General features: G+C 45.8%; 1 protein-coding gene across 1 annotated transcript; it reads left to right on the top strand.

The window, feature by feature from the left end:
- Positions 1-37,822: 37,822 nt before the first annotated feature.
- chl1b (cell adhesion molecule L1-like b) lies at positions 37,823-68,151 on the top strand (the record flags this gene model as incomplete). The annotated part of the gene is made up of 25 exons (XM_083660527.1): positions 37,823-37,931; positions 40,377-40,394; positions 41,511-41,619; positions 41,902-42,092; positions 42,710-42,832; positions 43,114-43,302; positions 43,884-43,998; positions 44,216-44,397; positions 45,011-45,142; positions 45,971-46,111; positions 47,121-47,232; positions 47,513-47,679; positions 47,758-47,923; positions 48,019-48,143; positions 48,486-48,587; positions 48,938-49,135; positions 49,363-49,433; positions 50,247-50,469; positions 52,969-53,084; positions 53,359-53,575; positions 53,712-53,834; positions 56,617-56,796; positions 63,964-64,098; positions 65,408-65,480; positions 67,341-68,151. The coding sequence occupies 25 exons, from the start codon at positions 37,823-37,825 to the stop codon at positions 67,546-67,548; spliced, it is 3,525 nt and encodes a 1,174-aa protein (XP_083516653.1). The 3' UTR covers positions 67,549-68,151.
- Between the last annotated feature and the right edge of the window lie 3,938 nt (positions 68,152-72,089).

The raw sequence follows: 72,089 nt of genomic DNA, 5'->3' as shown, positions 1-72,089 counted from the left end.
ATTGACCTGTATTGCACTCTTGTGTTCTTGAATCTTGCACAATGGCTGCCTGTGCTCCTGCAAACAAATGACTAGAGAGCTCCTGTGTCACTATGACCTCAAAGAGTAAACTCTTGGTTCTCTTGTGTCTAGGGGGGGGGTCAGTGATTTGCACACATTTCGGCTTAACATAATCAAATAAATATAGGAATAGCACCTGTTTTAGAAGAAAAAAAATACAGCTTTTTCAAGTCATGTTGATCCCCTCCAACCGCTTACAAAACAGATAAACAATCAAAAAGACTTGAAGCTCTGCAGGGGTCATGGTAATTGGGAAGCCATGGTGCTCATGGGATGACAGGTTGACACAGGATGTTCACCGACACCACCTCTGAATGTCAGTATAATTGACACCCTGAGCCTTGAGGTCTGTCATTTTTCTTGACAGTTGATGAATTAGCATTTTGCCTTTTTTCTCCACTCTGGATCAAAAATTCATACCTCCTGTTTTTAAAGCATTTCACACCCCAGTAGTCCGTCCCTACGTGGTGCTGTTGGGCTCCAGCTGAGCCACAGTTTGCGGTCTGTGTCAGTCTGTGTCATCGGATGATTTGTGATGAGCCTTTTCACATTGGGAGATGTTTGTAGCGCCGGCCAACAAGTCCTCGCAACAAATCTGTCCACTAGTCTCTATCTGATTCCCCTGGGGGGGGGTGCGCGCGGGTCTCTCCACGCTGAACTAGTCATGTAGTGTATATATGGGCCCCGTGGCTGTACTGTCTGCTTTAACTCACCTGCTGTTCAAACATGTGGATCATGTCCCTGAGCGGTCCCTGGTTCCCCATTTGCAGCAAAAGCCAATTTACAGATGGCGTGGCCTCTCCCTGCAGGTCATCAGTGCTGGAGGTGTTGAGAGTCGGAGGGTCGCACGCAGGTCCCCCCCCCCCCTCCTGTTGCTGCGTGTCCAATGTCATTACTGACACGCGGAGGCCTCTTTACTGCCCCCCCACCCCGCCATGCTTGTTCTTTACCACCTGCAGTGTGAGGGGATTTCAGCCGGGGTCCCAAAGTGTGCCAGCAGCAGCGGCATTAACCCTGCGTGTTATCCCGTGTCTTTATGGCGCTCTATGAAGGGCGCTCCCCTGGCAAACGCTTCCCCCATTCATAACGGAACAGAGCACATTCCTTCCAGTGAACATGGACATTAGTTCGCCCGGTCCCTCAAAGAACTTCCATTCAGATGTTGTTAAACAGTGGCCGCTCTTTTCTTCCCATGTACACGGCTCTCACGTTTCAACCCCGGTCGGGACAAATGGACTCGCAGTACTTGGCAGTGGTTCCGACCGTCTAAACCGTGAAGTAAACAACATTGAAGGCCCTCCTCTCAGACCCGTGTACTGTAAAGACATGCAAATAGAATGAAAACAGTGATTGTCTTTCCAAAGTGTTTGTGGTGTGCTCAGTTGGAAGTCGATATAGACATGTCAGCATCATAGTCAAATGAAGTGCCTTCACAGCAGTGTTTGTACAGTCCCGTGTTTGCGCTCTATTGCATTCAGAAATGTCTCCCATTTTCTCCCCAATTGTACTTGGTCAATTCTCCCTGTGGTCCCGGGCATTGCTCCACCCCCTACATGCCTGGGGAGAGCCGTAAACGTCCTGTCTCCTACCGGATCAACTACAAACTCCTCTCCATCACTTACAAACCCCTTCATAACTGCCCCTCCCCATATCTCACCGACCTCCTCTCCCTCTACCAACCCTCCCGGTCCTTCAGATCCACCTCTGTCTGCCTTCTCTCCATCCCCAAGTCCAACCTCCACAATTTCAGGGACAGAGCTTTCTCCAGGGCAGCTCCCAGGCTCTGGAACCCCCTCCCCCAGGACATCAGAGACTCTGAGTCTCTCACAGTCTTTCTATCCCGCCTCAAGACCCATCTCTTCTCCATGGCCTTCTCTTAGACCCCCCCCCCGCCCGTCCATCCTTCTGTGCCTGTTTGTGTCTCTGTTGTCTCATTAACACCACCTCTCAGTCTATAGTGTTCAGCGACTTTAAGTTCTAGAAAAGCGCTATATAAATGCCATGTATTATTATTATTATTAGACCAGCACATGCTTCCTCAGATACATGTGCAAGTCTCCAGCCTCTTCTTTTCACCTGACAACAAGGTTATTAAATGATCAGTGAACCCTACACATAGGGTCAGTCAGTGTTACACATTGTGCTGCAACAGCATTCTACTGTGATTATTAACATTTGAGAAAAACACTTTATTCACTTCAGCAAAATCTTTTGGCATATTTTCTAACTTGCACAACTAGGCCACACAGATCTCATGTTCTCTTAATAACTGGAATTAAATCGTACCTCAGAGGACAAGGGATATTGCACAAGTGTTCTGTTGACAATGTTACTTTGCTATTGAAGCAGTACAATGGTCAAATATAAAGCACAACATGTTTGGTTTCACCCTCTTCTTTTGATTATTAAAAAAAAAAGTATCTCATTTGTGTGCTTATCTAATGACTTGATTTCATGATCTTAGTTTGGAAATAGAAACATTGATACTGGCTGTATTGGTACTACTGAAATCAAAATGTTTCCTGCTATGATACAAAATTAATGATAGAACTCTTATTTGTAGAATTATCAGTCCAGAAAATACATACCAGGGCCGTCATTTTGGCATTGCATATACTTGGGGGGGGATTGCATGCTTGGCATGAATAATGAACATCCATCTACAGAGACTGTCTGTATGGCAACAGATATGAGCAGTTGGAAGAGAATAAATAGTCCAACCAGTCCACGAGACAGAGCCAGGAGGAGTGTCTCTGTATTGTCAGTGGAGTCACGTTTACCTGTCTCCTTTCCCTGAATTGTGAGGTGGGCGCCAGCCAGTACTGATCAAGCCAACCATAAGCATAGCTCTCGGTGGGGGATTTCCTATGGCGCTCAGCCAGGAAAGACCTCTGGGCTCAAACGGGAGCCAGGGGGGATTTGTTTTGCTCAATAAGAGGTGAAAATGGTATCAAAATGGTTTCCCCCCACACAGCGGCTGATGTATAAGCCTGCTTGTCTGTAGCTTCCTGCTGCTGTGTTCAGGTAGGAGGTGGTGCCCATGAACTGATGGTGCAGCTAAGCATTTCTGTCACTGTCAGTAAACAGCAACCAGCTCGAAGACAGAGGGTGCTGACGCCAGCCTGCTGCTTTGATTTGTTATAAGGTGGATTCTAGATGTTTGTGTTTAGTGGTGCAGTACAAATAATGCTACTGTTATCAAGGTAGAGTCTGTATAATATAATGTGTCAATTGGGTTAATATTCTCTGGTGATTAATATGACTCTCTTCGCTCCTTTGGAAATATATTGTACAAAAAATATCTACATTACATTACATTACATTACATTTACATTACGTCATTTGGCAGACGCTTTTATCCAAAGCGACTTACAATAACACATTTTTGTCAGCAATAGAGCAATCTACTATGGAGCACAGTCTGTGATAACTACAACTTCTGAAGGAACAGTGGTACAAGTTTAGGTTAGTGGTACAAGTTAAGGTTAGTTTTTTTTTTTTTTTTTTTTTTTCTACTCTTCAAAGAGAATTTTGAGAGCAAGGAATAGCCTACTCACACTTAAAACAAGAGGTCCCGAGCTGAGTACTGTACACACAGCGGTGTTTAGAGTCTACATGAAAGCAATCGAGAAAGAGAAATAGGAAAAGGGGTTTGGTCAGTAAAGCTGTGATCCCCCAGTGCTCCGGCGCACCAGAGGGACGTTATTCTGAGCCTTTTTGCTTCCTGTCTTTTGGTCCCGGTAAATGCGGCAAGACAACCCCATCAGCGCGAGGGCGTAGTAGTTGGGGGGGAGATCCTCGCCTCGTCTGACCAGAGCCTGGAGCTCCGGTGCTCCAGAATGCAGAGCACAGCAAGTCCACAGCCATCATCATTAGAGCAGCGCCGCTGTGGACACTAATGGCCGTCCCTGTTCTGCTGCCTCGGCACATTCGGGGCGAACCATCTGAGACTTGAGGGGGTGAAGTGAACACATGAAATTAATAGCGGCGAGATGAATTCACCAGGCCTTTTTTTTCTTCTTAGCCTACTTTCAAAAGGACGCAGGATGCATGAAGCATCTCCTGTAAGAGTGGCCACCGGTGCATTCGTGGTGACGTTCCTCTTTCAACCACCCGAGGATCTTCAAAGGAGGCTAATTGGGTCTTTTATCGTCGTTTATCTTCATTTGAGGGATGGAAGAGTTGGCGTTGTTGACCGGCTTCAATATTGAGGAAGAAGGGGGAGCGGGGAGGAGGAGGGACAAACAGTGGTGGCAGTGTTAAGCTGGGGGATGGGGCCGCACAACAAACGGAGGCGCTGCTATCCCCAGACTCCTAATTACACTTTAAGATTCCAACTAGCATCTTCAAACTGAAGATGTTCCACAATCAAGGAGGCGGTGGTGTTGGGCTAGCAAACGTCTCGTAAGATGGCGATGCATATTTACTCCGGCAGAATGAAGATTTATTTGCACTATTACGTCAAGAAACTGTTAAATGCAATTTTTGTAAATCAATGCAGGGTCACGACAAGGCACATTCATCAAGTTTATTTATCGCTTTAGTCATAGTGGGAGGCTTTACGTGGTCATCTTTTTCCAATTACATGCTAAGGCGTAGTCTCAGCCCCTTTCTGTTGTCTTTGCGGTGGCGGTATAGATTTTCAGCCCAGCCAAATGAACTGTGTACTGAAGAGCCTGCAGTCATTGTGCGTGCGCGGCCCTCTCGCGCTCGTGCCCCCTCCTCCAAATGTACGCTTTACAAATCAATAAGCTTTCTCCCTAATTTAACACTGTCCGCCCCTGAGAGCTCGCCCTAAATCCATTGTGTATCATTGGAAGTGGTTGAATCAATGTGGTTCCCCCGTTGACCAACCTGAAAAGGCTTGTTGACTCTAATGCCGAATTATAGAGATTGTACATTTTGACGGGACTTCGTGTATTTATTAGTATTCGTTCTGCACGTATATAGGGTTAAGTGAATTGAATGCACAAACACACATTTTCTGCTTGTTTCGGCTGGGTTCATCAGGAGCTCCCTCCAGCTAGTGATTCAGTCATTTTTGGGCTTTGTATCGAGCACGATTCCTTCATTGATAATGATTAGCCAATGGCTGCGTGCTGTGCTACCTGATGCAGATCAGTATTTCATATATATAATATTCCATGAGACCAATTCCCCCCCTCCCCCCTCGGCCATATGCAACAGAGGCTGTGATCCCCGCCGCTGCTTTCTCATTATAATCACATTACACTTGATTCCTGACGAGTGATCGCGAGTAATCTCATAGTAATCTCATAGTAATCTCATAGTAATCTCATAGTAATCTCATTAAAGGCTCATCCAGATGTGTTGCAGGGGGCTGCATTATGTAAAAAAGAATACATTGGGTATGTTGGCAGGAGGCTGCACTCACTTGTTCCATTGAGTCAAATTGTATGTTGCCTTTCCTGCACCGCACAGTTTCTCTCTGATTCTCTTGAACGTCCTCTGTTGGAATTGTGACCTCTGTTTCTGTTCACAAGTGCAACCTCTAAACGGTTGCCAAGCTACAGCTGAAATCTCACTATTTCTGTCTATACTAGTGATTCAGTTGTTCATGGATAAAGATGAAATAGCATCGAGAATCAGTGTGAAGAACCCCAAGCCCGTCCACATGCTCGGAAAGCATGTTTTCTTTCAAAACAATGGCCAAAATTACAGCATTTATCATAGCCACAAACAGGGACAAAACGTGTGTTTTACTCAAATTCTCAAATTTCCAACGGCCTGTGAACTACCCACCGGTGAGCGCTGACAACAAGCTTGTTTTAAGCATGAAACAATCAAAATCACTTTTCTCTGCGTGTCTCGTTTGAAATGATTTCACCAAAAATAAATCGTTTGCATGATCCAGATCCTGTAAAATAAGAAAAAAAAAAGAACATAAAAGTCTACGTTTCACATCACAACTGGCAAGCTTTGAATGACTTGGCTGAGACCAACAGTCACGTGACAAAATAAAACTGCAGATCTGACTAACTGCAGCGAGGCCGCCTGCACACACCGAGCAGAGAGGAGAGGAGGCGTCATGTAGAGGTACTGTAAAAATAGTTTCCCTATTTATAGACCCCTCCCCCCCAATATTGGTAACACTTGTGGGCACTTGGAAAAATGCTTATCCTTTGTAAGATTATGTATCAAAGAAATTCAAGTTGTGTTTTTTCTTCCTTATGAATTATACATTATAACTGTGTCATACAGCACTGCAAGACATTTTTGAGTTATATTCAAGATTCAAGAATCTTGAATATAACTCAAGATTCAAGATTTTTATTGTCACTCCGTAGTACAAGTATCACGTGTGAAATTCTTGTGCTGTAGACTCCGTTACAACATAGTGCAAAAATAACAGGGGATATAGGTGCAGGTGCATATCCACTTCTAGTCATGATTGTGCTGTTCCCATAGAGGTCTTATATATGCAGTGAAAATTGTGCCCGCAGTGAGTAAAAAATGTGACAGGTGTGACAGGATAAAAAAAAACACACACACACCCAGAAACCTGCTTGGCGTCCCAAGGGTTAAAAGAGTGCTAGAAAGCTGTTCAGCAGGAAGCTATTCTTCGCGCAGACGACACATTGAGATAGAAACATTCAAACCCCCACTCAGTGCTGCTATCAAGTGACTGTCCTCTTTATCCCCGTAACTCCACGGGGCCCCTGTATGGTCATTTAATCTGCTTATAGTAAGATACAGCCACGCCAGAGAGCCCCATGCCAACATCATGGAACACAGCCAAAGCTAATGGATCAAGTCACATTTACTGCATGCTGAAGGCAGGCAGCCTCTAGTTCACTCTCAATTTGATCAATTCTGCTTTTCAATTGATCAGGCCTGTTGTTGCCCTCTGACACCAGACTGCCGCTGCCGATACAGCATGAGAGCCGCCTGCAGGGAGGTGTAGTGCGTCCATGCATGTTTCATGGCTGCAGCGTGCCTGCAGTACCAGTGTTAATCATGAGACACATCTGAGGAACATACATGCATTATGGATGATGAAGTAATCCTCAATGTTCTCCATTTAAACTGTTGAAGTGAGCCATGTCGAGATGAAAGCTACATGATGAAGGGTGAGAGACAGTCGAGAGATGGCCCTGAACTGACCACAGATCCTGCTGTGACCGCGCAGCATGAGAGACACCCAGAGATCAATCAGTGCCTTCGTTAGAGCTGCAGAGGGGAATTCTGTTTGCTCTGTTTAGTGTTACCAACCTCTTAACAAGCTACAAGACTATTCAAAACAATTCTGTCTATTTGACATGTCGTCTCCCCTCGTATGTAATCTTGCATATTGTGGCAATAAGAGTGATTCTGATTCATCCTTAGATATGTGGGTAAAAAAAAAGCACAAATTCGCAATAGCTGTGACCACATATGGGAATCTCCAGGATGGCAGGGGCAGCACACCCTATTGTGACTCTGTCACCCTGCATTTTGAAATTTGCCCCATCCGCCCCCTTTTTAGCCAATTGGCATGCACCTTTACACAAACACACACACACACACTTGACCTCCATGCCAAATCTCAGCCTCCTATAGGGTGAAAAGTGTGGCGGCCTAGAGAACTGCTGGTCGCAGTGAAAATAAAGATTGTGTGTCAAACTGAAGTGTACAGCTATTGGGACCCTGTTGAGGGGAAATGCATTTTATTTTGTGTATGTTGTCAGTTTTGTCGTCTGTGGCACAGCCGGAAACGCTCGAGTTATTCGATTTGACAGTTAAATGTAAACCTCCTCCAGGCACACAGTAACCCTGTAGTGAGGAAAACAATATTAGACTATATACAGGATTGGTATTCAGTCATTTCAACAATAGCCGCATTCACATTTTGACAGGCACTGGAAGTGTCTTTTGTATTCTAGACCATGAGAAGTAAAACTCCAATAATGTTGTTGTTGTTGTTGTTGTTATTTTTGCTCCCCAATTGTACTTTGCCAATTTCCCCCTGCTGCCCCGGTCGCTGCCCCACCCCCTCTGCCGATCTGGGGAGAGCCGTAGACACACACGTGCTTCCTCCGACACATGTGCAGTTGCCAGCCGCTTCTCTTCACCCGACAGCGGGGAGCTTCACCAACAGGAATGTAGCATGTGGGAGGATCACGCTGTTCCCACGAGTTCCCTTCCGCCCCGAACAGGCGCCCCGACCGACCAGAGGAGGCGCTAGTGCAGCGACCAAGATAAGTGCCCTCATTGCGGCTTCCCACCCGCAGACACAGCCAATCGTGCCTGTACGGACACCCGACCAAGCCGGAGGTAACACAGGGGCGCGAACCTGCGACCCTCGTGTTGGTGGGCAGGGAATCTACCGCTACACTACCCCAGACGCCAAACCCCAATCATGTTTAATAGGTTTTCCAGAAAACATTTCCAAGAGAGAAGGGTATATGGTTTGTTATTCCCATGTCCCATATTCCTATGAACGACATTCTCATGTCGTTCATTATGAAAAACAGTTGTTGTTCAAGATTTTTCTTTTTTAAGTAATCCACTAACTACTTGCATAATGTAATAATAATAATTTAAAAAAGGATTTCCGAGGAAAATCTGCTTTTACTCAGCAACATTCTCTCTTTGCTATTGCAGCTTTAATATGTCCAAAACAGGGCAATCCCTAAACCTCCCTTTAGTAGAGTCTTTCAGGGAGGCACAGGAAGAGGAACAAACGCCCCCATTCAGCCGCGTCCAAAATGCTAATGCCTCCGGCTCTTAACACGTTTATAGGGGTTCCCATGTCACGACATGGCAGAGTCCACCCCTCATAGTCCACCCTCATGGTGGCTGTGCTTTGGGACTGCAGGAAAAAGTCCAGGCGGCCATATTACACAACATATGAACTATGACAACAAGACGTCTGGTTTCCTGTGGAAATGTGGGGTTTTTCCCCCCTCTTGGAAGATGCACGCCGGCACGTTGTAACAGTCACAACACACTGAGGCGTCTTTCTTTTCAGGCTGCTCTTTGACTGGACGCTCTGTTTGGTAAAGACTGAAGCTCGGGCCTTCTTGACATGTAAAGTCTCTGTGGGTATTTATTGGTATTGTGCGCCGTTGTCGCTATAACAACCCACACGTGTCCAAACACTCAGGGACCATCTGTGCTGGTTAAGAGGAGAAAAGAGGCCGATAAGTGACCAATAGGTTGTTGTTGTTGGGACCTTAGGGAATGACATCAGATAATATTGAATTCCAGTAACTGTGTAGCTCCTCCTATGTGTAAATGGCGGCAACACTACAGTAGGCTGTGCACTGTATGGAGGAAAGTTAATGCAACGTAATAAGTGACGAACCGGTAAGGTTGTGACTGCAAGGGAAAAATAATTACTTCCTTATCTGCATGAGTGCTGCAAGCCAATATTGTGCGGTGGCCTTTAGCTTTAGCTCCAGCCTCCAGGCTCGTTCAATTGACATTTATCAACTGTTCAAATGGTATTTACTCAGGTGACATTCTGGTCGAAACTGTGGAGCAGATAGCGTTTCCCCCAATCTGTGTTCAAAATCTGTATCGACCACTCGGAACGATTAAATGACCGAGTACGTCAAACTCTTTCTCTCAACTCTTAATTCCATTTTCGATAGTTCATTTCATGTTTCCAAAGCTGTTCAGCCGTGCCGGTGAGTTGCCATGAGTTGTTGCCAGGCACAGCTCCAACACTGGCGTCACACAGTATTGAACTATGCAGAGGATTAGATGAGGCCTCCTGAGAGAGACCACACTCCTGATCGTGCTATTGATGTGGAGATAGAATGTGCACGTTCGACATTGGTGTAAATTGACTGTGCAACGCTTTTTAAGCCAGGGGAGTGTAAGTGAAAGTACTTTTCTCATAGGTCTGTCCCTGAGTCTTACCCCATTGGTGGTGGCACAATCAAACAATTAGCAGAGCTTGATTAGGCATAACAATCCATATTTTTCCTCATTTGTGTATACATTACCAAACAATACACTTCTCTTTAATTTGATCAAAACACTCGGTATTCAATGAAGGCTCCAGAGCCTGCTTCATTAGCATAATAATGCATTTTTATGAGGATATTAGTCTGGGGATTTACCCTATTTCTGTTTTGCCTTAATATCTGTTTTACCTTTCAAGTGTCTCAGATGCTGAGAGTTTAGCTATTACCAGCTTTCTGATTTTCAGTATCACAACGTATCCCCCCCCACACACACACACACACTCAAACAAGCTATTAGGTGCAGTGTTGGGGGTAATGCATTGCAAAAGTAACATATTACAAGTAATATATTACTTTTAGCAGTAACTCAGTAATATAACTTATTACCAATGGGATTGCAATAATATTATACGAGTTACTTTGTCAAGTAACACAAGTTACAAATTGAGTTACTTAGATCAAAGCACATCATCATCATTTCCTAATCAAATTGTGTGTTTTTATGCAAATAACCACTATAGATGACAATAAGAAAGGAAAAGGATAACATTTAGAATTTTGGACGGTTTACACTGACTTCAAGACAGTTGAAATTATTTTTCTGGATCGTTCCGGGGCATCAATGTCATCCTGCTACTGCTGTTATAAGTAACAAGTTACTGTACACAGACAGTAATACTATAAAGTAACTTGTTACTTTCAAATAAAAATAACTAGTAATATGTAGTATATTACGTTTTGAAAGTAACTTACCCAACACTGATTAGGTGTGAGTCAGTCATGTATACAGTCCCCACCGTGGGTAAAGGCTGCTGTTCAAAGTCATCTTCTGGAAGAGGTTGTGCATTCTACCATGATCAAACAGACTGTTGATCATGCTGCAACAAAGATCACGTCTACTGTGCTGAAGATGATGCTTTTGGATGAATAGGCTTTCTCATTGTTCCCCAGTTCTTTTATTACTCCCGAGTCCCGTCAAGTATTTACTTACACCTTCCACAGTACTTGACTGATGCTATTACTCTTTGCCTTGTGCTTCAACATCACTTTGAGGTTGCAGCAGGTACCCCATACCTTTTGTCTGTGTGCTTTGACTGTAGATGGGCTGTGGCAGAGCTCACAATGCCCTGTGTTCAATCACCAGTGAACCTGATTACCCAGCTGCTCTCAGGCACAGGGAGCTTCTGGGAGATCAGCTGTGGGCCAGACTCCCCACTGGCCAACCTGTTACTGTAGTGGGATTAAACCCACACTAAAGCTCCCTATACCGCAAAAAGGGCTCAATCTGTATTGCACCAGTATTTCAAGTAGCATGTACTTAGTAAAAAAATATACTCTTCCTTTCCAGGGCCTAACTGTCTATACAGATAACATGCCGGGGCTAACGATTTTTTAACCTCCATTTCCCTTCCCTCACCCTGACCTGTTCAAGTTTCGATTTTATAATTAAGCAAATTTGATTTTGTCCCACTTAGTGCAGATGCTCCACCACAGCAAAGCAGCTAAATGCTTTTGCTGCAGCAGTACTTGAACATATACTCAGAACCTGAGGACCCGGGCCTCGTTTCACCCTATCCACTTGATACCTCTTGAGACCCGATCTGAGTGAACTCCCCCTCTGCTCATTTTGTGCAGCTGAGCTCTCCACCGCTATTACCTCTCAGCCTCCCACCACAGTTTAATAACCCTTTCTGCAGCACAGAAAGAAAACGCATATGCATGTTTTGCAGTGTTGGGGGGTAACTCATTACAAAAGTAACACATTACATGTAATATATTACTTTTAGCAGTAACTCAGTAATATAACTTACTACTTATTAGGGGTGGGGGGAAAAATCGATTCACCTAAGTATCGCGATTTTTAATGTCACGATTTTTTGAATCGATCTTTTATTCCAGAATCGATAATCGCAAAAAAAAAAAAAAAAAAAAAAAAAAGTTTTTTTTTTTTTGGGTGCTTGCACTCAGGCCACTCACTGAACAGCAGGCCAGGCGCCGCCTACTGGTTTACTAGTGGTTGCATTACTTTATTAGTTAGTCTGAAGTAATAATTACACTTCAGGGTTAAAGTGGGTACATCTCATTGTAAAATTGGACTTCAAACGGCCCAAATCTGGCTTCAAACGGCCCAAATTGGGCTTCAAACGGCCTAAATTTCACGCGCGTCGGCCCATATCGGCCTGGCCTGCTTGGTATCTAATGCCCGGCCTGAATTATGATCCTAGTCCGCCCCTGTTTTTAACTATATCGCCCAGCCCTACTCATGATATAATATACAGTCTCTAGTGTATGATTCAACTTTTCCCATGTTCTAATCTAGTGTAAAAAAGCAAACAAACTGAAACAAGAAAAGAAAAAAAGAAACAAAAATCGCAATAAATCGTAATATCGAATCGCAATAATCGTAGAATCGCAATACTTAAGAATCGCAATATATATCGAATCGGCACCCAAGTATCGTGATAGTATCGAATCGGGAGATAAGTGAATCGCCACAGCCCTACTACTTATAGGATTTCAGTAATATTATACCAGTTACTTTATCAAGTAACTCAAGTTACAAATGTAGTTACATTTTATTCAATCAAAGCACATATTAAAAAAAGATACAATCATTTGCTAATCAAACTGTTTGTTTTTATGCAAATAACCACTATAGATGACAATAACAAACGAAAAGAATAACATTTAGAATTTTGGATTGTTTACACTGACTTCAAGGTGGTTGAAATAATTTTTCGGGATGGTTCCGCCCGGGGCAGCGATGTCATTCTGCTGCTGCTGTTGTTTTGGTAAAAGTAATGCAAAAGTAGTGTAATAAGTAACGAGTTACTCTGCACAGAAAGTAATATTGTAAAGTAACCTATTACTTTCAAATGAAAGTAACTAGTAATATGTAGTATATTACATTTTGAAAATAACTTGCCCAACACTGATGTTTTGTACCTTGCTGGGCTTCCCTTTTTACCACGGCGCTGGACCAGCGCTCCCGCCGGGGTCATGAGATGGAAAAGTCAGGACAGTCAGTCAGTCAGTCAGTCAGTCAGTCAGTCAGTCAGTCAGTCAGTCAGTCAGTCAGTCAGTCAGTCAGTCAGTCAGTCAGTCAGTCAGTCAGTCAGTCAGTCAGTCAGTCAGTACAGTCTACACACATCAAACCTGATGTCGTAACCCAAGTTTATTAGATCCAATAAACGTATCCACCTTATTTTTGAATGCCCCGCTGTAAAATAATTATGGGTGCGAGGTCCGGTTCAGAACGTGCACATTTCCTCGTTAAAACTCCGACGCTGGGGAAAAAAAGTTGCTTGTCACAATTAGGGCTGCAACAACTAATCGATTAAATCGATTAAAATCGATGATCAAATTCGTTGGCAACGAATTTGATTATCGATTCGTTGCCTCGCGATTAGTTGGACCGCAGAGCCATCTGTTTTGTTGATAAAAAACAACAGCTGATCGCAGCTGCTGCGGCGCAGTGCTGGCTACGTCACTCCCTGGCCCCGCTGTCGCGGAGCCGACTACGTCACTCGCCTTGCGCACGCGCAGTAAACGACAAACAACTTGGAAACATGGCCGAGGAGAAAGCAGCTTGACCCAAAACTTAGCAAGTTTGGGAGCACTTCATATTAACGAACATCTGGACGGACAAAATGACTATCAATAGAAACGTATTATTCATAAGAGCTGCAGCCAACAAACACACAGTTATTTTTGGTACAGTAATGATTCATATTCTGCAAGAACACAACAACAACAAGCAAACAACAACTGTTAATGATGCATCGAAAAAAAGAACAAGCGAGACATTCACTCCTAAATTGGCAAAAAAATGTAATAATGTCAGTGTGTGGGGAAAATACAGCAGTTCACTTACTACTGTTACTGTACGCCTTTTAGTGCAACTAACAGCAAACCCTCCAGCCACCCACGGAAAACACAAAGCGATATTCTGCTTCTGTGTTCAGGCAGAGCTTTTGATGTGAGGCTGACAAAGGCTCCACTCTAAAAGCCCTTTTCACTGGCTTCTTTAATGCCCCGTGTGTCCCTTTCAAGTTGCCAAAAGATAAGTTTCCGGGTAGTGCCTCGTGTTTCAGCTCAACCACACATTTGTTCCATTTGTTTCCCCGCATCCTTTCAAGTGGCGCCCGTCCTTAGAAACATGGAGCTTTTTTAAGCACTCGGTTTGGTGGCGAAGGCAAAGACTCCACCATCTGTCGTCGCCGTGGTTTGATGCTTGGTAGATATATTTCAACGCACATTATCGCGTCATGTCATTTCTCAGTGTCTGATCTGCTGCTTGAATGGGGACTATTATATGTTGAGAGATTGCAGTTAGATCGGACTGCTTTCCCATCGGCGCACAGGGCACTCTAAATGTTGGAAAGTACCAGGAAGTATTTGTTTGGCTTAAATGAGCGCTTATGTTTAATATCACACCTAAGCCCTAATGCGCAAATTGCCTCTTATTTTTTGCTGCTAATCACCAGATGTGGTCTGCGGGTTGTGTTTAACGCCCGTGCATAAATTCATCCATAGCCAGTAAATCATCAATCTGATCCATGGTTGTGTCTTTCATGGGCTTGTAGTGAGAGGGGAAGCCTTCATACAGGTCGGCAGACATTACACTTCCTCAAGGACCCTGTGGACACAGGGCTTTATTTCTACTGGTTTTAAGTTTCATAAGGCACTGCACTAAGTGTCCCAAGCTCCTTGAGCTCGGCTTGATTCTCCCCTGGAACATTCCTGGATTGAAATATATAACAAGGCACTGATAAGTGCAATCCATCAGGTGCAGCCAGGAGGGACATTTGCATGGTAATACACTTTTCCTGGTGTACTTTGTAGAGCTGTGCCTGTAGGCTACTACAGCATACAGTACTACAGTACCTGACATGGGCTAATTGGCTACCAGGAGAGGTTCTGAGAATAATAAGCTGCAGCTGACCCGTGGCCATGAGTACGAGTACAACTTGCAAATACTGTGCATATAGTTGCATATAGTAGGATCTCACAAATTAATACAATTAGAGTGAGGTGTTAGATCTTGGGAATATATGGATTTACTAATGTTTACTAGGACTAAAGCAACATCAGAATCAAAGTGTACCCTAGATCATATTCTCAGCCCACACACCATGGCTGGAGTAGACCTGCCAGCGTGAAGGGCCACAAGCGCTGGAAAAGTTGTGCAGTCAACCTACTGAGCAGCAAGTCAGTACAAAAACCTACTGACCAGCAAGTCAGTACAAAAACCTACTGACCAGCAAGTCAGTACAAACATCACAGGGAAGGCGCCACTCCCCCCCCCCCCCCCCAAACCTCCTCTCTCTCTCTCTCTCTCTCTCTCCCTCTCTCTCTCTCCCTCTCTCAGACTCTCTTACACACACACACACACACACACACACACACACATGCGCGCGTGCACACGCACACGCCCATCTTTAATTTGCGGCAAATATTGGCCTGTCTCCTCATCTCTCGCTGTGCGACCATGTGAGACGGATCCCACCGACATTTTCCACCGCGGGATTAACTGTGTGGCGCGACGGTCCGCTCTGCCTCACTGGTCCTGAAGGGCTGACCCCGAGGCACGTGTGTGTGTGTGTGTGTGTGTGTGTGTGTGTGTTGAAGAGGTAGCAGGACACTCCTTAAAAGGTTATTATTACATCCTCACTGCTTATCATGAGTGGGCGTGCAACTGAATTATCTGCTCTGCTCTCCCCGCTGCATACAGTAGGTCTATGGGGTAAAAAAGAAAAAAGCCTGTTTTCCGGAGATAATTAATCCTACTTGTTGGCTGAATGATATTGAGGAGAACAATAGTGTGTTTTGTGCTTGAGTAGATACTAGGTGCCTGCAGAGTAATAGTGTGTTTTGTTGCTTGAGTAGATACTAGGTGCCTGCAGAGTTTTCTGATAGACCTCTTCTCTCTGACAGGTGGGCTGCCACATGCTGGCGTCTGCCTGCGAGGAGATGCTGACGATCATCTTCTCAATTAGCTTCCTGCCTGCAGGATCTTTCCATTAAATTACAATTGAGCCACCCTCTCTGGAGAAGGAGGCTTGATGCTGCGTGTGTGTGTGTGTGTGTGTGTGTGTGTGTGTGTGTGTGTGTGTGTGTGTGTGTGTGTGTGTGTGTGTGTGTGTGTGTGTGTGTGTGTGTGTGTGTGTGTGTGTGTGTGTGTGTGTGTGTGTGTGTGTCTGTGTGTGTGTGTGTGTGTGTGTGTGTGTGTGTGTGTGTGTGTGCCAATGTGTTTATCCCGAGCCCACCCCAACCAGTTGGAAGGCTCTTCTGTGTCCGGGGTGCACATACACAGTCTCAAGATTGAGCCAAGTCCTGGTTACCTTGACAACACATTGGACTCAGAGACACCACGTTTATTTGAATGAATTCATTTTCAAGCGTGGGTTTCGCCCTGCATTCTCTATCAGCTGTGTCCACACTGACTCTAAATAGCTCCGGAGTCCAGAGGCCCTTTCCATTGTTAAAAGTGACCTTCTGGGGGGAAAATAGCTTATTGATTCTTGGGGGGGAAAACATGATTAAATTGGGCTCTAAGTGGACACTTCATCTGAACTTGTCGACAAGGGAGAAGATAAGACACGGCACAAAATGGTAAAGGAACGGGTCCTCTTTGTCCAGGTTCCGGTCTACTGTTTCCCCTTTGATGTGATTAGATTATCTGTCCCCTTATTCTTCTTCTCTCTCTCTTTTTTAAGTTGACGCATTGATTTTAAAGGGACAGCTCACCCTAAAATACAAAATACACATTTCTCCTCTTACCACTTACTTTTCTTCTTTCCATCTAGTGTTGTGCTAGTAGTTGCCTTTGAGCTTTGGAGATATCAGCCCTTGAGATTTCTGCCTTCTCTCCAATACAGTTTTGTGATCACTATTAAAGGAACACTCTGCCCATTTTCAACCAGCTTTGTATCATTAGAACATCAGTAGTATATCAGAAAACTGTAAACGGTTTTGAAGTCTGTCATTTAATTTGACAGTTATTGAGTGTTAAAGTGTGGACCAGTGACATCACTGGTCCACACTAACTCAAATGAATAACTCGTTAACTCAAATCAACTCTCAATAACTGTCAAACTAGATGAATGCCTTCAAAACCGTTTACAGTTTGAGAGTTGATTTGAGTTAATGAGTTATTAATTTGAGTTAGTGTGGACCAGTGATGTCACTGGTCCACACTTTAACCCTCAATAACTGTCAAATCAAATGACAGACTTCAAAACCGTTTACAGTTTTCTGATATACTACCGATGTTCTAATGATACAAAGCTGGTTGAAAATGGGCGGAGTGTTCCTTTAATCATGACTGATCCACCAAATTATTTTACTCCACTTATATATCAACATCGTGGCTATTTTGAACTGCCTCCTTGGATATGATATAAAATATACTTTTGACTTTGCCTGTAAAAGTCCTGTTTGCCTTACCACCGTACGACCCAGCTAGCTCCATGTCGTGCAGCAGCCAGTGATGTATGTGGAACAGACGTTGGTGTGCACGTTGCGTTCAGTAGGTGTGCTAATCAGGAGGAGAGATCCCGTGAGCACTGCCACGATCAGCGAGCCGACCATCTGTGATGGTCTGATGGCCGGGAGAGTCTGGCTGAGAGCGTCTGGCACAGCTTCTCCCTCTCCTCTCCTCATAGGGGTGTGTGTGTGGGCACTACACAGACTTACCTGCTAGTGCGCTGTTTGACCTGACTTACAAAACCTGGAACCACTTACCGTAGTACCACATGCACAGCACACACACACTTGCTGCTGGAGCTCTGCCGCTATTATGCGATATGTTGACATATGCGACATATTGCATGCTTAAAATAAAGTAGAGAACGTGGCACGTTTGGGAGATTTATCCGGTGTTAGATACAGACGCCTGGGTGTGATCCGGGGATTCTTTGTAGTGTGCCGTGCTGAATAAATCACCTGTCAACCTGAATCTGGAAATAATTGCGGAGACGATTAAAGTGCCAGGGATAATCGAGAATTGCATTAAGTGCGGGCCATTTAATTGTTGGAATTTCATCTGTCTTTCATTTGCAGTCACAGCTCATGTAGCGACAGTATCGCTCAGATCCCCGGCAATAAATACACGGGCTTTTTTTGGCTAAGTTCAAACAGAGGTACACGTTGTTTGGGGTAAAATTCCCAAACTGTGAACCGAAATGCGTAAACAAACAGGCTCATATAGCGTGTTGCGGTAAACAGCTTTTCTTCAACGCTCAAGCGATCGATATGAAGTAGGAGCTCTCGTAACCATGGCAACATATGGGAAAAAGCAGATACAAATGGATATTTATTGGTTTTAATATTTGTTTATCGCTCGGAGGAAAACACGCATGGTATCAGCCAAAGGCAGACAGGCGCCTCTATCTTACGAGTGCCAGGTTAGAGGCTTATTGACCGTTTGACAGACTGAGGAACAGACGACTTTTTGCCGAACTGGGCCGTGTGCCTGAAATGAAAGAAGCGTCACGCTGTGCGTAGCCGGCGTCTTTGCCAAACGCCGGTGAAACCGGTGTAAATCAGCCTCGGTGCAACCTCAGCGATCAGGTTGTCCTTCTGTGACCTGATGGGGCGGCTCCACCTGAGCTCATTTTTCAAAAAACGCACCGTAACATCTATCATCATCTGACAGCCTGGCTATGAAGAAGGAGTGTCATGGACGGCCCGTCGTGTAGCAGCACATAGCGGAGGCTTATAGGCAGAAGTGCATGTTGAGGGTTTTAGTGAGGCCATGAACTGCCGGTGCACCCACCTGCGTTTTGTCCTTCTCTGCTCTCAAAGCTCGGGAGAGGGAGGAGGGAGGAGGGAGGAGGGAGGAGGGAGGAGGGAGGAGGGAGGAGGGAGGAGGGAGGAGGGAGGAGGGAGGAGGGAGGAGGGAGGACATGTCAGAGGTTCTGCACGGACCTGCTGTTGTTTTTGCTTTCCTCTCGTTTGCCCTGGCTGGCTGGCTTGTTGGGGGGGGGGGGGGGGGGGGGTGGATGGGGGGAGGAGGGGGGGTAGTGTCTGGTCAAGAGAGCATGAGTTTAATTCCACGCTGACACGATACGGTTGCCACGCCTCCTCTCTTGTCGCGGTGCGATAACATTTAGTGATTGCTGCTGCCCGAGGGAGATAAGAGATGTGTCATAAATTAGAGAGATTGTAAACATTTCCTGCGACAGACAGACAGACAGACAGAGCACTGGATTATATCTTTATTTGAAATTGTGTTTCCTCCTCCGCTTGGCTCCGTCGCACGGAGTCATACCCACGTGAAATCACAGAGCGAAGTGAGTATTCAAAAAACATGTCAGACTGGAAAATGTGACAAATGACACAGGGTATAAGCAGTCAGCTTGGGTGACAGGAGAAAATACGGCAAGTGCGGAATTGTAATCATTCAAGTCTATAGAGTTTGCGATGTTTTCTTACTCCTCACTTACCATGTGAGTGTCCCTGACTTATGGCATTTGAACAGTAGGTTCAGCGTGTGAATAAATGTTTGCGTTTTCGGCCTCATGTCCAGATCATTGAATCCAGCGGGTCGGGATGTGAATGAGCCGGGGTGGTGGTGGTGGGGAGAGAGAGGGGAAGAGGCTGTCCCCGGGGCCGTGCCCAGGACAATGTCAGGTTTGTCTGGCCAGAGTGTATGAACACTAAGCCTTTCGGAACTGGCAGCCCGCCCCGGTACCGACCCATCTCCCGAGGCTTCCAAAGCTGTCCACTAAGCATTTGTGTAAAGTTCATAAGGCTTCCCTCTGTTTGTGCGGGCCATAATGGCAGCTCCATCCTGCTCCTGCTCAAAGAGAGTGCTTATGGGTCTTTGAGGGCCTGGCGCTGGAGCTAGCAGAGGCGGGTGAGTGTTCTCAGTTACTGACTCTTTGGCAATCTGCTCTCATTATGAAAAGACCAGTCACCCCAGACAGAACCAGGATGTATCTCTCAGCCCTCGGGGATCAGCCACTTCCTTCAGCACAGTCTCTTCTCCAGCGTCTTCAACATGATGCACCAATAAACACCCCCAAGGTAGAAGAAAATAACCTGCTCCTTTTGTCTTTGCAAGACTCCGTTCAAGTGGTAGGAACCTAAATGACGACGAGACACAATAAAATGCAACCCAAGATCCAGTAGAGAAATCATGTATTATTAAAGGAGCACTCCGCCGATTTTCAACCAGCTTTGTATCATTACACCATCAGTAGTATATCAGAAAACTGTAAACAGTTTTGCAGTCAATCATTTAGTTGGAGTTATTGCGAGTTGAATTGAGGTTAAGGTGTGGACCAGTGATGTCATTCATGCACAAATGACATCACTGTTTACCGTTTTCTGATATATTATTACTGATGATGTAATGATACAAAGCTGGTTGAAAATCAGCGGAGTGTTCCTTTCATATACTTTAAATGTAATTAGCTAGTTCTAGAAGGGTAAAATTAATCAGAATGCCATTGCCGTGCATGTAAATGAATTCATTAGAAGTGCTTTCCAGTGAAAACACTATAGCGCTGATTTATTTGATAGCCGACTCTAATTTATATCATGTGCATTGATCCCATAACAAGGTGCCCAATTATTAAATATGTCCATTCAGTCCTATAAAGGTATGCAATCGCACCCACCGCCATTTCTCAACTGTCAGCATTTGTGAAGCCCGAGTGATAATAACCTTGTTATTTGTGGCTGCGGGTTCCGTTAGGAAGGCCCTGCCTGCCTTTGCTTGGTTTCTCTGCAGCGGTTACGACCCGCATCAGCATAATTCAGGCATGACCCTCCTCCCCCTCTCATTTTCTCCCTTTCTCCCCGTTAAAGCCCGAGTCTCAGACCGGGGGTCCGCACCATACATCATCCAGACTGGGGGGCTTCCTCCCTTCCCCCTCGTGTGTCGTGGGAGAGAGACTGCGCTCTTTTTGTTGCTCTTGTGGAAGGCTCTTATCGGCAGTCTCAGCACTCTCTCTCTCTCTCTCTCTGCTCTGTGCTTTTCTCCTGACAGCTCAGCCCAGCCTCCCGCTCGCCCCCCCGTCTGGGTCGCCGCTGGGAGTCATGTCCCTGCTCACCAATGTGTAACGATCGGCTCCACTCTGACCCGCTCTCAAACCAAACTCGGTTGCTTTTTTCATCAAAACCGGCCGAGCAGCTCTTCAAGAAAAACAAACAAAAATACCAACCTTTAAGAAGATCCGGCCGAGAGCAACACTCTTCACACGTGTAAGAATAGTGGATAATCTCTCGCAGTGTTCCATGTCACAATTAAGGAAAGCGTTCACAAAAGAGGATTTGCAGCGTGCTGTATGTACAGCGGGAGCAGAACTCGACAGATCCTCGCTCAGCGGGTGATCTGCACTGCCACCCAACGTGCTTTGTTGTTGTTTTTTGTTCCGCCGATCTGTGTACACCAACACTTTTCAAAGAGCCTTCAGGTGCAGCAAACATCTTGCATGGACCTGGGGGGGCGAGCAAGATAGAACTTGCATTCCTCCACTTCTCCTCTCTCCTTTGTACACAGCCAGTGAATAGCCTTCAGATCGGCCTTTGTGGGAATGATTGTCAGTGGCTTAATGAGCGCCTTTGCCAAGCTAGAGGCTTTGGCAACATATGTGACTACAGTGCCTCTCTCTCTCTCTCTCTCTCTCTCCATCCCCAGCCTGTATGACACCATCCAGAGCAGGCAGAGCAACATCTCCAGCGCTCTCTCCATTTTTGTAGAAATATTTCTTCTTCTTTTTTTCCCCTTTTCCAACTCATGGTTTTGCTTTTCTGTTGGATTGTATTACCTACCTGCAGAGGACTAGTTACTCATCTCATGGGGGACCAAAGGCTGAGAATGAAGCTCAATCTTGTAAGTATCCTGTCTGGGGATGTCTCCGTGGGCTCTGAACAGCCGCTGCTCAGATGTTTGGGTGGTGGAGCATGTTTTGGTGTTTCCACGTGCGAGAGAGAGGCACACTGGGAGACATGGAAATAGACTTTCCTCCTCCAGCAGAGATGAGGGAAATCACCGTCACCATCTTCAATGAGTTGAAGCTGAGAGAGTGGGCTCTTTCCCCCCAGTAGTAGATTCTTGAAAAGCTGTAGGAACGTCTGAGTGATCCCTCTGATGTAGTCACGCATATTGCACTGATATATTTGTAAAAAAAAATATATATATATGCAATATAATACAATACTTATAATATTATATTATATGTAATGTAATATAACATAATAATAATAATAATGTTAAAATGGAGCTAGTTAGCATACGGTGGAGAAATCTGACATTAAGGCGCTCTCATCGTATTTAATCTGATTTCTGATACATTTCAAAGTAGTGTGATGTAGAAATGTAGAATATCCATAATCCATCCATTCATGGCAGTTATGTGGCACATTCTGTATCATTTGGGCCTCAGAATGTGGAATTTGGCCAATTTACAAAGGTTTTATTGCTGGAATTGTGCCACGTAGGTTCAAATAATTGTCCCCTCAATCAATCAAATCAGATTGGCTTGAATGCCAATTTAGGTGTGTAAACAAACACATAACATAAATGAGATTAAACAAACAAAAAGAATAAATAAACAGACGGATAACTACATTAATTAATGAATAAGTCTGGTGCACAGTTGCTAATGTTCATGGATCTAGAATGAGACCTGAGGTTCAGTGAAACAGGTTGATGTTAGTCAGGAGTGACCCATAGTTTATACTAGAAATAGTCTATAAAACTTCACTGACGACTAGAAAGTACATATAGTGTAAAGACTGAGCACAGACATGTCTGGTTGTCTGGACAATTTCCACTGCAGTCAGGAACAATGAAATATACAGTAAACACTGTCAGAATCCACATACAGTTATCTTCATTCTGGAAGACATCTGTCTTCCAGAATGGAGATCTTCTCTCTGAGGCAAGTTTACATCAGACATGGCAACATTGCAGAATAATGTTGATGATGACTTTCACCTTCAAAGCAAAAGTTCACCCCAACTGTTCTGATCAAATTCAGTATTAACTGTAACTAGAAATGTAGATTTTGTTGTCTGTCTCTATGACAGTATGAGGGACAAGGATTAACAAGAGTTAAAAACTCCATCCATAATTGCAGGTAAAGACCAATCCATACCTGCCCACTATGTGAATCGTCATTGGCCACCAACTGGATTTGTTTCATGGTGGTGGTTGAATACATTTTTTCACCCGAAAATATTATGAGCATTTGATGGAACGACTGACAGTTTAGTTTTACAGTTGTTTGCCATGTTTAAGATTTGAAATATATGTAAATACAGCTGCATTTTGAGGTATAATGGGTTGATTTTTTATTTAAAAAAAAATCAATCTACAAGTCAAAGACAGGTTTAACTACGATACGAGTATATCAGTGCAGTCGTGTGAAAATCTCTTATCTCCAAATATACAAATACAGTAAACAGAACTGTTCTTAGCTTAATTACTTTTTTCTTGTTCTTTTTAGCTCTGCCAGTCGGTTGGTTGGTGGCCAGTTAGTCCACAGAAATGGCCGCCCACCCTTTGGCAGCCACATCAGTTTTCACCCTAGGAGGCTGAAATTTGACACGGAGGTCAAGTCTATGTGTGAAGGTGTGTGTTTGTGTTCATGCCAACGGAACACATCTGATGCATGTGCATACGTGGTCGCAGCTATTGCGAATTCAGGCTAGTTTACATTATCCATCCAATGGGTGTTGAAACTGAAGGGTTTTCTATAGCGTGGGAGGACATTCTCAATCCATAGAGGAGCATGTACTCTTACACACTTTAAAGGAACACTCTGCCCATTTTCAACCAGCTTTGTATCATTAGAACATCAGTAGTATATCAGAAAACTGTAAACGGTTTTGAAGTCTGTCATTTAATTTGACAGTTATTGAGTGTTAAAGTGTGGACCAGTGACATCACTGGTCCACACTAACTTAAATTAATAACTCATGAACTCAAATCAACTCTCAATAACTGTCAAACTAGATGAATGCCTTCAAAACCGTTTACAGTTTGAGAGTTGATTTGAGTTAATGAGTTATTCATTTGAGTTAGTGTGGACCAGTGATGTCACTGGTCCACACTTTAACACTCAATAACTGTCAAATTAAATGACAGACTTCAAAACCGTTTACAGTTTTCTGATATACTACTGATGTTCTAATGATACAAAGCTGGTTGAAAATGGGCGGAGTGTTCCTTTAAGTCAAAACATGAAAACAAGTGGCTTCTTTTATTTTTCATTAGACTACTGTCAGACGATTATCTACAAATGTGACATTGAAGATTTATGACGGCTGACAGCCCTGACACAGGCCTTTGCATTGAATCAACACCTGGCAGTGGCACATCCCTGTCCCTGAAACTCTTGTACAGGCGTTAAAATGTGCTTTATAAAACGGATGGTTCCGGTCCTTGATTGTGATTGGCTGAGCCCCGTCCGAAGCCGTTGTAAGCCAAGCCCCGCTGCCTGCTGGCTGTAACAACATTCGTCAGCCTCACTGAGTGACCAAAACATTCGCTTAACCATCTTGAGTCACGCTCTTCCTATGGGGTGGCATCAGCTTTCAAATCTGTCATCCGGTTGTTGATATACAGTGAACTCCCCTTATAGTGATCACATTGGGACGGGTCAAATTAATCACTATAAGCGGATGATTATTATTACAGATTTTTTTCTTTTTATTCTTTATTTCTCATGCATGCAGATTACCATCTAATTGACATTTGTGTATTTATTGCGCTAGTGCAGTGCCCGTTCACTCACTCACTGTAGGATTATAAGGGGGCGGGGCTTGTGTGGGCACTGGCAGTGGGGTCCTGGAGCAGGGGGTTGTGCATCTCTCTCTCTCTCTTGGCGCGTGTCCCTCACTGCCTGTGTATGTCTCTCTCTCAATCTCTCTGGGTCTCTCTCTGGTGTGAGAAAATTAGTGAGATAGATGCCAACTAACGTCAACAAAGAAACCACCACAACAATGGGAAGTGGTCATTTCATTTGTACAAAACAACTTTACCTGGTTTTCGAGAATTTACTTGAATCAAGTAGCATTCACTTAGTGGAATGATCCAGGTTATTTTAAGACATTGTCACTTGATTCTAGACATTTCTTTAAATAAAAATGACTTCACCCTGTTGGCAGATTATTCACGTTTTACTTTGGGCATTAACTCATTCACCGCCAAAGACGTCTTTGACGTGTTATCAGAAATAGCCCTCCCCGCCAATGACGTGTTTGACGTGTTTTTGTTTTTATTACTGCAGCGCTTAGTTCAAACACTTCCCCAGCCTCTGACATAGTATCAGGTCCCTAGCATCTAAGACAACACGTGAACAAACACATACCGCAGCTGTTGTTTTGAAATTGAGCAAGAGGAAAAGCAGAAAACGGGTAACGCTTCCTTGTGCAGACAGGAGAAACGCCATTGAAACGCCGCTCGGCGCGCTGCACGAGCTGGAGTCGCCTTCCTCTGTGCCAGCCGGGAGAAAACGGGAGAAAGCAATCAAGAGATGTGTTTGATCATCGGAGGAATGAGGAAATGATCGATCAGTTTGCGAGGGCGGTGAGGACGTGTTGAATAGCCGAGGGGAAAACGGGAACGATCAAATAGCAGGGAGGATATGACAGGGAGACATGGACGAGGACGGGTGGACCAGAACAAAACAAAATAAACACACAAACAGCTAACAAGGCAGAAGCGGCAGTCACAGCAGCCCGCTGTCTGTTCTCAAGAGCTATTCAGTTGGTTCATGAAATCGCTGGGCTGCGTGCCCTCCAGTGTTGCTCCTGGCCAATCCCAGCGCCACAGGGCGTGGTTATTGCTTATCCTATGTGGGGTTAGAAATCTAAAAGGGGGATCGTGTGTGTGTGTGTGTGTGTGTGTGTGTGTGTGTGTGTGTGTGTGTGTGTCTGTCTGTCTGTCTGTCTGTCTGTGTGTCTGTCTGCACACTCACTCACACCGAGTAAACTGTATTGTTGAATGTAAAAAAAAAGCACTTCATGTGTATATATATATATATATATATTATTGTTTTTGTCATTTGTGTCCTAACGAATAATATTTACATGTCTGATGTCAATACAGTTCAAAATAAAAGAATTGAGAGTGAGTTCTGCCTGAGATTGTGCCCTTTTACAAAAAATTTATTTTCTCAGGGAGACCTTTTGGGTATAAACAGGGTGTATATAAATGGCTATAAGTAGAGTACAGAACATGCTAAAAGCTCACTTTTTTTTCCCTGGTGAACCCAGAGACGTACATCTTCATTTTGAGGTATTGCAAATCACTTTGGTGCTAATAGATAATTTACTGTGGGTCTTGAAAGATGACCAACAATTATGAAAATCTTTGGCCTGTGCTAAATATTGGCAGTCCTAAACTGGCCATGAATGAGTTAAGATGGGTCATTTTCTTTGACAGTGTCTGGTCTAATGTAGAGTCAATTCTCCTCTAATATGAATGCTGGAGATTCTGCCTTGTCATCTTCTAAATCTGTCATCTTCAGTAGCTGGCCATGAGCTCATTTCCTGCCATTTGCCTCAACACGACCTCACCACAACCTTCTCAAGTGATGGAGAGGCACAGGAAGTGGCCTGTGTATCCGACCGCTGTGTCAAACAGATCACTCAGGGTAACACTGTCCAGATGTCCTACATGTACTCCAGCACAGAACAGGAAATACAAATACTGGATTATATTGAAATATAGAATCATATGAATGTCACTGTAAATTTAGAGACCCAAAGGGGGGGGGGGGGGATGAACCAGCACATGTATTCTTCTATTTCTACAGCAGTCTGGTTTTGCTGCCACTCCGTGTGTGTTGTGGGGAAACCAGACTCCTGGTTCTTGGCAGAAGTAAATTGCTTTAGGGTTTGATGGAGGTGAGGACTTGGGATAAGAGCCATCGATCATGTCTTGCTGTGGCACAGTTTGGTCCGGGGGAAATTGCCAGCATCAGTCAGATGGAGTGAATGAACGTGGAGGGGGAACATGTGCTGTGTGAGTTCACACAAAATCATATTCCGGTGCCTGCAGTGTGGCTTCTGAATTCAGTTCTCTGCCGGCTCCTCAGTGAGGATCACAGGCTAATGTCATTATTGTCCCGGGCAAAGGGCACGCCTGTTGGACTTCAAAGAGAACAGATCAGAGGGAGAAATGAAAACGCCTGTAAGCTCTGATGCAGACAGGTGCGGCGCACCTTTTTGAAGCCTATTTTCTTTTCGCTTTTAAACATATTGACAGGTTCAAAGTGACAGGCTCGCCGACAGCAACATCCGTCGTGTGATTTAAGCATACATCACACATACATAGCGTATGATTTATTATCGTGTCATGTGACACGCTCTGGTGATCAGTTTAAATTAAAGTGTCGTCCTTTGGCACATATAAATTATGCAACGTAGACCAGAGTTTAAAAAAAATCATCCTAGCTGCGTGTGCTGTGGGGAGATACCGAGATAGCGCTTTTGCCTTCATGTTCTCAGTAGAAGTTCATATTTCAGCGAGACAAACACAGCTTTCAGCACAGAGAGGCACAAAGCAGCAACTAATTAGCGAACAGGGAAAACCTTCACACTGTTTTGCTCGTGAGAAACCACAGGCAAGGACGGCTTTTGGAGAAGACAGGTCTGGAAATGCACATTACAGACACGATGAAACGCTGTAATGTTTGCCGTTTGGCTTTTTGCCACCATTAGTTTTGTTTTTTGTTGTTTTTTGTTTTTCAAATGAGCTATATCACACATACCAGATACACTTGGCTGCTGCTGTTTGAGGATGTCTAACGCCTGTAGCATGATCATTCCACCTTAGTAGTTGCACAAGGCTCCGGGGAGGAGTCAGTGTGGAAGATACCCCGCTCTCTCTCCCCGGTCATGAGAGTTCAAGCAGGGTCAGGCGGGTCGTTCTTCATCAAACCATGTGGAACACGGGGTCACAGACCCCACAGTTCATCATGGCAACCGCTCTATAATATCTGTCTCGCTGTATAGCTGAGCCTCATTCCTCCACACCCAGACCCCCTCACCTCATCCCTGCACCCTCAGCCTCATCCTCCTCCACACCCAGACCCCCTCACCTCATCCCTGCACCCCCAGCCTCATCCTCCTCCACACCCAGACCCCCTCACCTCATCCCTGCACCCTCAGCCTCATCCTCCTCCACACCCAGACCCCCTCACCTCATCCCTGCACCCCCAGCCTCATCCTCCTCCACACCCAGACCCCTCACCTCATCCCTGCACCCCCAGCCTCATCCTCCTCCCTCAGTCCCCCTCACCTCATTCCTCCACACCCAGACCCCCTCACCTCATCCCTGCACCCCCAGACCCCCTCACCTCATCCCTGCACCCCCCCAGCCTCATCCTCCTCCCTCACACACCCAGACCCCTCACCTCATCCCTGCACCCCCAGACCCCCTCACCTCATCCCTGCACCCCCCCAGCCTCATCCTCCTCCACACCCAGACCCCCTCACCTCATCCCTGCACCCCCAGACCCCTCACCTCATCCCTGCACCCCCCCAGCCTCATCCTCCTCCCTCAGTCCCCCGCTCAGCTCCAGCCCTGCTCCCCTTTAGCCTGCTAACGCTACAGAGCCCTGCAATATTAATGGTGAGCTAATTGAACTGTCATGCGTGCTGAAGTGCGCTGAAACTGAGCCAAATCTCAATTAGACGAGGATATTATTTAATATTGCTTCCACTTCGTAATCTCATTTAGTGTCTTGTTCTGTTTTTCCTGCCGCCGAAATGTTTAATAATGGATGAATGGCACGCTCAAGCTTGTAGTAGAATAGTGATGATAGTGCTTATCATTGCCAGAGGTCAGAATACAGAATACAGCCTATTTCAAATTCTGAACACAGCGAGTTGGAGAAAACAAAACCTCTAAAACATAAAGGAGAATGCATCGACCCGCACTTCTTCACCGTCTCTATCGCAAGTATCTCGAGAGGTTTTATCACTTGGCTGCTTTGAAACGCACCAGCTTTTCAAAGCTACACACTCAGCCTGGCGAAGTGGCAAAGTAAATGAGGAATTGATTGGATAAGGAGGACAAAACAACGACAAAATGACACGTGCAGTCGTTACTACGCACGTCGCAATTGCAGCTTAATGATAATCAGCTCGGCCAATTGTTCTAATTGTTCTCTCGTGATCGAATGGGAATCGGCGTGGAGGCATTATCATCAGCAGCGTGAGAGAGGAGAGTGGTGGAGGCATTATCATCAGCAGCGTGAGAGAGGAGAGTGGTGGAGGCGTTATCATCAGCAGCGTGAGAGAGGAGAGTGGTGGAGGCATTATCATCAGCAGTGTGAGGGAGGAGAGTGGTGGAGGCGTTATCATCAGCAGCGTGAGAGAGGAGAGTGGTGGAGTCATTATCATCAGCAGCATGAGAGAGGAGAGTGGCAGAGGCATTATCATCAGCAGCGTGAGAGAGGAGAGTGGTGGAGGCGTTATCATCAGCAGCGTGAGAGAGGAGAGTGGTGGAGGCATTATCATCAGCAGTGTGAGGGAGGAGAGTGGTGGAGGCGTTATCATCAGCAGCGTGAGAGAGGAGAGTGGTGGAGGCATTATCATCAGCAGCGTGAGAGAGGAGAGTGGTGTGGAGGCATTATCATCAGCAGCGTGAGAGAGGAGAGTGGCAGAGGCGTTATCATCAGCAGTGTGAGAGAGGAGAGTGGTGGAGGCGTTATCATCAGCAGCGTGAGAGAGGAGAGTGGTGGAGGCATTATCATCAGCAGCGTGAGAGAGGAGAGTGGTGGAGGCATTATCATCAGCAGCATGAGAGAGGAGAGTGGTGGAGGCATTATCATCAGCAGCATGAGAGAGGAGAGTGGTGGAGGCATTATCATCAGCAGCATGAGAGAGGAGAGTGGTGGAGGCGTTATCATCAGCAGCGTGAGAGAGGAGAGTGGTGGAGGCATTATCATCAGCAGCGTGAGAGAGGAGAGTGGTGGAGGCATTATCATCAGCAGCATGAGAGAGGAGAGTGGTGGAGGCATTATCATCAGCAGTGTGAGAGAGGAGAGTGGCAGAGGCATTATCATCAGCAGCGTGAGAGAGGAGAGTGGCAGAGGCATTATCATCAGCAGCGTGAGAGAGGAGAGTGGCAGAGGCATTATCATCAGCAGCGTGAGAGAGGAGAGTGGCAGAGGCATTATCATCAGCAGCGTGAGAGAGGAGAGTGGCAGAGGCATTATCATCAGCAGCGTGAGAGAGGAGAGTGGCAGAGGCATTATCATCAGCAGTGTGAGAGAGGAGAGTGGTGGAGGCATTATCATCAGCAGCATGAGAGAGGAGAGTGGTGGAGGCATTATCATCAGCAGCGTGAGAGAGGAGAGTGGTGGAGGCATTATCATCAGCAGCATGAGAGAGGAGAGTGGTGGAGGCATTATCATCAGCAGCGTGAGAGAGGAGAGTGGCAGAGGCATTATCATCAGCAGCGTGAGAGAGGAGAGTGGCAGAGGCATTATCATCAGCAGCGTGAGAGAGGAGAGTGGCAGAGGCATTATCATCAGCAGCGTGAGAGAGGAGAGTGGCAGAGGCATTATCATCAGCAGCGTGAGAGAGGAGAGTGGTGGAGGCATTATCATCAGCAGCATGAGAGAGGAGAGTGGTGGAGTCATTATCAGCAGCAGCATGAGAGAGGAGAGTGGTGGAGGCATTATCATCAGCAGCATGAGAGAGGAGAGTGGTGGAGGCGTTATCATCAGCAGCGTGAGAGAGGAGAGTGGTGGAGGCATTATCATCAGCAGCATGAGAGAGGAGAGTGGTGGAGGCATTATCATCAGCAGCGTGAGAGAGGAGAGTGGTGGAGGCATTATCATCAGCAGCGTGAGAGAGGAGAGTGGTGGAGGCATTATCATCAGCAGCATGAGAGAGGAGAGTGGTGGAGGCATTATCATCAGCAGCGTGAGAGAGGAGAGTGGTGGAGGCATTATCATCAGCAGCATGAGAGAGGAGAGTGGTGGAGGCATTATCATCAGCAGCGTGAGAGAGGAGAGTGGCAGAGGCATTATCATCAGCAGCGTGAGAGAGGAGACTGGCAGAGGCATTATCATCAGCAGCGTGAGAGAGGAGAGTGGCAGAGGCATTATCATCAGCAGCGTGAGAGAGGAGAGTGGTGGAGGCATTATCATCAGCAGCGTGAGAGAGGAGAGTGGTGGAGGCATTATCATCAGCAGCGTGAGAGAGGAGAGTGGTGGAGGCATTATCATCAGCAGCGTGAGAGAGGAGAGTGGTGGAGGCATTATCATCAGCAGCATGAGAGAGGAGAGTGGTGGAGGCATTATCATCAGCAGCGTGAGAGAGGAGAGTGGCAGAGGCATTATCATCAGCAGCGTGAGAGAGGAGAGTGGCAGAGGCATTATCATCAGCAGCGTGAGAGAGGAGAGTGGCAGAGGCATTATCATCAGCAGCGTGAGAGAGGAGAGTGGTGGAGGCATTATCATCAGCAGCGTGAGAGAGGAGAGTGGTGGAGGCATTATCATCAGCAGCGTGAGAGAGGAGAGTGGCGGAGGCATTATCATCAGCAGCATGAGAGAGGAGAGTGGTGGAGGCATTATCATCAGCAGCGTGAGAGAGGAGAGTGGTGGAGGCATTATCATCAGCAGTGTGAGAGAGGAGAGTGGTGGAGTCATTATCATCAGCAGCGTGAGAGAGGAGAGTGGTGGAGGCATTATCATCAGCAGCATGAGAGAGGAGAGTGGTGGAGGCATTATCATCAGCAGCGTGAGAGAGGAGAGTGGCAGAGGCATTATCATCAGCAGCGTGAGAGAGGAGAGTGGTGGAGGCATTATCATCAGCAGCGTGAGAGAGGAGAGTGGTGGAGGCATTATCATCAGCAGCGTGAGAGAGGAGAGTGGTGGAGGCATTATCATCAGCAGCGTGAGAGAGGAGAGTGGTGGAGGCATTATCATCAGTGTGAGAGAGGAGAGTGGTGGAGGCATTATCATCAGTGTGAGAGAGGAGAGTGGAGCTGCTGTGTTGCAGGTCTTTAGTGAGGAGAATATTTTAATCCGGCCTGACAAGACGAGGCTCTGCTTAATCCTATTACAGGTTTACACATTAAACTACAGTAGACCCACACTTCTCTCTGCCTGTTAAACATCAGGGGCCGGTTGCACCAACTGGTCTTAACTATGCCTGGTCGTAACTCCTACGTTCGTCTTAGTTAAGAGTTAAGACCAGTCTTTAGAGTGGATTTACGCCTGTTGCACCAACACTGCTTACGTCTGGTCTTAACTACGCGGGTCGTAGCAATGCGCGTCCATGTGAATTGCCAGGGAATGCACCCTGATTGGATGATGTGTGCCTCGCGACCTGCTTGGAGCGTCACTGTGCCACTACGCTCTATCAGCCACTACTGTATGTGCATCACTACACCCTCCCTCATCCCACCCTCCCTCGCTCCAGGGGAAAAATGGCGGTGATTGAGCCAGACAGACAGTCTGAATGAAATTGAATGTAACGTTCCCAATTCTATGTATTAAATTCTAAAAAATTAACGGCAACATTTGGGAAGGCTAAGCCACACAACTAGTTAGTTATAATCTAACATCGTGCTTCAAAGACGGAGAACTGGCTGTGTTACGACGATGACGGTAAGGACTCAAAAAGGTCTCCGCGGAGATCTCTGTTACAGGCAGGCTCTACGCCTCCTCCTGACCAGGCGTAGGAGTTACGCCTGGGCGTAGTGAAAAGAAGGCTTAAGCCATCTTGGTGCAACCGGCGTAGCTGTTAGGTCGTAAAGTTACAACCAACTTAGCTTAAGACCAGTGTAAGACCAGTTGGTGCAACTGGCCCCAGTACAGTAGGCCTGTTAAACTACAGCACAGTAGACCCACACTTCTCTCTGCCTGTTGTCTTTATGTGTGAAAGAACAGATGGTGCCCGCTCGAGACCAGCCTACTGTAGTGAACTGTAAATGGTCGCTCTTGAGGGCTTCAAAGTGCACATTTTGGACCCCAGCTTGAAATGTAAAACGTTTTGTGAACACATCCACAGGTGTCCACTTTTTATGTTAGGAAAAAAGTATTTCCCCTGCCTTAGAATGCTACTTAAATGCTCCCTCCAGTATTATTTTTGTGTGTGTGGGTCAAGGTGAAGCCATAACGCCAGACCAGATGGCTGAAATATGAGAATGGAGGGACGGAGGGAGCTCGCCAAGAAGAGAAGTGTGCCAGAAACGTCTCCTTAAAGATGAGGCCTGCACAGTGATGGGCGAGCAATTTAACACAGCAGGTCAGCAGCACACAGAAGACTGCCTCTCTGTCAGTCTGTCAGCAGGTCGGCAGCACACAGAAGACTGCCTCTCCATCAGTCTGTCAGCTGCACCTCTACCCACATCAGTCTCGTTTGGGAAACCCACTTGCCCTGGTTGGCACGTGGGGAGAAGTTTTGGGAGAGAGTGCTCTCTCTCCCTGTATCCGTCACTCAGATGGAGTTTTGAAGGCAGGGAGGCAGATTTGACTTGGCCCTCTCCGTACCCCCTTCAGCCCCACAGCTTCTGTCCCCTCTGAGCCTTGGCTCAGCAAGGTTAGGCTTTGCTGTTGGCCTTCCCACCGTGAGCTGCTTTTAACCTCCCGCCAGCTCCATCAATCTCAGCCTGCAGTGAGTGTGGCTGAAGGGGGTGGGGATTAGCAGCTAGCCTGCAGGCTCCGGCCGGCGAGCTCGCTCGAGGGGCCCTATGTGCATCGTATAGGTCCGATCGGCCCTATACACCCTACGGCTTCAATGTAGACATCGTAGATCCCCAGCAGCTAAGCCCCGAGCGCACCTCCCCGCAACCAGATGGCCGAACGGGTTCTCAATAAATGCTTAACGAGGGGGAGAACAAATTAAATCAGATGGCAAGTGATCAGGCACAGTTTGAACAAAGTGTAATCCATCTAAGTGGTGTTGAGGTTGGTTAAAAGGCTTTTGGCCAACATAATAGGTGCAATGAGAACACATTGTCTTGTGGGGATTGTAAAGCCCCCCATTCTTAAACTGGCCAATCTTCCCAACAAAGCGCACGCCAATTAGCAGCCAGTCCTTACCTCTTGATTTTAATCTTTTTCTTCAGCAGCATAAATCACAGCGTGTGGGAAAGACTGAACTGAGACGGGAACAAAAGAACGCCAAAGGCATTTTTTGTCTGGACTCATGAATTACAACACTGACACACCAATCTGGAGTGTGAAATAAAGTCAATAGGGCTGTATTGTGATTGAGAGGGGTGGATATATAGCAGACCCTAGACGCACTGGTCTTATAGGTGATGCTGTGGGTGTTGGGTGGTACAGGGGTGGGGGGGGGGGGGGGTTCACACAGGCTGAAAATGGCCAAGATTGAGTCATAAAAGCCCCAGACCAAGTTAATAGCATTAGTATGCACATTGCGCCCTGCTGGAAAAGTTCAGGGAGCACGTCCATCTGAAAACAGGCCCGCACACAAATGAATGAAATCGACTCCTTTGTTCTGCCGGTCAATTATTCAATTACTTCTCATGAACTGGCATTTGACCTCAGTGTTTCCCTATTGAATGTGTTAAGCCAGCGCGGAGATGAGAAAAGAGTCTGCTTCAAGCCCCCGCTCGTGAGCAGCAAGCTGTTTTATACAAATACTATTTCTATATAGTGAAGTCGGTGGAGCGTGCACGAGTGACATCTTCTGTTTTGGTTGCTGTTGTGATTTAAAAAAAAAATTGGGGGCACTTAATAGTAAGTGCATGAAAGTAAAAGTAGGAATTAGTGCATAAAGTTGCTAAAGCATAGTGTGGACAGCAGTACGCTGTTTGTGTGAGTGTGTTTTCTTCGTCGTCTTCTGGAAACCAGCTTGCAGGTGTTGAGTGTGTGTTAGAGATGGAAATTAAATGAATAGAATGGTGGTGAGAGGGGAGATGTTTGTGTCTGTGCCTGTAGTGAGACTAGCTGGCTGAGGTGGTGATAGGGGAGATGTTTGTGTCTGTGTCTGTAGTGAGACTAGCTGGGTGAGGTGGTGATAGGGGAGATGTTTGTGTCTGTGTCTGTAGTGAGACTAGCTGGGTGAGGAGGTGATAGGGGAGATGTTTGTGTCTGTGTCTGTAGTGAGACCAGCTGGGTGAGGAGGTGATAGGGGAGATGTTTGTGTCTGTGCCTGTAGTGAGACTAGCTGGGTGAGGAGGTGATAGGGGAGATGTTTGTCTGTGTCTGTAGTGAGACCAGCTGGGTGAGGTGGTGATAGGGGAGATGTTTGTGTCTGTGTCTGTAGTGAGACTAGCTGGGTGAGGTGGTGATAGGGGAGATGCTTGTGTCTGTGTCTGTAGTGAGACCAGCTGGGTGAGGTGGTGATAGGGGAGATGTTTGTCTGTGTCTGTAGTGAGAACAGCTGGGTGAGGAGGTGATAGGGGAGATGTTTGTGTCTGTGTCTGTAGTGAGACTAGCTGGGTGAGGAGGTGATAGGGGAGATGTTTGTCTGTGTCTGTAGTGAGACCAGCTGGGTGAGGAGGTGATAGGGGAGATGTTTGTGTCTGTGTCTGTAGTGAGACTAGCTGAGTGAGGAGGTGATAGGGGAGATGTTTGTCTGTGTCTGTAGTGAGACCAGCTGGGTGAGGAGGTGATAGGGGAGATGTTTGTCTGTGTCTGTAGTGAGACTAGCTGGGTGTGGCTGCTGGAGCCTCCCTGCTCTCTCTCCAGCAGCAGCAGACCATCCCACAGACAGGAAGTGGGCAGAAGCTGCACTGCATCATGCACGCAGCTTTCAGATACAATGCACGTGCCATGAGATCTCTCTCCCTCACATTATCCTTTGTGCTTTTGAAAGTGGAAGTAATACTGGGAGCCAAATTCCATTTTCTATTCTTTTCTACCAGTGACCTCTCTTAAATCGCTTCTTAAAACCTATTTTTATAGACTTGCTTGTTGCAATTCCTGGACTTTTAGTCTTGTGATGATGCGTGTTTTATGTGTGTTTTGCACCAGCAGGACTCCCTGTAGTCTGTCAGCCTTGCGTGATTTTCCCCAATTCCAAAGGAAGTCAGTGTTAAACTAATTAGAGGACGACTACTTAATAAGCTGGGCCACAGCCAACATGAGACGGACTAATGACCGGACACCCCAGAGATTCCTCAGCTGTGGATTCTGAGAGACAGATTCCTCTTTCCCGTCCCGCCTCCTCCTCCTCCCTCACCCTGCTCCTCCTCCTCCCTCACCCAGCTCCTCCTCCTCCTCCTCCTCCTCCCTCACCCAGCTCCTCCTCCTCCTCCTCCTCCCTCACCCTGCTCCTCCTCCTCCCTCACCCAGCTCCTCCTCCTCCTCCTCCTCCTCCTCCTCCCCATCCTCCTCCTCCTCCCTCACCCAGCTCCTCCTCCTCCCTCACCCAGCTCCTCCTCCTCCTCCTCCTCCCTCACCCAGCTCCTCCTCCTCCTCCTCCTCCTCCTCCTCCTCCCTCACCCTGCTCTGCACCTCCTCCCTCACCCAGCTCCTCCTCTTCCTCCTCCTCCTCCTCCTCCCTCACCCTGCTCCTCCTCCCTCACCCAGCTCCTCCTCCTCCTCCCTCACCCTGCTCCTCCTCCCTCACCCAGCTCCTCCTCCTCCTCCTCCTCCTCCTCGTCCTCCCTCCCTCACCCTGCTCCTCCTCCCTCACCCAGCTCCTCCTCCTCCTCCTCCTCCTCCTCCTCCTCCTCCTCCCTCACCCAGCTCCTCCTCCTCCTCCTCCTCCTCCTCCTCCTCCTCCCTCACCCTGCTCTGCACCTCCTCCCTCACCCAATTCCTCCTCCCTCACCCAGCTCTGCACCTCCTTCCTCACCCAGCTCCTCCTCCTCCTCCTCCTCCTCCTCCTCCTCCTCCTCCTCCTCCCTCACCCAGCTCTGCACCTCCTCCCTCACCCAGCTCTGCACCTCCTCCTCCTCCTCCCCCCTCACCCAGCTCTGCACCTCCTCCCTCACCCAGCTCCTCCTCCTCCTCCTCCTCCACCTCCTCCCTCACCCAGCTCTGCACCTCCTCCTCCTCCTCCTCCTCCCCCCTCACCCAGCTCTGCACTATGGCCCGATCCTGTGCTCATTATAGCTCCAGCCTCTGGTCTGTTAGGTGGAAAATGATCCAGAGCTGTGTAGTCTGCTGCTTGTCAGAGGGCAGACAGGTTACTCTGTCTGACTGTTAGCTGTGTGTGTTATTTATGCTCTGGCAGCGCTAGTTGCTGCTATAATAGATACTGTAAATATGTGTAGCTGCATTGCTAATCTCTTTGAGTTATTGTTATCAGAACCATGCAGGCACAAATCAGGAGCAGCGCTATGATGAAATGAATTGTATCTTCATTTTGATGGTAATGTTCATCTTGATTTCCATCTTGGCTCCATTTTGGTATGAATGTGTAATTTTTTCCCCTTGCATGACTATTGGACATCTGCTGTGCATTAATATAGCCACAGGCTGCTTCATCGCTTTATTTATTTATTACCATTGTTGTTCCATGAAAAATAAATACACTCTGCTACACTGTCCCACAGACGTCAAGCTAGAAAACAACTTGGATCCCACGGGACAGGATGAGAGCAGGCTTTAATATGAATGTTTCTTTGCCACAGCAACATTTGAACTAGCACAGCATGGGGTGCGTGTTGCTGTGAGTGACTGCTGTGCTGGAAGTGTACTGAGCTGAGCCTGGCTGAGCAGAGAGGAGTGGGGCTCCACAGTCACGTGGGGGTTTTGCTGTGTGAACAGGGTTTGGGAGCCTTTACCGTCTGCTAGGCACGTGGGTGGATTCATGGGGCCTGCTCTGTCTGTGCTCTCACAGGTCCTGGGTCTTCAGCGTGCCATGGAGATAAACTGAGGAGTGGGACGAGAGCAACACTCCTTCCTGCCTTCGGGAACTCCCAGATCGCCGCCCGCCGAGCCATGAGGCTGGAGAGGAGCCCGGGATGGGTCGCCGCCCCCCTGCTGGGCCTGGTCGTCGCCTGTATCTGTGCCTTTCGCCCCGCTACCGCCATTGACATCCCGCTGGAATGTGAGACCCCACTCCTGTTGTACACCATCTGCAGACAACATACCGTCATTTCAAATAGTACAGAAGAAGAGTAAAGCATTGATTTTCCACTGATTGCAATGCATCATAACAATTCAGTATGAATGAGGATGAGTTTTGACATAATGGATATTTAATTCAATTGTGACAAAATCCTGAACATGCACCATGCTCCAACAAAGTTATTCATGAATCCAGATAGGGATATAATAGAGCAGTGTTTTTCAACCACTGTGGCGAGATCATCAGGTGTGCCGTGGGAAATTGTCCAATTTCACTTTGTTGGTCCATAAAAATTTATCCTAAATTGCGCCACACGAAAGAATTGATTTCATACAGCTCTCGTTGAGCGCTGTGGTTGCACTACTCTTCTATGTCTATGGGTGGCGGTAGTGTGATTAGTAGCCTAATAATGACCTTGTTGATTTCAAACAATAGAAGAAAAAAAGTCGCAGGTAGACACAGTTAGAACAAGTCACAACGCTAACAAGAAAGATAGATCAATATTTGAAGAGGAAAAGTGCCGACTCTGGACTTGACCCTCCTGATCAAGCGGGGGTCACAGGAAAACGGTGAGCTCGTGGCAATGTACTATGATGCTGTTTCATTTTGTAACAGTTGGGATGGCGGTGTGCCGTGGGATTTTCTCATTGTCAAAAGTGTGCCTTGGCACAAAAAAGTTTGAAGAACACTGCATGTGTGTGTACTGTAGAGTATGTTAACACCTTGAGTGCCATGGACGAGATATCTCGTCTTACATAATCCAGCCGTTGAGTGCCAAAGACGAGATATCTCGTCTTACATAAACATTTTTTTTTTTTGACGGTGGGACATCAATCAACCCCTTTTACGTCTTCTATATCAATATTGGAGGAAGAGAATGTGTATAATCTATTTTACCGACCACTAAGTGGCGACAGTTCTCTCCAGACCATTGATAGTACATATCTCCAGACAGAGAGAAAGCCACAGCCACGGGTCCGCTAGAGAAAGCCAGTCTAATTTTCAAGGAAATAGCTGGGCGAAAACTCTTTCGATTTCACACACACACACACACACACGCGCGCGCGCGCGCACACACACACACTCGAGTACCTTTGCGCATAAATAAGACCAGAATCGCAAAAGCTTCTTCAAAGCTCTCAGCCGACACCTCAAGAAACGAACGAGCCAGTTTTACAGTCCAGACTGCCCGAAAGCGGCCGCGGAGCCTCCTCCCTCCGCAGCACAGACGGAGGGAGGAGTTTGGAGACACACACACACTCTCTCTCTCTCTCTCTCTCTCTCTCTAGTCCCGAGAGAGAGAGAGAGGAGAGAGAGAGAGAGAGAGAGAGAGGAGAGAGAGAGAGAGAGAGAGAGAGAGAGAGAGAGAGAGCACACAGAGTGGGAGACAGACACGCTGTGGGGGCAAAGAACGGACAGAGATCTCTTCCTCTCAGAGCCGCGGAGCAACGCGCGAACACACACACACACACACACACACACACACACACACACACACACACACACACACACACACACACACACACAATACAGTATACAGACTTGCCCAAGGGCACCCATAATCACAGGCACGTGAGGTGGTTCTAAAAATCCATTTATCTCTAAACTCTCTGAAAATCTCTGAAACCATGCTGTACTCAACGGCTAATATCTACATAACTACTAACTTTGCAAACTAACTCTTTTAGACAGAGAAAGCACACATTCTATTAGTTCTTTTTAGATGATTGGTGTTCACGAAGTCTTAACAGAAAAGAATCCTCGGCTCTTGTAAAATGAGCCAGAATCCTCAAAAAAAAACCTGGCACAACTTACCTACAGGATTGAAAAAACGGCTGGCACTCAATGTGTTAACACAGAACATGTCGGATGTGTGAACCATTTTAAGTTGTTTAGCTTCAGAAAACTAGCCTTTGATTTAACTTGTATATGAAGTGCTTTTATCAGAGAGGAAGTGTTGTATACTGTAAAGTCACATGAATCACATCATAGAGAACCGATACGGTCGTACATTACAATCAAGCATGCTGTGAATAGAATATATTTACAACAATTATCTTGTTTGAATCTGTTTTCTTTCTATGTACAGTAGCGCTGCAGCTACAGTACTGTATGTATTTCCCCACAGTTTCCTTGGAAACAGACATAAAAGTGTTCCTGGCTCTAAATTATTCAGAAATATATCTTAAGGGCCTGATAGAGAACGGTTCAAACAGGTTTTTCAAAAGGCAACACATTCTTAAGCTGATTGATGATGCAATATCTTTTAAAGTCTTCTACAGTAGTTTGCACTGTATGCTCTCGCCATATGTTCAAAAGGTTTTATCCAAAGAATGCTTGTGACAAAAAAAAGGGATTATTCCCCCCAACTACTGACTGTTTCTGTTTTGTTTATTTCCCCCCTGCTCCCTGGGATTGTCTTAGTTTTAGGTCATGTGAACAGTAAGTTTGCTCTGCCGTTCTGTCGCCGGTGTTAGTGGCGTCCTCTTTACTGACAGCCTCGTGTGTTGGACCTGCATCTCATGTGTCATTGCTCTCGCTCACAACTCCATATCCCAGATATCTCTGCTCCTAAGATTCATATCATCTGTTGTTCTACCTTCATGGTCGGTCGGTTCCACTGGTCACATTGATAGTATTAGTATTGTACTGTATGTAACCATGTTTCCATTCTTAACACATCAGTCACCTCAACTAGCACAGTGGGAACTGTGATCACATCAGATCATATGAAGAGTTTTGCTCCAAAATGAAACGGGACAGCAGCACGCACTCTTACAAAATGACTGATAGCAAAAAAACATATATATATATACGCATTTTAAAGGATAGTAGCAAACGTACTGTAAGACTTCAATTCCATAACGATTAACTTTACAGACGGAATCGTCCATATCTTAGAGATGCTACAATTGGACATACATGTACATTACAGATGTTACCAAGGGCACTACTACCGCCACAAACGTATGGCCACAGTGGTCATATTAATGGTTGGATTTTGTTGGAGTTTGTTTGCACCTGTAAGAGTCCATGTCAAAGGGAAGCTGAGAATCCACAGAGTCCAATGGTATTAGTCTTATCACTCTACGACCAAAACTCATGAAAAAAAACACGTAATGCTGCCACAGTGGCGGTGGCAATAGTGCCCCTGGAAACAGGCAACTTCTATTCACCTTATGTAGAGGAGACAGTCTGGCTTGAGAGACTAACAGGAAGTGTAAACACAATCGAAAGTTCTGATTGTGTTTACGCTTCCTGTGACTCATAAACCTAGTTTGACTCATATGTGAGTCAGACTAGGTTTGACCAGGTGAGTCAGACTAGTTTGAGCTGGTGAAACCGCAGGCGCTTTGAACAGGAACTCGTGACACAATGGGTCAAGTGGGCGGGGCTACATAAGGTGAATCCGTTTTGGAAGAGAACTCTGCATATGGAGCCATATTAGACACGTCCATAGCATGGTGTTGAATGTCTGATACTTATGTAAGGAGTTGTGCGTTAGGGCCTGTGTGCCATGTTCCTCACATTACGCCCTGTTGTCTGTGTGTTGCCCAGTTGCGCAGATGCCCACCATCACAGCTCAGTCACCCAGCTCTCTCATCGCCTTCCCCTTCGACGAGAGCTTCCCCATGACGTGCGAAGCCAAAGGGAACCCCGAGCCAGAGTGAGTATAGCGAGCCTGGCGTCTCCAGCAGACGGAGAGCCCGGAGAGCTTGTTAGCAGCCAGACACACACACACACACACACACACACACACACACACACACACACACACACACACACACACACACCATCAGCAGCAAACGACACGGACATGTTGGCGTCGCCCACTTTGTTTTTGGATGCTTGCTTCCATGTTGTGTCTTTGCACCAGCATACTGCATTCCTGGCTGAGAGAACTTGACTTTTCAGCATTGGCTTATTAAACTGTCTCCTTTTGTGTTAGATTCCGATGGACGAAGAACGGAGTGGAAATCGACCCCCTCTCGGACCCCCGGCTGACGAAAGAGGAGCATTCTGGGACCTTTGTGATACCCAATCACGGGAACCTCACTGAATACCAGGGCACCTATCGCTGTTACGCCTCAAACAAACTGGGGACCGCCATATCGGAGGAGATCGAGTTCATTGTGCCCCGTGAGTAACATGGGTCTGTGTGTGTGTGTGCGCGGTGCTCTGTTACAGCGCTTTCAAAGTGATTCAGAGCACCACAGTCCTGTGTAATGACTGCACCTCTCCATTGTGCGCGTCTCATTGTATTGGCCGTGGCAGAAAGTCATTGAGCCGAGCGGAGGCCCCGCCCCTCGCTGCCTTCTCGCCTGTACCTCTCTGCAGCGGGCAAAGCATCGAGTGTGATCTAGCCTCTCCATCATTTCCCTGGGTACATTTTTCATTTTGTTCCAGGGCCATAGTGTATATACATTCTCAAAGAAATCCACTCCGAGGCACTGTGGCTACATTTGGCTGAGCTTCAACCGCTCAGCAGTGTTGACAAGCCACACAACAGTAGTGGGACGGCTATTTCTCCCCGAAAGCCAAGATGTGAAAAATGTGCCATAGAAATCAGTTTATTGGATGATGTACAGTATAGTAGTAGGGACCATTGACTGTAGGGGACACAGAGACGCAGACGGCGCTTGGCTCCAGAATTCAAGAATGATATGACTGCCATCTTGTGGAGAAGAAGAGAACAGCATGGACGATTTGATTCATTGTTAGTGTTTTTTTTTCTTCTTCTTTTTTCTTCTTGCTAGATGTTCCAAAGTTTCCTAAAGAAAAACTTGCTCCCATCGTGGTTGAAGAGGGTCAGTCTTTTATTCTAGAGTGCGACCCACCTAAAGGGATACCTCCTCTTCAGATCTACTGGATGACTATCAGTGAGTGGCATTCTTTATTCACACACAGTTAATGCATGCCAAGGTATGTGTTTGAATCAGGGCTGGGGGTCACTTTGTGTTCAATTCAGTTAAAAAGGAATATGAAGACTTACTGTAATGATAAAGCCTTTATTCCATCTCATGAAAATGAAAATCATGAGAAATGACACCAACTCTGGATTGAATCACAGCAGATCCTTTGCGATGGCTGATATCGGCCTTTTATATCACCAAGATTATGAGCTAATATGGACTTGAAAGGGTTTATCTTCTGTCCCCAGGTCTCCAGCACATAGAGCAGGATGAGAGGGTGTCTGTGGGCTTGAATGGAGACCTGTACTTCTCTCACGCGGTGGAGAAGGACAGCAGGAGAGACTACTGCTGCTTCGCTGCCTTCCCCAGGATACGAACCATCGTCCAGAAGACCGCCATGTCCGTCATTGTCAAGACCAGTAGGTGTCAGGGAAACTGTAGCGCTGTTTTACCTGTGAACATTCAAAGGAAATCTCCACTTTGATTTGTTCTGAGAACATCATTGATACCCATATTCACAGCAGCACTTCAAAAGCCATCCAAGTGTCGCACCGTCTTGTTCCCTTACCGTAGATGCTCGTACATCAGCATCTCCAAAGTTTTGTTTTGTGTTGTGTTTGATCTCACTGATGTTTGTCATGAGCCACGCATCCACATTGTCTTCACATTCATCGTTTATTTTCTGATTTCATCCACCTCCATTTCAGAGAAATCACAAAGTGGCACGAGTCCTGAAAATGGTAAGTTTGAACACATAGAGCCACAGCCATGTCTTGTGCACATACAGTATAGAAAAAAAAGCCAAGCGCACAAGACAAGGGTGTGTGTGTGGGTGTGTGTGTGTGTGTGTGTGTGTGTGTGTGTGTGTGTGTGTGTGTGTTCATACTATGCATATTAATTTGTAAAAATCATTCAAGTGTGACCTATGGGAAAATGTATTACTCTACACTGTTGACTGCTCGTAAAAACATTGGCTATCTTCTCTTCTCTTGACAAATTCTCCAACATGTTCTTTCAGCTAATGCAATCGTGGACAGAAAACCCAATCTTCTGACGCCCTCTGGTGGTGACAGATCAGAGACACAGCTGGTCAAAGGAGAGGATCTGCAGTTGGAGTGTATTGCTGAGGGATTGTGAGTAATGCCTACTTTTACCAATATCCCACATCTCATTATACATTTGACGAATTTCAGTCGAATCCAATTTCAATCCATTTGGAAAATTGAACTATGAACATGAGGGAACATGTTTTTGCACACAAAGATGAATGAAACCCTTCAGTCACGGTAATGTACAGGCAGCATCTAGCTATCTCTCTACAGTACTAACCATTTCTCTTCTTTCCGTCAGTCCCACTCCACAGGTTGAGTGGGTGAAGACGGGTCACAAGCTTCCTGACAAAGCCAAAGTGGAGAACCATGGGAAATTGCTGATTGTGCCTAGAGTTGAAGAGGAGGACAACGGGAAGTATATGTGCAAGGCCAAGAACTCGCTTGGAGAAGCTTTCCATTACTTTACGGTCACAGTAGAAGGTAACTACCGATGCGCTCTGAAGTTACTGTGTTGTAGTTGTGAATTAGCCTGGGTAAACCCAGCCTTCAACGTGACGTCACAGGCTATGCCTGTAGTGTAAGTTTCGTGACTGAGAGCACATAGAGGCTGGGTTTACCCAGGCTAGTTGTGAATCCTTTTATTATTATTATCATCAAAGGCTTCACATGAGAATGCAATAGAAATGTAAACAGTGGTGGAAGAAAAGTAGATTTTCTTCAAACTACTGTAACTCCTTAATACTATAAAATATGGAATTCATATTAATACCGTGTTTTATCTGGAGACAAGTGTATTGACATAGCAATATTTACTCATTAATGTATTCATTTGTGTTATTAATGTAATAATTAGCATAAGTGATTACCATATGTGTAATAGATCATGTTGATTATGGCGGGATATTAGGCTTAGTATGGCTATAGTATCTTTGCTGTAGTCTTGCCTTGACTGACAGTGTCTGACTTGACTGTCTAGACTCGACTGTCTTGACAGTCAAGTCTTGACAGTCACTTGACTGACAAGTGCCTTAGACACTACAGCAGACACGGGTTTCATAATGTCATGGTGATCTCACTGGCTGTGTCCTCTCAGAGCCTCCAGAGTGGGTGTTTGAGCCGGAGAGTCAGCTCAACATGATTGGCTCAGACGTGCACATCAAGTGCTCCGCCACTGGGACTCCACAGCCTGCTATAACATGGAGGGTGAATGGAGTACCTCTGGAGGGTAAGTCCCCAATCAGCCTCAGCTCAGCCTCGACTCACAATGTAAAAGCTTTATTTCTACAGGCTTAGCTCTGATGTGATTAAAGTCGCAAGCAAACAGCATTTTGATGGTGTCTCGGTCCCACAGTCCCACGTATTACATGACGTTTAACACAGGGAGGCGCTGTTCTAAAGTGGGCGGGTTGGACCATAACACACATGGAGAGAGAACGGCAGTGAAGCCCGGTGGATGCAGTGAAGCAATCCACTGTGAAACGCCTTGCGCATAATCTGAGCTGTCACAAATTCTGGACTCTTCAAAATGAATAATTCCCAGCCACCAGGAGGCACCCATGGTGTCGGCAAAAGGAAACAGGATTTATTTATTTTTTATTTAATTATTTTTTTATTATGAATGAAATGAAAGAGGATGGACAAAGCCCTGTCTTCATTACTCGTTTTGTTGCGGGGGTGAGTCCCCAAACTAACAAACTTTACATGATGGGAAAGGCGGAGGACTTTTTTACTTTTACTTTTTTATTTTTTTTACTTTTATTTACACCTACTTGTACACATAATTTAACCACTAAAATATTCCGTTTTCCAGGAAGTACGGTAAAAGTAATTTTGAAAAACATGAGATATAACTTTTTTTTTTTTTACGTTTATTGTTAATTAGTTGCACAGTATGATATAGAGATTCAGCTAAGAGGGCGAAAAAGTTACATTTCATTCTGACTTTACAAATGTAAAAATACACACTTGGTTTACATGACCATGTCTTTAGTCTGAACACACTGTTGCTGCTCTAATGCTATCTATGCTATTGGTGTTTTATTGTTTATTTCAGAGGTACCGGCAGGCAACAGAAAAGTCTTTGATGATACCATATCCTTGCACAATGCCCAAGCGAATGACAGTGCGGTCTATCAGTGCGAGGCCTCCAACAGACATGGAACCCTTCTGGCCAATGCAAATATCATGATTATGAGTAAGTATGGCAATTTGGCAATTTGATTCATGCCAAATCCTTACACTTACAAATTCTGTGTGTAGCGAGCCATCGGCCTCCTCAAAACTTTGTTTGAATATGTTTGTTAGAAACTGTGAAATCACATGAGAATTGAATCTGTAGCCTAATCATTTTACTCTAAACGGAATCAAAGTAGTTGCTTAGCGGTGGCAGTAGGGGGCATCTGTTGTGAGTAATTGTCAGACACTCATTAGTCAGTAGGAGACTGTTTGATTGATGTTGTGTGGAGCTGGAGAGCTGGTGCTGATGCTGGCATATGCCCGTTAAAGCACTGAGGAGCACCGAGGTGCAGGTCTGTCTGCGAGCCGTACTCCTTCACTCAGGCTAGCTGCTGTCCCCGCGGCGCAAACAAGCCAGCGTCACACCATTTATATGCTAACAAGTTCCCCCAATTCCATAAGACAAACATGTGCTGCTTTTACAATGGCAGATAAAAAGAGAGAGAAAGAACGCTGCTCCCGGTGGCTTTCGGGCACAAACGCGGGGAGTTTGCTCGCGGTGACACAGGAGTTAATAAAGCTGGACAAGTCTCTGAATGCTAAGTCCCAGCTGCTCCCTTTGTAAACAATTAGGGGAGACGGACCATTTTAATGGGAGGCTTTGGCTACAACTGATAAGGTGCATTCGCCCGGCTAACTCATTACTCCATTGTTTCTTCTTTGATTTCATTTTCACATTGACACATTTGTGACAACCTGACAGCCCAGTAATTTTCTTACACAAAGACGCCGAGAATTAACACAGAGGAAAGGCAAAAGCGTTCACCTCATTTTTGCTGCTATTATCTACCTCGTTCCATTCTCGTTTCATTTAAACTGCAAACGTGCTCCTGCCTCCTAATAGCCTGTATAGGCTCATGATGTTAAGGACCACACCCGGATTACAGCATTACAGCATTACCATTTCTCTGTCAGAACTGAAACCTTAGATGACTGACTCAGATCCGCTCCACTGCCTCTTCTTACAGATCTACCCCCCATGATCTTGACCAACGAGGGTGAGGAGTACTCCGCTGTGGAGAGGAACGGGGTGATCATGCACTGCAAGGTCTTCAGCTCTCCTCCCTCCACTATCAGCTGGTAAGTCCACAGTGCACCAGCAGAGAGCACTAGACCTCAACCAGTTACATACATGTACATGCAGTCCCTCTGTATACACGGCATGCTTCTTTATTGGGGTCTCTGCTGTTTCTTTAAAGCAAGGCAAAGTAACACTGTCACCCAACACTCTCAATGTTCTATTCACTGTTATCTTCGCCTCTCCCTCCTCTCTCAGTGCAGTGCTAACTCGTTTAGTGTCTAATGTCCAACTGAGAGAATGCAGAGACTTTAATGGGTTTCTTCTCTGAATCTTCTACAGGAGCAAGGACGACTCCTCGGGGTCCGTGGAGGGACCGAGGCTTACCGTCCACGAGAACGGCTCGCTGGAGATCTACAGCGTGGAGAAAGAGGACACGGGACAGTACACGTGTGTCACTAGAAACACAGTGGGAACGTCCGCTATCGATGCCTTCCTCTACGTGAAAGGTAAACAATTCGAAAATGCGTTTTTGCAGCGGGCTTATAGTCCGTGAAATGTAACTAATACGGTTCTGTCTCTGGAAGATCCCACCAGAATAGTCGTGTCCCCGGAGGACCTGCGCATCTTAATAGGTACCACGGCCGAGCTCTCGTGCCTGGCGGAGTACGACAAGTCCTTCAGCAACGACTTTGAGCTCCTGTGGGAAAAAGACGATATGGAGATAGCCCTCAACTACACCGACAACTCCAGGTAGGAGGCGGCGGCACATTCTTGCGGCATCGCGGCCGGAAAGTTGGTGCTCGTGCGGGTCAATATCGTGTCTGCCTTTTTCTGTCGATACGTAGGTACTTGGTGGAGGACGGTATCCTTCGGATCATCAACGTGAGCCACGGGGACCAGGGCGTGTACACGTGTGTGGCGAGAACTCCGGTGGACCACGCCACCGCCTCGGCATTGCTGATGGTGTTGGGTGAGAGAAAACATACTGTGTAGCAACAAGATGGCCGCTAAGGTCAACGGGATCCGTGACCCCGAGTTTCTGTATATTCCAGCGGGGATCGATATGTCAATAAGCCAAAGCAGAACCACGCAGACCATGACTTTTATCAGTGTAGCAGCACAATATTGCTGACATCTGGAGAAATAGTCGGCCTATGCAGCGATGCAGCTCAGCCCACGTTCTCTGACATTCAAGAGAAGTTGGTGAAACATCTCCCCCCTCTCCCCCCACCCGCTCTTTCCTCGTCCCTTCGGTTGTAGAGATTTGATGCGTCTGCTTTTTCAAACCTATGTTGTTGTGGTTGGTTTTCAGATGTCCCCGATGCACCTGAGAATTTGGTACTATCCGAACAGAAGAGCAGAAGTGCGAAACTGAAGTGGATCCCCGGGGACGATCACAACAGCTCAACCAGTGGTAATAGGAGCATCCAAGTGTGCTATATCTCTGTGTATATAGCAGGCCGAATGGGTTTCCTCTTGCAGTATTAGCAGTCTCCGCTAGTAAATATGCCACACAAATCTTTGGGCCGCGTAGCATCATCCTTCATGGAAATGGACTTAGTAGTGCTCGCTACTATCTTATAAAATCGGAGTCCATTATCGATTCATCCAAGCATAAATTATGATTTGTCTCCTGGAGCAATATGCGAGCCTAAAGCAGGGTCTGAGGAGTTTTGCTGCACAGCTGGTGGCTAGATAAGCAATCCGCTGGCAAGACCCTTGGTGGTGAGGGACTGCTCTGATTGCCTTTCCGCCTGTCAACAGAGTTCATTATCGAGTACGAGGAAAGCCAGCGGGAGCCGGGAAACTGGAAGGAGCTGCTCAGAAGTCCCGGGAAGGAGAACTCAGCCACGCTGAAACTTCACGCCCACGTCGACTACCGCTTCCGTGTGTCCGCTGTCAACGCTGTAGGGAGGGGGCGTCCCAGCGAGCCCACAGAGAGATACCAAACCCCCCCGGCAGGTCCGAGGCCTCCCTCTCTCGTTTTTTCATTGTGCTTCTTGATAAGGTCCTCTAGGCTACTTGTGCTGCCAACACTGCTGCTCTCTGAACTTTATAACACTCAGACCCGGTACATAATTGATTCCACTCTTGTTGAAAATCTGGTCCCTTGTGTGTCCATTTCACTGGAGATTTCTTCCACTAACAACTCCGATGCCGACAAAATCTATATTCCTTCTCCTCCGCAGCTCCTGACAAGAACCCTGAAAATATCAAAATCGAAGGTCATTTCCCACATGAAATGGATATCAACTGGGAGGTAAGAAATGGAGTCTGGGCTCTTAATATGCCGTTACTGCAAACTCTGTAAATGTGGGCTACCTCAGAATAGTGAATTATTCACATCTGCTACGGTTTTGTGGAAATCAAAGAATCTCTCTCAAACAGAACCGAGATGAGGTTTTATCAATGTTTCATACGCAATTATCAACGGGCATTTATGAAATAGAAATACTCCACTTGTGATATTTCACTCTGCGGTTCACATGCTGGAGAAAAGCTATTTTCTGGGATCACTCCGGATGGGTTTTCAACGAGAGCTGCCCGTTGTACTGCTTTGATTAGAAAGAGAACGGGGAAATCTATGAAAAGGGAGATTTTTCTTTCAACACATACAGTCATATATTCTGCTTTATTGTAGAAAGATGAATCACTCCGTCACTTTATTATCTGCTCGCCCCTGTCACGGTAATGTAGCTCTCCCACTGTTAATGATTTTCCTTTGTGGGTAATGGTATCTCTCGTTCTGTTTCTCGTGGTCAGACCTCGGGTGAGGAGAGAAATCTTTTCATCTGCAACGTCTTAGACAGACCCTGTATCAAAAGAACGTCTCGCCGCTGGACCAAGTCTATTGTTCCATTGTTTTAGGAGATAGTAGGATCAGACACAGAGTCCCGAGAGTTCCGAGTAACAGTACAGTTCACTCGACAAAGTAATCCCACGGAAGCTGTGACATTGAGCGGTGAAATACAAAAAGCCTCTCATGCAATCGCTCAAGTCCCCGTGAAAGCCGACGCATCATTTTTCTTACTTTTTTGTTTTGGCTGTTTCTATTCCCTTTTCACCCATTTAGCCCTTGTTAGCCATTGAACACCACGGCCCTGGGCTGGAGTACAAGGTGAGTTACAGGCGGCAGGACGTGGAGGAGGACTGGCAGGAGCACGTGACCACGAGACATTCCTTCAGAGTGAACGATACTCCCACCTTCGTGCCCTACGAGATCAAGATCCAAGCCAGGAACCGCCAGGGCTGGGCCCCCGAACCCAAAGTAGTCACCGGCTACTCGGGAGAGGACTGTGAGTTGGCGATCTTTTGTCGCGATAATGATATCACACCTGCAAGTTATGTGACTTTATATTTCAAATGAATGAATTTAACATTTTTCTTTAGAAGGCATTTGGGTCAAAGGAAAGCGGTGGCACGTCGTCCATCCCCCATAACTGAGATGTTAGAGATCAGTGTTTCTCAACGTGGGGGGGGGGGGGGCACCAGAGGGCCTTCAGGGGGTTCCAGGGGGTCTCCAGCAAATCGAGGAATTGTTCAACTTCAGCATTATTTCATTTACAAGAAGTTAACACAATTAGAGAATGTAGAAGAATGACTGTTTTGATGATTTCTCTGTTATCTCTACCTACAATACAGCCAGTCAGGGAATTCAGGACAAAATCATATCCAACAATAAAACTATTCTCAGATTTGCGTCCGAGAGACAACATCTCATCAAATGGGCTGCGTGGCTGTGATGTGTAGTAAATTAGGGGTCCTTGATATGAAAAAGATTGAGAATCACTATTATAGATTCACCCCCGTCTACACAAATACATTCTGGTGTCGGATATGGACACTGGCATGAGATCTCCTCCGCCCACAGAACTGACAAATCGAAAGTTAGAACTGACGAATCAAAAGTTAGAAGATCTGACAAACTGAAAGTTAGAAGATCTGACAAATCGAACGTTAAGAGCAAAAGACAAAGTGTTCTGAGCATCAGCCAGCAGGCGACCCACTCAGAGAAAGCCAGACTCACCGGCATTACATCTATTCTCTCTTGTGTCTCTCTTTCATGTCTTTTGGTAAAAAGCAGCACCAACCCGGCTGGGTGTGAAAACGTTGGTCTGATTTGTTTCAAATCGCCTTTCGTTCTGCTAAAGTTGATGCTTCCAGCAGTTAGATTTGGTTAAATGTTTTTTAACATTGTTAAAAGGTCACTTCAGGTCATAGAGACAGTCGGCATGTGTGGGAACGGCCACAAAATGTTACACGGCTGGCGCGCGAGTGGGGTAAAACCACCCATATATCTCAATGCGCTGACTCACCAAAGGAAGGTGCCGCGGCTCTAACTACAGGTTTGGGGATTCTAGAGCAGAACACAAGATGTTTGTTCGGATGTGCGTTTACTGCGGTAATTGAATTCCTGATCGTGCCTGCCTGGGCTGGACTAGCAGTTAAATGCTAACTTTGCTGAATGGATAGAACGGCGGATTTACCCCACCCTGACCACGCCCCCAGCCAGGCTGAGCCAGCTGACCCAGCGTCTATGACGAGACATCGCCTCAACCTATGCCTCAGAAAATGTTTATTCCCTTTAGTTTGATCGTTTTACATTAGCTTTTCTCTAGAAAGGATCACACGTCAATTGGAATGCAAATAAGGATGTTTATTTAACAAATATGAAGGATGAACAGGGAGTAGCAATGGATGTGGGATGGGGGAGATGTAGGTGAATCCTCTGTGGTGCGGGGAAGGTTTCGTCAACGGATCCGCCCTGGCTTCCAGGCACGGCTGCAGACCCCCAGGGGCCCTGTAGTAGAGACAAGAGGAGAGAGAGAGAGCGAGAGCGAGAGAGATTGAAAGAAAGGGGAGGGGGGGTGGGGCATGTAAACGAGAGCGAACAGGTATGCTGAGCAGGTGGGCATTTAAAGGGAACGACATGAAGGCGAGTGATTGAGGTGTGGTCCTGCTCCAGAAACTTGCTGGATAAGCTTCAATTGTTATTGTAGGTAGAGTCCTTATTTGACTGGCTATTGACCTTTTTCACGAGCCATTATGTGTCTAAAGGCAGGATGTAACACAGGTGCAAGCAAAACATTAATGAGGGTTTCCAACTTCCAATCCATTTAGGTGTTCCAGTGCCTGGGCCCTCGTTAAGGTTTCGGTTGCACCTGTGAAAAAGGCGAATGAATCTCTAATAGGTGTTGAAGTCGTAGTAGTCGTAGTAGCTAGTCGCAAAATGGTGTTTACACTGTAGTTGTTTGTGTGTTTTTTTTTGCCTCGCTGTCTGATGTTTATTTCATGTTAAGCTGTTACTTTGTTGACTGTTTAGTGTTGAATCATTTTAGATAGAGTATGTTAGCATGATGAGTAGGGGTGTCACGATACACTCAATTCATGATATGATACACAATATTGGGTTCACGATAACGATACGATATGATATTTTAACCATATTTTTTGCGATCGATTTGTAAGTTGAGGGGGCATCCTCCACGCTAATTTGAGTCATTTCACCATTTTCATCCTCCGTGTCTGTAACGTCCCTCGTCTGTTCAAACAAAGCAATGAAAAGGAGAGCGAGCATGCAATCAGATGCAGATCAGTGCCACCATGTTCAGCTTCTTTTTCTCGCGATATGAGATTTCATCTCAACGATACGTATTGTCACGTTTTGATATCGCCATATATTGTGGGACGATATATTGTGACATCCCTAATGATGAGTCAAACTGGCCAATCAACTGGTCATTGCCAGGCTTGATTCAGCATAGATTCTAATATGTGTGTGTTTGCCTGTGCAGTTCCCTCTGCCGCACCTGATGATGTAGCTGTGGAGGTGATGAACAACTCCGTGGTCAAGGTCAGCTGGACGCGTGTGCACAAGGACAAGCTGCACGGACATCTGGGAGGCTACAGGGTAATACGTCGAACACAGCCCTTTGCTTTTAGACACAGTTTAAAAGGAATGACCCTGACCTCGCTCTACCTGTTGGCTTCCCTCACCCCACTCTGTCTCCCTTCCTCTGGCAGCTCAGCGTTCCCCCGCACACACACACCACCCGGCAGGGGGGGAATACAATAACACTCATTCAATATTCTCTCCCGCATATATACATATGTATGCTCTGTAAGCCTGATCTGTAGCAGCCAGTGTTGAGCACGGCTCTGTTGCGTCTCCGTGTCTGATGCAGGTAAACTGGTGGCGTCTGCGGAGTCTGGCAAACGAAAAGCGAAAAACGAAAAGCCACGGAGACATGAAGCACGCACTGGAGATCCCCGGGGACCGGAGCCACGCCGCGGTGCCCGGGCTAACCCCCTTCTCTGAGTACAGCCTCATCGTGATGACCTTCAACGGGCGGGGCAACGGACCCGGCAGCCACCCCGTCAACTTCAAAACCCCAGAGGGAGGTAGGATTGTTGGAAAACAGCGTGGAGCTTTTATCGATTCACAACGACTGAAGGGAGAATCTAACAATAGCCGGGGGGAAACTGGTTTGCAGAATTTCACTGCTTACTGTCTGTATTACCTCCTCTGCCCCCGCAGTCCCGGAGAGAAATCCTGTGTTCCGGGTCACAGATGTCCAGAAGCACACTGTCTCTCTGGCCTGGGCCCCTCCACTGGAGCCTAATGGCATTCTCACCCGCTACCTCCTGGAGTATCAGCTGAGTATGTATCTGGACGACCTTATGCCTAACTTCAGTGGCCAGCATTAAAGAAACGCGGTGATGCCACCATCTTGCCACTAGGAGATAATGTTGTCCTGTTGTGTTTAATACTGTTGATATCACACTGTTTCTGTTTAGCCTGCACCTGGGTCAAGAAAAAACGAAAATTGGCTACCGACTAAAAACACCGACCATATGTTGACAGTTCAGTTTGAGAACTGAACAGCCTCGCTGTTTGAGAAACGCATCCTCGCGTTGTATCGGTTCGGTTGTGACCCAGGCGAGCGTGTTGCAGTAGGGTCCGTGTTTCAGGAAAGCAAGGTGGTGGATCTGTGGCTCACGGCGATTGTCTAAGAAGCCCCTGATCCTCAGTGAGGACAGGAAAATCATTGTGTAGCTCTAATAGGGCCGGGGTCAAAGTGAGGTCACAGTGTGTGTATAGGAAACATGTCATAGTGGTGTCCCACTGGCCTGTGGATCATGATCTTGGCCCAGGCAGGCAGTGCTGACCAAGTCCACTGTGTCACAGCCTGTTAAGGTCTGGTGCTACTGACCCCTACCTACCATCCCATCCACAGGGGACGTCATCACCACCACGGCTCACGGGCCCAGGGGAACCATCAGGGAAGAAAGTCTGTGCACGCTTTGCTGTCCTTAGACTAAAGTCACGATGAGGCTAATGACGAACTTCCAACAACGTCTTTGTGCTGCATTTCTCGCCTAATTGGGTTTGATTTGGCGATTGCACAAAAGGGCCAAAATGTCGTAGAGTATTTCAGGAGAGGACGTGTTCGCTGTGCCGGTGCAAATAAAGCTGATGGGACTCTTTCAAGTGCAACTTTTTTGAAGTCCCCTTGAAGGAAGTGGTGTGTGAAACGTCGAGGATAATGCAGCCAGCTGTCAGTATGGCACCAGCGACACCAGCTGAATCTCAAGGCTGCAGCACAGCTGTTCTGAGGTGAAGCCCGTCTTCACAAACGGGCCCTTAGTCGCTTCACATCTCACAGGGAACATAGGACGGCCTGTTGTAACATCATAACTGACTGAAGATTGTCTGTAGGGACTAGTGTGTCTGTTACTGTAGGCTGTCCCCAAGGAGGATCAGCCAAACTGCCAAACTGAATTGCTGTTGCGTCACAGAAGGTCCTACTAAATGTTGAACAAGGACTCCATTTACACCTGGTGTTAAATGTAACCTGTGGCGGCTTATCTTGATCTGGATTAGAGTTCACCTTTATATCGATTCCCTAATAGAACAGGCTGCTGACATACAGTACAGTATTGGACCGGTATTGGCCTTTTTAACATCAGCCCATCAGTATCATCCACTTCTGGCATACCAAAACATCCCCATTTGTCCAGAACACTTTACTGCGAGTGCAATTACAAAATAGGGTTTCTATAGTTTTACAGTGCCATAGTTTTATTATCAGCAGGCTTTGGTGCGCGTATAATTTTGTATGAGCTGTCTTTCACTTAATTTGTAATTGCATACTTCTGCAGATTGAGTCCATTTTAGAGTGTCTTTCATTAAATGTACAATTCCTGCAAATTAGAATTGTATAGCAATGTCTTCAAAATTGAGCAAGTGGAGTTTGGGAATCTACGTAAGTGGGAGTTCTTGCTGTTATTTTTCTTTTCTTCCAGTTAATTCACTCTTTCTTCCCCCTAGAGCTAAATCCCCATTGACTGTTGCCACCATCACTCTCCGATTTCAGTCTTGGACCACTTCGCACTATATAATTACAAGCCTAATGAGACTGTGCTGGACCAAATCTAACACATTTCGAAAAAATATTGCTCTAGAGTTGTCGGGAGGCCCAAAGTCTGCAGCCCTGAGCCCATTCACACTACAGGATAATCTGCACCCTAATTTGCATCAAGAAAATTCATATTAATGCAAGATGTAAACACACCCAGCACACATTGCATTTGGAATGCGATGGGATGTGCCAGATCACCTCCGGCCTGGCTGGCATTGTGATCAGATCTGAGCTAGATTCAGCCAGGCGTAGATACAATCCCTCCAGTGTTTTCATATTAGTGAGAAAGTATCCGCCCCCAGCGTAGGACCATCATCGCCATGCCCTCTGCTCTCTACCCGGGCCTGCCAGAACCACGGTCCAAAAACGGACCATTCTGAGGAATCAAGAATAAACTTGATGTTTGATAGCAGGGTGGGGCAACAGCACTGTCCAGCCAAAACGGGACAGTTGCTAGAAATGTAGTCAAGTACAAATACAGAGCAAAGGTCACTACACCTGACATGTTTGTTTTTTGTTGATATTGAAAATATGCGGCTCCCCAAATAGAGAAATGACATCTGATAACAATGTGGACAGAATGCCGAAAACAAGAAAAACACACTAACTAACACATGTAATCAGATCGATGATGGCATGTAGGCTACACGAGTAAGATAGAAATAAAGTATAGCAAGGATTCACCCGAAATGTCTAGCAAAGCAGACAGTAATAATGATGTAAAATACTGTAGCAATAATAATACTGCTTTATCATTTGCCTTTTTGGCTTGAGACCAGCCAGTGTGGAGAGTTTTTATCTCTCCAAAGCGGAGCACAGGGCCGGAAAGTGATTCTAAAAGGCAGAAATCTCATCATTGTCCCGGCAAAGCACGGCAATCGTTGAGTGTTCGGGATTGATCAGAATCCCCATCAATTACGCTCCGGGGGCCGTAGAAATCGTACTTATTGCCCGTTTATTACCAGGTGTAAATGAGATGCAGATTTCCAGGTGTAATCATTCTGCACTTTGTGTGTTTAGTCAACGACACGGAGGAGGTGGGCAACCTGCAGGCCGTCGACGTCAGCGACCCCAACACCACCCAGTGGATCCTGCGCGACCTGGAGGCCGTGAGCAAGTACAAGTTGTACCTGCGCTCGTGCACCGCCACGGGCTGCGGACCGGTCGTCAGCGAGGAGTGCACCACCACGCCACAAGCACGTGAGTGACGGGGGGACCAGGTGGTGTGTGTGTGTGTGTGTGTGTGTGGGTGGACTGCGGGTGCGTTCGTTTGCCAGGCGAGGGTGATGAGAAAACACATATTATGGGGTTTTGAGGTGCAGGGTTCAGTGAAGTCGATGACAAAGCCATTCCAGTATTTCAGAATGGCGTTGAAGTTGGGGAATATGATATATGCTTGGGCAGCCACGCTTTTCATATCTCCATGTAAGTAATTCTCGTGGATAAACAATTTCATAGCGGTGTGGTGGAGGTTTTCATTTGTCACTGTCACGAGAGAGCAAGTGCCTATTGATTGGACGGAGGGTGTGAGCTATGAAACAATCAGTTAAGAAAGAAAATTGCTTTGAGCAGGGGGAAACTGACGCGTTTGCTATTGAAGTGTGTAATCATGAAAGAGTTGGGGGTAAGTAATCATAATGAGCTGGCTTCTAGCATGTAATCTTTTCCTTTCAATTATATGTCATTTGTTGAGGCATTCCATACCTCAACCGGCTCCAACTCCCCTGTCTATGAGATTGTAGGCTGCGGCGTGAATGATTAGACTGAAATGAAATGGAAAACTTTACACAGATTTTTTTACCCAAGTGTCAGGAAAATGAACTGCAGCGGTGACAGATATGTGGGCGCGACGTCTACAATCATCTCACCTTTTCCATAAGAATATAATGAACCACAGACTGGCAGAAGGCAGCACGTAGCCGCGAAGGGGGGTGGTGATTGGGGATGGGCTACCAGTACCTTTGCTTAAAAATGGCAACGATTATGTAGTGTTTAAGATTGTTGTGGAAGATTTCTCGCAATCAAAGAAGGAAACTTAATTGGCACTTAGGTGTTGTTTGTTTGCGTGTTGAAAAGCCAGAAAACTGATTAGAGGGAGTAGGACTGTGATTTGTGTGTATTGAACTGGAGTCTGGTGGAGTTGGTGGAGTTGGTGGAGACCCGTTCAGATTTGAGCATGAAAACTCCTTCATGCCAACTGCACTATCACCGTCTGTGTGTGTCGGCTCCTTGTAGTGCCTATTCTCTGCTCACTTTCTCCACGCTACTAAAAACACGTGTACTGCTTTTGGTGTTACCTTTGATCGTGTGTGTGTGTGTGTGTGTGTGTGTGTGTGTGTGTGTGTGTGTGTGTGTGTGTGTGTGCAAATGAAACAATTCTCCATGTCTGCTTAGCAATGTGTTGCGTTTCCTCTCTGTTTTTCTCTCCAGCCACCACTTGGGGTTCCACTGTTGGCCTCAGTATGTAGATCTGTGTTCATATAGGGTTGGACATTTCATTGTCAGATTCTGTTGCAGGTCATAACCACACATACTGGAAAAATATGCACCTTAAACTTTGAATTAACTGCACTAAAATAAATGGCACTACTTTGCGGCCTTATCATTTTTGTTTTTACATAATCAAAATTTGCAAAGCATTATTGCTGTGTGTTGATATGACATGTTCAACAATCTGTCATAATTAGATGAATTAGCTATTGACTGCATGGCTAGATTTTAGAGATGATGACAGGTCTGGTCTGCCCTAGCTGAGTAAACTGTAGCAGGGTTTTGAGTCTTAAACAGCTACGACGTGATATTTTGCCAACGCAGAATTAAAAAGGTCCAGACACTCAAGCTCATCTGTGGATAATTGACCTTGTCTGCTGTTTGCCCTTGCCAACAGCAGAGAGCACTGTGATGCCTCCTTTCATTAGAAAAATGTCAACTTCTCCTCATATTCTTTGTGGCTTCCTCTGCGATAGCAACGGTAATGAGTAAGATAATTATAAATTCACATTAATCATGGCTCATTAGTGACTGTAAACGAATGTTGACTTTTATCCTAGCAACAGCAGACATGTATAACTCAAGCAGAGGAAACAAATGATGCAGTGACAGCTTCATTCCAGGAGGGGCACCAGACAGCCAGCCTTCCATTTCATTATTTGCAACAAGATCACCGGATCATAAAGTGAAAGTGAAAGTGAAAAATCACACCCGCTCTCGCCCGGCTTTATGAACGAATGGCATGTAATGTACAGAATGTTGATGATAGTCCTTTCACTATTTGTTTCACGTGTAGACGTCTAGTCGGGTGACTAATTTAGAGCACTAGCCTCCTAGCTGCAGATAGCATGCGTACTACTAACACTACCGTAACTAGACTGTCGCATCCCACACGCCACTGCAGTCCAAATTGATAACCACAAGATGTGTCTTTCTTTTCAGGCAAGTCAGCTTCCACCTCACCTCCGAGCGCGACAAGGTCCCCCTTGGCCAAAGCCTCTCGTCCCACCATAGGTAGAGCTGCAGCACATTCAGACACACCGGCCTCAAGCCACAGAGAACCATGAAGAGCAAATGATGATGATACAATGTTTATAGTCCACCGGCTAACAGATCCATTGAATTGTTTGGTAGGAGACAAGTGCATGCTAATGGAAAAAAACCTTATTCATTTCTCTTGCTATACCGTGGGGAAATCCATGCGAGCAGATCTATACCCCCGACCCAAAGGTGTGGGGCTATAGTGTGTGTGTGTAGTCATTTGAATGGGACAAATATGTCTAATTGTCAATGATTGATTTGTTGGGCCCCAGTCCCCCTCCTGTACACGACAATGTATTGACCCGGCAGTCACCTGACATTTCCCTGTAATCTTCAACCGGGGTAAACAGCAGTGCTGCTCTGGGACACGGAGGCAGCAGCAGCATCCGGGCCCAGAGAAGAGAGGAACGTAGGACCGTCCTCCTGGGCCACATTAGGGACGTGTGAGCTTAGTACTGAGAGGGTGATATTTACACGACGCTGAGATAAGTGGATAAGTGGATGCTGTTGAAAGCCTCCTATATCAGAATATTTTGTGGCCTCTCCGTTTTTAAAGAGCTTCCTGACTTTGAAGGGGCGTCGCCCAGGGGCACGGGGCTCCCTGCCGGGCCAGCAGATGCTTTCTGCAGCGTTTAATCGCCGGCTGAAGAGAGCGGTGACAAACCGCCAACGCCAGACGGCCGTGGGATATTTTTAGTCTGGGGGCTATGTCACTCCAAGTGGTCGCGCAATGCCAACGCTGGGAATTACCATAGTTGTATAAGACTAATCCATCAACATTAGTCAGGTGATGTCGTTTGTGTTGGTTACTTGGGATGGACACCGCAGACGCAGGTGTGTGTCCTTGTGTACTTGAATGATCACCTGAGCAAATGATGCAGCTGAGCTGGAGACACGCCGGAAGATTTGCATGTTTGCCTGCCGCGGGGAAATGAAGTGGATTGCGCTTTGTCGACCGGCTCGGACAGCTGCTGTCAAAGCATCCTGTTCTCATAGGAACGTAGCACATTATTCCCTATTATTATTATTAGGTGTTCTTCTTCTGTCAGTGTATCAACGCACAGAGGCTTCATCGCCTGCTATGTTTGTGTTGTGTTTAGATGACGTTTGGTGCAGATGAACTCTGACTGAAGTTTAAGCAATTCTTCTTATTTTTTAAATATATATATATATATATATATATATATATATATATATATATATATATATATATATATATATATATAATTATTAAAGGCCAGACAAGGAGTTTAAATGGCTCACATACACAAAAGGCAGATTAATTGAACAGAAGGTAAAACTTCAATGGGCCCCATGGGAATGCTGGATCAGCGCAGCAGCAAACAGTAGGGTGCAACAAAGAAAAATAGAGCATAAATGACAAATAGAATATAAACATAACTCACAAAAACTGACAAACTAAAATTTGTTTTCACTCAAATTTGTGAATGAAAAGGTTTGAGGGTGAGCAACGTCCACCAGTATAACACGAGTAAGAGTAGAACTTGATACAAAGGAAACGTGAGTGCAGCATGACAATCTACCAAAAACATGAAATATACATAGCATGAAATAAGTTGAAAAGACGATGCAAATATCATTCAAAATGCAGTACATGGTGTTGATGCTAATCCCCCCTTATTGTTTTCACATGAAACTATTCTGAAGGCCTCAGTAGTTGCTTGTTTTATCTATAGATTCTCATTTAGCTTTGCCGGCGCCACCTGTGGTTCCATTTCCATATCCACATCAGTCTTGTCATGTGTGCTGTTGTGAGATTCACCTGATGTCTCTCCTGTTAGACCTAATTGATGTCTCCTCGTGACAGTGTTAGGGAACAGAAGTGCATGCCTGGCACTTTCACAGAGGTGTGTGAAGTGAGCCTCCTTTAGCTGTGTGATACCAACACCCTCAACTCTTTCTGTTACCCCTTTCAGACTGAGCTCCACCCAGGGTTATACCCAGGTAATACCAAGGTTATACCCAGGGTTATACCCAGGTTGATTTTGTGTTTGAAATGGTCAACCCGCGCTGCTCGACTCGGCTTTATGATGGCTTTGATCTGCTCGCTCCTCTACGAACCCTTCTCTGCAATTTCTCTTCTGTCTCTCATCGGCTGTCAGTCCTGGGCCTGTTGAATATGAGCTCATCTGTTAGTGACAACTTTGCAAATATCAGCTGGATTCCTGGAAGAGAGTACACGGATTCTGACTTTTATATTGCATATTATGAACAACCGTAAGCCTATATTACCTTTTCATCCCTTGTGGATTTCTGGACTACGTCAGAATGATTTTGTTTCAAAACTACTGTATGTTGAAATGGCTGCTGTGGGCGCTACAACTAACACCTGTAACTGATGGAGAAAATGTAAGTTCCATTGGCTCATTTCATCATCAATAAGCAATAACTGCATACACAGTAGTTATTGGTATGAGTTATTAGTTATAAATGCATATCACATAGACAAAGACAATACAGACATACTACATAACCTATAAGGCACCTATAAGCTCTTTCTATCTCACACTGTGCACTGTCATATGGCAAATGGTAAATAAATGGCCTGCATTTATATAGCGCTTTTATCCAAAGCGCTTTACAATCAGTAGGTAGTCTACATTCACCCATTCATACACCGATGGCGGCAGGCTGCCACGCAGGGTGCCTACACACCATCGGGAGCAATTTGGGGTTCAGTATCTTGCCCAAGGACACTTCGACATGCAGACTGGAGGAGGCGGGAATCGAACCACCGACCTCTTTGATCCAAAGCGATTAGTGGACAACCCGCTCTACCTCCTGAGCTACAGCCGCCCCAAATGGTGGCTTATGATAATATATTATGGTGGCCTTGCAGGGCTCAGAGTTGCCTTCAAAACCTGCGTCAAGACAGATGCAGACGCAGGTTCACATAGTTACATAGTATTTCATTCCATTCTTAAATCCCATTCCACATAGACAGACAGCTTATGTCATTCTGGCCGTGAGCAGAGGACAGTGACAAGCTCACTCAGACATGTGGCCTTGCTGGGCTCCTGTCTTCTTGGCTACAGCTCCTCCTGTCCTTGCTTCTGTGAGCTGGTCAACACAGCTTGTGAAGAGATGTGAGATATGTGAGAAGACAGTATAAAACCTTTGACTGTGTGTCCTTCTGTACTGAGCTCCTGATCTGGAAACAATAAGCAAGCTTTTCCGAGTCTCTGTGCAAATGGAAATCTTCTGCTTGCAAAGATGTATGTTTGGCTGAATACATTTATGTGTGAGACAACTTTCTTGACTCCTGGCTTTATTATTATTTTGATCTCAAATGGTATTTATCTCAAAGCTGCCCACCTTCACTCTCGGCAATAGAGGTGTTGCTTTATAAAGCAGGAGAAGATCAATTCCATTCTACAACAGTAACCTTCTGTGTAATGTCTGAAATAGTCATTCATGTCTTTTGACTCATACTCTAATGTTAGTGGTGTGTTCTCCTACTAACACATCCTGATCGGCATTAGCTCGGGAGGTAGAGCAGGTCGGCCAATGACTCAAGGGTTGGCGGTTCGAATCCCGCTCCCTCCCAGCTGTTGTCGTTGTGTCCTTGGGCAAGACACTTAACCCTCATTGCCTCGTATGAATGGGTATGAATGTCTATGAATGTTGGTGGTGGTCGGAGGGGCCGTAGGCGCGAAATGGCTGCCACGCTTCCGTCAGTCTTCCCCAGGGCAGCTGTGGCTACATCACCCGTAGCTTACCACCACTGGTACGAATGGTGTGAATGAATAATGATTCCTGTGAAGCGCTTTGGGTGTCTAGAAAAGCGCTATATAAATCCAATCATTATTATTATTATTATTATTATGATCATTCACCTTCTGCAGAGGTAACGGTATTCGAGCCGCTAAACATCTCTTCCCACATCATTGAATACACTGTGCGCCTTATGACTCACAACTGGGTTGATTATTCTCGTACTTTTTAAGATGTTGCCAGGAGGACCAGGTCCAAAGCGGGAGGGAGGGACAACTCCTCCAACTAGGGATGTCACGATACTAGAATTTCTACTTCGATACCGATACCCAGGAAAATATCGATACTCGATACCATTATCGATACCACGCGGCGGGATGACAACAACACATCAAGAGGCATAAAAAAGAAACCAACAGATGGACGGACAGACGCACGCTTCTCCATAATCTAGGCCTGATAAAATTCACTAAAAACTTTGACCTTACACAGCAGATTACACCTGCTCTAGTCATCAGCCTATCAGAATACTTTGAATTTATTGAAGCAAAAGATACCCACCAATGACAGGGAGGGAGAAATCAGCGGTATGTTTGATTTTTCATTAAGAGAAAGCACTGCTGATATTGATACAGTTGCAAATGAGTATTGTATCCGTTTCAAATTTTTAGTATTGATACGTATCGATACTATCGATACCTGTTGCAAATGAGTATTGTATCCGTTTCAAATTTTTAGTATTGACTTTTATCGATACTATCAATACTTTTGACAAGCCTACCTCCAACAAAACCAAACTAAACTGACTTCTCATTGAGCAGAGAGGGGGTGTCCTTGAGTAGTGTCTCTCCCCTGCCTCGCTGGGATTTGATGTAGCCGTGTGAGGACTCTCTGAGATGAATTACATTTGTACAGCGTCCCCTCACTCGATTAATTAGACAAGCGGATTAGCTGTTTAATATTAATTTTGGAGCGTTTCCATCGCGGCCGCACAGCGCCCGCCTCTGCATCAGATAGGCTTTGTCGATGTAAACACTCAATCAAGTGTCCCCGATGAAAGGCCAAGGCGAGTCAAAGTCACCGGGCTATTGTTCTCCTCAGGTCTGGCCAGCAGCATCCACGGGGGAATCTCCACCCAGGGCTGGTTCATCGGGCTGATGTGTGCCATCGCTCTGCTCACACTCATCGTGCTGATCGCCTGCTTCGTCAACAGAAACCGAGGAGGGAAGTACGCCGGTAGGTGTTCACTCACACTCGCACGCCTGGCCACCGCCACCACCACACCCCCTGAATGCTAACTAATTGCTGCTGCGAGCTTCATTATATTTCCATTTAGGTGTGTGTAGTGTTGCCCATGAAAGAAATTATAAATCATTCCGGAAGCCATTACGGGAATATGTAAGCCGATATATTATTTTTATAGGCCTCGCACGGGCAGGTTCATTTTCATGCAAATTTATACGGAAAAATGAGATTGTGTATTGATAGGGAAAATGTGCATTTCTGTTGACGACATTTGGATTTTGCATTATTTAGATAGGCGGTTTTCCAAACAGCATGGAATGTGCGATGTGCCGCGGCCGCGCCGTGCCGAGGCCGTATGCAAATGCTGCGCAGGGTGGCTGGCCAGGGAAATGATGACATAAGCTCTGTTGGTATCTTAATGTTATTCCTCTTATTGGGGACATGAGAGCCCTTATCGGCTTTATTATTCACAGCTAATGGCCGGCAGGTTGTCGCCTGGGCAGCCATCGCTTCACGCGTCAGCAGAACACGACCAAAAACACATCGGCGCTTCTGTCCCCCTTTCATTCGTTCCTCTTCTCTCATTAACTTCTCATTAGTGCCATTGCCTCCACCTTTTCTCCCATTTGTCACAACAAGCCTTGTGTTGCTCTTATCAAACATTGCTCACATTAAAGGAACACTCCGCCCATTTTCAACCAGCTTTGTATCATTAGAACATCAGTAGTATATCAGAAAACTGTAAACGGTTTTGAAGTCTGTCATTTAATTTGACAGTTATTGAGTGTTAAAGTGTGGACCAGTGACATCACTGGTCCACACTAACTCAAATGAATAACTCATTAACTCAAATCAACTCTCAATAACTGTCAAACTATTTATCATTCGTCTAGTTTGACAGTTATTGAGAGTTGATTTGAGTTAATGAGTTATTAATTTGACTTAACACTCAATAACTGTCAAATTAAATGACAGACTTCAAAACCGTTTACAGTTTTCTGATATACTACTGATGTTCTAATGATACAAATCTGGTTGAAAATGGGCAGAGTGTTCCTTTAAGCACTGCATACTGTAGAAGATTGTCCTTTATTATTCTCTTATTCCAACACTTTTACTTTAAAAATACGTCATTACGCTGCCGTTACAGAAGACTAACGGTACCCTGAACTTTTATTATTCAGAGAAAAAGGCGCAGGGAGTCGGGGACTGAGAGTAGAACATATTCAAACAGCTTCACAATGGAGGGCAGTCGTCTCTTGAGGAAATCGCTGATATTGTGTCTCCATTTTGTGAGCAGTAAAAGAGAAAGAAGACCTTCACCCAGACGTGGAATCCCAAGGCATGAATGACGACACATTTTGTGAATACAGGTAAGCTTACTGTAACCCTATCGGAGCGCTATTCTACCCGCCTCGCTGCAATTCACGCTCGCAACAGGGCGGTTTCGTGTTATGCTGCCGGCCGTTGCCTTTTGATGCTCTTGTAAAATAATCCTATCTTTGCATTTCTCCCCTGGTTGAAAAGACAACCCCACACGCACGAGGTGGACCCTCACAGGCACCCCTGTTCCCGACATTTGATGGACAAAGTATGTAGTAAACAGCAATAGGATCCCCCGTGTTGCTGTTTATGCATCGGAGTGACCCCCTTTCCTTTGTGGGGCGTTTGTGATGTTCGACTCAGTGCTGTGTTGGTGTTGCTGCTGGAAATCTCATTAAAGTGGAAGTGGCTCATTTGCTGCTGTTTTGTTTCTGGATGGCGCTAAACGAAGGCTGCCCAGCACACAGCAGGGGGTTCAAAGCAATCAGTGTAATTGAACGCAGCTCGTCTCCAGGCGGTAATATCTGGAGCCTGGCATGTGTCATTAATCTGTTAGTGGTCCAATTCATAACAGTCTACCACCACAGTACGGCTCGCAGTGCCATTCTCCAATCAGCTACATCTGCAACACCACAACCGATCTTGATGTGACGCAGGTCAGGAGTAACTCCAAGGTGACAGGCATTCACTTGGAGTGTTTTTTCCAAATATAAGGCTCCGTGAACTTTAACCTGCGTGGTGATTGCTGTTTGCTGCTGACACCTTGAGTTAATCGTATTCTATCACTGACCATTTAACACCAGAAAAGCCAAGATCGAGTCTTGAAATAGGTCAGCTTTCAAAATGTCCCCGGGTGTCTGGGTAGTCGTGCAGCGGTAGATTCCCTGCCTAGCAACACGAGGGTCGCAGGTTCGTGCGCCCGTGTTACCTCTGGCACCTTTTTCACAGCAGCCAATTTGGGTCTAAAAGTCAGGGTAAACACAAGTGCAACAAAAACATGAATTAGGGTTTCCAATTTCCAATCCATGTAGGTGTTGCAGTGCTGGGGCCCTCATTAATGTTTTGGTTGCACCTGTGTTTACCCTGCTTTTAGACACATGCATGTGTCCTGGTCGCTGCACTAGTGCCTCCCCTGGTTGGTCAGGGCACCTGTTCAGGCGGGAGGGGAACTGGAATAGCACGATCCTTCCATGTGCTACATCCTGCAGGTGGAACTCCTCGCTGTCAGGTGAAAAGAAGCGGCTGGCAACTGCACATGTATAGACCCTTCTCACGGGGGCCATTTTGTGTCAAAAAGGCAGGGTTAACACAGGTGTAAGCAAAACACTAATAAGGGTTTCAAACTTCCATGATTGGAATGTGGAAACCCTCGTTAGTGTTTTGCTCGCACCTGTGTTTATTCTGCCAAGTACAATTGGGGAGAAGTGGGGGGGTTCGAAATAATGCAAGAAAACAGTAGATATAATTGTATTTACTCTCTTTCATTCAAGGCTTGTTAGCTGCCTCTTATAGCCCCTAAATCAACTTGGCCTTTCTAGTGTTAATACATTAATACATCTCCCAGTCAAAATGCATTGTAAGATTGCAGCATGTGCAGCCTCAACATCAGCACATATTTAATGTCCCCTTCAATATCGCATTTCTCTCCCAATCATCGCTTTGTCAAATATGCATTGATGCACAAATAAGCGTTAACAATTAAGAGCTGTCTCGACCCGTGCATTTGTGCGATTATTCCCCGTTGTTGGGCGAGAGGTCGTGTCAACGCCATTGCCAATCACAGGGGCTCATCGTAGAGAGGGTCCGATAGCCGGAGCCCACGCCCCGTCCTCGCCAATAAGCCATAGAGTGAAGCCATGGGTGAAATGAGGTGATTCTAAACCCGCTGTGCCTCCGCTGTGTCGTTGCAGCGACAACGATGAGAAGCCGCTGAAGGGCAGCCGACACTCTGTGAGCGGAGAGATCAAAGCGGGGGACAGCGGGGAGGACAGCCTGGTGGACTACGGCGACGAGGACGCTCAGTTCAACGAGGACGGCTCCTTCATCGGGGAGTACGCCGGGCGAAAGGAGAAGAGGGCGTCGGCCGAGATCAAAGCCACCGCTCAAACCCCGGCGTGAGGGTGCGCCGCCCGCCGCCATCCATCCTACCTGGACAACCATTTTCATTCCTATCTGCTGGGAGGGACAAATAAACGAAGGGGAAAAAGACATTATCTACCCGTTTTTGTGTCAAACGTAATGTGTCACTGTCAACTGCACTGCCATCCTCATTTTATAAAGCTCTGTTTTATTAAGTTGTATCAGAATGGCCATTACTAAATAATGTGTATATATACTGTATATTATATGTGTGGAGTGTTTTTTATTACTGGAGGGGAGAAGAAGAAGAAGAGAAAGAAAGAGAATGGGAGAGCTTGGCTTTTTCTTTCGTTTCTTTTTGTAAAATGCAGCTATAGTCACTGTTTGTAAGAATGTTAAGAAGGAAAAGAACAAATCCGTTCCTCGTTGCACATCATTTTCTGGAGCTTTGCCTCTGATGTCATCTTGTAGCAGACAACACAATTATGTGGGGATACCAAGTTGATATTTTTCAATCGAAGCAAATATTGACATTTTATATTTGAAATGGATTCATTAAATATGATGTAAGATGTGTATAAAGGTTGTTTATTAACTTATTTTCTCCTGTGGGGTTTATACCTGACTTTAATAACAAGGCAATTTAGAGACTGGCTAAATACATATCATGAACATCTATTCGGAATCATGAATCTCCTTGTGATGTTGGAAGGCAATTATCTTTTGGGTGTTGTGCCTTGTTTAAAAGTATTTGCCAAGAAACCATTGGACAGTAGGCCTCTAATGCATCATAAATCTAAGTCAGTGCTATTTCAGATTGCAGCGATATTAGAAACCAGACTTGGGACACATCAAATCCATTACAGATTGCTATCAACTTGTAACATAATTCACTGGACCACTCCAACAGTCACTTTGCCTTCAGAATATTAAGTTACACAATTTATTCCAGTTTATAGACGGAATAGTGTTAGGCATTGCAATCCTGCCGCTACCATTAACCATTATTCCAAGAGATGACACAAACAATATTTTTCCTGTAATCCCCCCCCTCCCCCCCCCCACTATAAAGGACTGAGTAATACAAGTAGCCTTTTTTCTGATTACAGTGTTTTATAGTAACTGTAATAGATCATGGGTTTCTTTGTAGCCAGATAACTAATCTGGATGCATGTAATCTGATTATCCAACTCTGCTAGTTCCCATACCTGTATATCTTAATGTTACATCAGTCTTGACAAGACACTGCATATCACTGTAGCTATATATACCGGCATTCAAAACATCATTGTCATGTTCATCGAAAATTAACATTAGCACCGCAATCAGCTAAATTGCAACTTTTGTAAAAAAATTCAGCCATTGCATGTTAAGAATGTTGATTGGTGTTTTTGATGTCATTAAATTGCGTTACTTTCTTACACCCTGGTAATGGTCTGACTGCCTATTAGGCCACAGGCATCACTGAAGGTAGATTATTAAAAGAAATCTCCTCTACACTTACTGTTCCTCCGGTAACGCTTTAGAATACAGCCCGCAACTACAGGGTAAGAAAATCTGTACTTACCCTGTAAGTACAAAATCTGAATTTATGGAATAAGGGGGTAATAAAGGCAGACTTATAAAGAACTTATACTGTAGGCCTACCTATTCTTGTAACTACCGAGGACCTATTATGTTGTTACAGGGTACGTATGACCTATTAGAAATAATCATTTAAATGTAATTTCAATTTAGGAGAACTTATACTGTAGTTATTCTGTAACTATCGGGTAACTACAGAGACGCACGCAGGCTGTATTCTAAAGCAACATTAATTCCCTCCTAGTTACATGCAATTACAGGGTAACTACAGGGGTGCAGGCTGTATTCTAAAGCAATTAATTCCCTACTTACATGTAATTACAGGGTAACTACAGGGGCGCAGGCTGTATTCTAAAGCAATTATTTCCCTACTTACATGTGATTACAGGGTAACTACAGGGGCGCAGGCTGTATTCTAAAGCAATTAATTCCCTACTTACATGTAATTACAGGGTAACTACAGCGCCGCGGGCTGTATCCTAAAGCAATGTTAATTTCCTCGCACTTACAACCTCCGTTTCTTTTTTTGGTCTACAAGTTTTGTCGGCCTGTCCCCAGAGTTTGCCTGAAGGCTTTCCGTTTGTTTTTGAACTCTGTTAACATTCAAAACCCCGGGGCGTCCCAGTGGCTCACCTGGTAGAGAGCGTACCACTAAGGCTCAGTCTTTTGCGTGGCAGACCGCGGGTTTGAATCCCACACGTGGTCCTTTGCCACATGTTATAATTCTCCTAAATTCCTCACCCGCGCGCCCCTGTAGTGACCCTGTAATTACATGTAAGTAGAAGGGAATTAACATTGCTTTAGAATACAGCCTGCGCCCCTGTAGGTACCCGGTAGTTATGGAATAACAGTTATCCTAAATTGAAATCAAATTGAAATAATTGTTTTTCATAGGTCATAATTATGTATGCTGTAACAACAGAATAGGTACCCGGTATTACAAGAATAGGTACGGTATAAGTTCTTTAGAAGTCCCCCTTTATCGCCATTTTCCATGTTGAAAACCATTAGCTGTGTCGGTGAACTACCCCCATAAAACATTGCCTAAAGTGCCATAAGGCTGAATGGCCACACCACCACCGCCCCGTGGCTTCAACTTATTTCTGCTTGTTATTACTTTTCACCTCCAATGTCGACCTTAAAGAATGCAGCACCCGCCTCCAGGGTGGGAATTACATGGAGGCCATGTCTGCCGTGGCCCCTCCCTCTGGCCGTGATGCCCTGAGATCCCTATATAAGCGCACCTTGGCAGTGCCCTGCTACCAGCCTGCTACTGTCAGTTGCTTTAAACGCATCAGTGGTCTCAGTTTCATGTAGCCTGTCCTATGCAAAGGATGTGTAATTGGCTCATTTTAACACACATTTCAGAAAAATCGCTCTTCACGATGCCAATAGAGCAATGGCCTTTGTGCCCTCTGAATAAAAAGGGAAATGTTTTTTAAATTGTCGTCATTGTAAAGGTATGTACTGTGGGTAGGCAAGTCATGCAAGGTCTCCAAGGTTAGCGTCTTGTTTGACAATACTTGCAGCAGAAGTGAATCATGAGGAATAAAAGGAGAGGGTTCAGCCAAACTCTGGAGCAAGGAGAGCACTGATGGTGTCTGATAGCAGAGAGTGGGGAACAGAGTGTGACTGTGAGGGTCCTTGACCTGCTGCTTGGGTCACAGCGTTCAGTGCTGCATTCTTCTCACGCAGCGGCTAGCTCTCGTCTATTTAGCGGCCTTCAGATTCACCATAGAGGACTTTCAGATGACGCAACCTCGGCAACAATAATGTCAACAGCTGAATGTGTTTCGAACAGCAGGCTACATCTTGTCCATCTCAACAGAATCAAAAACACATGGTTAATTTTGGTTATTTATTTATTTATTACCAGGAACTGCCAATTCACCAGAAATATTTCTGATCAATTTTGTGTTCGCTTTTTAAGGTCTGATGGACCAAAACGGCTATCATCCAATAAATATTTCTCCAAAGAAGAAGGCGAGACAGTGTGCCGGAGCTTTTTTTGATTGTTTTGGTTATAAATTACATTTTGCCATCTGTTTGTGCGCAGCCACTTCTCCTCTGGACCTCCATGATGGCGCCGGGCATCGGTGCTGAGAGTTTTGTGACACCGCTGCAAAGCCTCTGTATTCTCATGGCATGGCACTAACACTGCCAGGACTATAGGGCTCCATTCCCACTCGTGCCGAATACTAAGAATGTGCACACTGACGACAGTTTGGGAGGAAAACAGCACCCAGCTTTAAACATTAATAACTTCATCTATCATGCTGGAAAGAACCAGAGATGATGAAAGATGAAAACAGAAGCGATTATCCACGGTCCACCATGGTTTATTTTGTCTAATGAAGGAAAATGTGATTCAAAGCAAAGTGCCTAACATGAAGCCTCACAACCACAGCAAACTTGTAGAGAATACACCTAATAACACAAGGTTTCAAGTAAGATGTCAGGTCAAAATTTCCAGAAATCCTGCTACATAATTGTGAACAGATGTGAAGGTTTTTAAGACTTGAGCTGTTGAAATTTGACAGATTTTCACAATTATGCCAGCTTAGAAAGGTGGGAAAATGCAGACACATTGCTTGTCGCTCCAGCCTAAAAGTCAAATAAAGTAATTTTGGGGGAGCTAATGCCACATACAGTAGTGGAGGCCTAGGCTTTTACAATCCTTTTTGTGATTCAGCATAAGGAGCTAATAATCCGTCTATAAAACAGCAAAAATGAAATTGGAACAGCGGCAGTGCAGTAATGAGTTTTTGATGCTCATAACTTCATCTCTTTTCTCACAGCGTTTAGCTTTATGCGTGTGGACTGGCCCTATGGTTTTAGAGACTAACACCATGTTATTATGTCTGCTCATTTCACATCTGTTGTTTTTCAAACAAACTTTCATCCTTAGAAGAGCTGACCTTACAGAATGCATAGTGTCTGTGTGTGTTTGTGTTCGGCCACAGCTCTGCCATTTTACGTGCGATCGCGCTGAAGCT

The sequence above is a fragment of the Poromitra crassiceps genome (genome assembly GCF_964638095.1).
Source record: "Poromitra crassiceps genome assembly, chromosome: 25".
Classification (NCBI taxonomy): domain Eukaryota; kingdom Metazoa; phylum Chordata; class Actinopteri; order Beryciformes; family Melamphaidae; genus Poromitra; species Poromitra crassiceps.
This window is presented reverse-complemented; position numbering and strand designations above follow the sequence as displayed.